This window comes from Mytilus edulis, chromosome 6 (assembly GCF_963676685.1).
Source record: "Mytilus edulis chromosome 6, xbMytEdul2.2, whole genome shotgun sequence".
NCBI classification, from domain to species: Eukaryota; Metazoa; Mollusca; class Bivalvia; order Mytilida; family Mytilidae; genus Mytilus; species Mytilus edulis.
In genome coordinates, this window is record NC_092349.1 from 18788746 (window position 1) to 18850590 (window position 61845).

At 33.1% G+C, this 61845-nt stretch overlaps 3 protein-coding genes across 3 annotated transcripts in view; all 3 read right to left on the reverse strand.

Annotated features, from left to right (window-relative positions):
- The window catches only part of LOC139527284 (uncharacterized), a 17986-nt gene extending 17765 nt beyond the window's left edge, over positions 1-221 (reverse strand). The window contains exon 1 of the mRNA XM_071322629.1: positions 2-221. The gene's annotated coding sequence lies outside the window, so the exon portion shown is untranslated. The remainder of the gene's footprint in view (position 1) is intronic.
- A 37895-nt stretch (positions 222-38116) lies between these two features.
- On the reverse strand, positions 38117-38962 carry LOC139526248 (uncharacterized). Its single transcript, XM_071321378.1, has one exon. It carries the CDS (start codon positions 38960-38962, stop codon positions 38117-38119), a length of 846 nt encoding a protein of 281 aa, XP_071177479.1.
- A 2204-nt stretch (positions 38963-41166) lies between these two features.
- LOC139526249 (golgin subfamily A member 6-like protein 25) lies at positions 41167-41958 on the reverse strand. Its single transcript, XM_071321380.1, has one exon. It carries the CDS (start codon positions 41956-41958, stop codon positions 41167-41169), a length of 792 nt encoding a protein of 263 aa, XP_071177481.1.
- Between the last annotated feature and the right edge of the window lie 19887 nt (positions 41959-61845).

Consider the following 61845-nt stretch of genomic DNA (forward strand, 5'->3'; position numbering starts at 1 on the left):
CCTGACAAACACTAACAGAACACTGTCAACAGGTCAACATTACTATGATTACACGAAACAATATTGTTGCTACATGTCATTAAATTAAAATTATTCGCTCAAAATGTAATATCATGAAGGATTGCCTGTTATGTTGTGCAAGTTCTTTTAAATTCATCCCAACTGAGCCCTACCAATGAAAATTAGACTTTTAAAGGATTTGTTATTTTGCTATTTATAGCTTGGTAGATCTGAAGACCATAAATATATCTTGATTGGTTTTTGTTTTTCTATTTTATTTTGTTTTATATCTGTCATAAACGTGGATTTAGCGAGCTAATCAGGTGATGCAAATCATTCGCAATTTATATTTCAACTAGAATGCCTTCTTTGTTATCTTCAAAATAAATTTTTTTGTGGTAGTTAACTAGACTTATACTTTTCTTGTTTTTACAAAGAAGACTTAAGTTTATAGGAAAGAGGACAACTCGCCCCACACCAATTCGACACACGTTTTTTCACCAACTCACCCACTTTTTAAAAAGGCGACCCACTATTGTTATCAACTTGCCTGACTTAAAAAATATCGCCAACACTGGTTAACCAACTCGATCGCCCCACTTATGGAAACGGTTAAATCCCGTTAAATATATATCTGCCAACTCGTCCCACTTAAAACTTATATGCCGCATTTGTGTTATCTGCTTGACCAGAATAATTTCTGTTCATCAAATTAGGGATTAGAATATTTTTGTAAAAAAAAAATACAACCCCCTCTTTTGAAGTTAATTGTACCCTAAACCGACCGACCGACCAACCGACCGACCTACCGTGAGTGGTCACTTGGTCTTCTTCCGACCGGCAGTAAAACGCTGCCACCGTTTGACGCTAAACGGGATGGGATGTACATGTATCAAGTTTATATATTAAAAACAGGCTTTTTTGCAAATGTTTTATTTCCAACTGCAATGGCTTGGAATTTGTCAGGATTTGCCAGCATACAATTAAGGCACTGGCTACGGTTACATGGAAATGTAACAATAATAAAAATATTATTGTTACATTGGGGACTAAATGCCGGAATGCATGGTTGGATAAGGAACCGATTAATTACGAATGTAACAATAATTATTGAGGCTAGTACGGTTACATTGCGTTATTGTTACATGAAAAACAGCAATGTTCGATTGGACTAGTAATATGTACTAAATAATAAAAGTTGAAGACATTATCTTATATTTACAATACATGCAAGTCTAACATACAACTTTTTGATTTTTTTTATAGTACGTCCTCCATGGATTCTGAAATCGGACTCGGACATCTCTTAAACTGAGTTTTACTATGCGTAGCGTTGTGCGTTTTTTTTTTTTTTTCTATATTGGCTAGAGTTATAGGGGAGGTTGAGATCTCATAAACATGTTTAACCCCGCCGCAATTTTGCACCTTTCTCAAGTCAGAGCCTTTGCATGGCCTTTGTTAGTCTTGTATGATTTTTTAATGTTATTTTCTTGTGTATAATTCGGAGTTTAGTATGACGTCCATTATCACTGAACTAGTATACATATTTGTGAAGGACGCCTCCGACGGGTGCGGGAGTTTCTCGCTACATTGAAGAACCATTGGTGACCTTCTGCTGTTGTCTGCTCTATGTTCGGGTTGTTGTCGCTTTGACACATTCCCCATTTCCATTCTCAATTTTATACATGTATACAGAAGTTCACAGTGTTAGTTCACAGTTAGCAAACTTTGCTTTTGGTGTATCAATTTTTGGTAAGTGCGTTTGTGTAGCTGTATGAAATTTGTGTCTTGATATTGTTTCAGTTTCGTTTCAAACGCATCCCATGCAAGTTTTAAATTTTTCACCCAAACAAAATTGGTAATAGGAATCTCTTCATCTTTTGTTCAAAGTATAATGACAGTAATACGAGTAGGTGTGCAGTTAAATACTTAAAAGTGAACAGTTTTCTCAGTCCGAGTTTTCAACAGCAAACCATTGAACTATATTTTTCGCCTTTGGCTCTACTAATTTGAAGTATCTTTAAGAACATCAAATCCATTAATACCTGAAAACTATTTAAACACCATTTGTTGAAAAATAATATTTATTATTTATTATTATAACAAGTATTATTTAGTAGACATGAATGAATTAAGCAACAAAACTATATAGAAGATTTAAGTTTAATAAATCTAGCGTACATTGCTGTTTTTCATGTAACAATAACGCAATGTAACCGTAGCCTCAATAATTATTGTTACATTCGTAATTAATCGGTTCCTTACCCAACTTTGCATTCCGGCAATTAGTCTCCAATGTAACAATAATATTTTTATTATTGTTACATTTCCATGTAACCGTAGCCAGTGCCTACAATTAAATCTGAACCAGTCAATTAAAACAGCACTTTCTCTTTCGAGTGTACATAATAAATTATCAAAATCATTGTCAGCATAAGACAGAGTATTGTCATCGGCATAATTATACAAGGTACCGATGTTCAATAAAATAAAATATGTCGATTATAAAAATATTAAATAATAGGGGCCCAGGATTGAGCCTTGGTGTACCCCTTTCTGGATGTCAGCCCAACTGCTGACTACTCCCTGAAGTTTGATTTGTTGCCTACGATCTGTAAGATAATTTTGAAGTAATTTCACTGATTTAGAAGAAAGACCGTAGGCAGATAATTTACTTAAAAGAATATCATGAGGTAAACAGTCAAAAGCTTTCGAAAGATCCATAAGAATAGCTGCCACATACATATTATTATCCAAAGCTGTTTTCCAATCTTCAAGGAGTCTCAGCAAAGTTGTCTGACATCCATGACCTTTTCTGAATGCACATAAAAAGCATGAAATATATTCTCAAAAAATTCAGTTAACTGGTCAGACATAACCATTTCATAGACTTTTGAAATTGTTGGTAAAATGCTCACAGGTCTATAGTTCTTTTTATCCAGTGAATCATTCTTTTTATGTAATGGTACAACCTCCTGAGCTTCTTTGAGTCTGTTGGGAAACTCACTGGATTCTATGGTGTTATTTATTAATGCTGTTATGTGTTTGTTGAGTACTGGTGCACCAGCTCGTAGTAGTTGATATTTGATCTACGCCAGTAGCTTTTTTTATATTGATCTTTTTCACAAGTTTGTATCCTGTGATGAGATTGTCAAACTTTTGGGTATTGATATTGACTATCAACTTAATTTTAATCACCACATTAAAAATATTTGTCGTAAAGCATCCCAACAACTGAATGTTTTAAAGCGCATTGGCTGCTACCTTACTAAATTGAATAAACTGACAATTTTCCACACATTTATTTTATCTAATTTTAATTTTTGTCCTTTGGCATGGCATTTTTGCAACAAAAATAACACCACCAAATTGGAAAAAATTCAGGAAAGGGCTTTACGATTTATATATGAAGACTTTGTTAGTTCATATGATGAACTACTTTTACGAGCAAAGGTTCCATCACTGAAAATAAGACGTGTGCGTGACATGGCTATTGCATGGGTGTTTTAAAATTTTATATAAATTGTCACCACCATGCTTACATGATTTAGTTGTTTTGAAAGACTGAAAATATAATTTTAGATATTCTAATATTGTAGATATACCTAGGGTCCGAACAACAACCTATGGTAAGAACTCTTTTAAATACACAGCTGATGTTTTATGGAATGATCTACCTGATGATTTTTAGAAAAATTGCTAATTTTAGTCAGTTCAAAAATATTTTAAAGTCATGGAATGGAAATGACTGTAAGTGCACAGTTTGTGCAGACTTTTAGTTTATATATTATGCAAATTTATTTACCATCTAGATCATATCCCATTTTTTCAATTTTTATGCTAAGCATTTTTACCAGCTTTTATGCCTAGTTTACACTTATATGCTTTTAGCCTTAATACCTAACTTATGCTTATATTCTGCTTTTAGTGCTTCATTTTTGTGCTGCGATATTTATTGCATGTGTACTATATTATGTATTGTATTGTTATAAATGTTGTACTGTTAAATAATGTCTCATATGTCGGTTAAAAGCTCATTAGAGCTTATGTTTGTCTATGTTTTATATACCATGCCGACTCTAAATAAAGCTTATTTATTTATAGCCACATCAGGTCAGAATGGGGACGTGTATATCCGATGCCTCGTCCACGCTCTTTGCACGTTAAGAACCCCTGCAACAACTCATTGAGGGGTCCGTAGGTGGCCTGTTTCAAGTCACAATTTCTATCCTTATTCAATCATTATACCCTCAAATTTCTCCGACCATCATCCCGACCTACCTATTGTATTTATTGTTAACTTGTTCTCGTCCTGAGCATGCATGAAATATTTGCCACTTAGCAACCAACATTTAATCAATCAATTTAATTCATAATTCATACATTGTCATAAGTGGGACGAGAAGTGGCATACTTAAATACTTTGTGTTTTTTTCTTTCTATTATTCATAAGTTGGTCGAGTTTGGAAGAATTTTTTTCAGTTTGATTTTACCCCTTTTTATAAGTGATGCGAGTTGTCAGACGAATGCTGGCAATAAACAAGCTTTACAGAGAGATTGTCATGTCAACATTTGGCTTCAATTTACTAACCAGCCTAATAAAATACTATTAAGCAATTTTTTCTTGAACTAGGGCTTTATTATAAAAACTAGCAAATACAGAAAATGATTTCAGAATTCTTCGACAATTTTCATTATTTTTTCGACAGCCCAAAATTTTATCTAGTAAAAACTTCATTTTAGAGAAGAAACATAAAATTAGATGGAACAGAAATATCTCATTCAAGTCCAATTCTTGCTACTCTTTCTTCAAGTTTGATTATTTAATCTAAAAAAAAAGTAATAAAATTCCCCAAACTGAACTACAATAGTCTATATATATATGGTAGAATACAATTATGCATAATTATGTGTATAGAAATTTTTTCTTAAAGTTTATACAAGAGTGATATTTTAGATGAGACAATCTTACATATATACGAGCAAGATGTTCTTCCCAGCTTTTTTATATGTTTCCCACCTACCATAGTAAAGGGGCATTGTGTTTTCTGGTCTGTGCATCTCACGGTTTGTTCGTTCGTCCGCGTCCGTGTCCGTTCGTCTTTCCCGCTTCAGGTTATAGTTTTTGGGTCAAGGTAGTTTTTGATTAAGTTGAAGTTCAATCAACTTGAAACTATAAGTACACATGCTTCCTATGAAATGATCTTTCTAATTTTTATGCCAAATTAGAGTTTTTACCCCAAATTCACAGTCCACTGAACATAGAAAATGATAGTGCGAGTGGGGCATCCGTGTACTGGGGACACATTTTTGTTTAATTATGCGTTAAAAAATCATATACGTAAAAAAGTAAAATCACAAAAATACTGAACTGAAAGTCACTAATCAAATGGCAAAATCAAAAGCCCAATCACATCAAACGAATGGATAACAACTATCATATGTCTGACTTGGTACAGGTATTGAAATTATGTAGAAAATAGTGGTTTGAACCTGGTTTTATAGCAAGCCAAATCTCCCACTTGTAGGACAGTCGCATCAAATTCCATTATATTGACAACGATGCGTGAACAAAACAAACAGACATATAATAGGTAAAAATGTCAAAAATATCAAAAATAGGGGGACAACAGTCAACATTGTGTTATGATCTTTATAATCATTAAAATAAAAAAACCAAACAAAAATGTTACAAAGCAGCACAAAATGACATATAGACCAAGCATATTAGAAACAAATTAAAGACAAGAATATATACTGAGTGCCAATGAAAACGCAACACTTTTGTTTTTCAAAAAAGTCTGATAATTTTTATTTATTTTATATCAGAACTTTGTAAAGTTGGTTGAAAATGACTTTAAAGACAATTGTCGACAACTTTAGGGTTGGGTGAGTTTTGGAACAAATGTAAAGTAAGGGTTATTTTGAACGGACATAAACCGAGTTCACCGCTTTTCAACATACGCACCATTTTCACGATTTTGTCATTTAAAGCTTGGCTAATGTCATGAATTTTCCCGCCCTTATTGTAAGGAAACTGCAATAAACATCTGAGTAAATGCCAGGACTTTCTGACAACCAGCGACATGCAGTTTCGGGCATGATCCAATGAAGCCTTTCACAGCATACAATAACCCAAATCATCCACAAATTCAACAAAAATGGATCAGTTAATGATAAGCCACATCCCGGGGTTCAAAAAGCAAGAAACGCTCAGCAAAACCGATACATTTGGTCTTTAACATATCCGATATCGACTCTGATGGATGTCCAAAGGTCACGTGAGTTCAATGGTGGTCACGGTAGATCCTATGGAGCAATTTCAGTAAAGCACCATGGCCATTTGCGCAGAAATTCAACGGTTAAAGAGGACCACAGTCGACATCTAAACGGCAGTCTGGTGTAAACATCCAATTCTGTAGACCAAAAATCATTCATTATGTACCAAAAATCATTCATTATGTACCAAAAATCATCAGTGGTGGTTACATAGACATTTGGCACCAGCCTTGGCCAAAAGTCGTGCGTTTCGCCAGATTTAGGTCCGATAGAGCAAATTTTGCATCAGATTTGACATGGTTTAGACGATGAAAACCAACACCAATATCATAAAGTCAGCTTGAGTTTGCTTTACAGGACAAGTGGAATAACATTCCTCGAGATCACATTAAACGTCCGGGATGATCAATTCCACGGCGCTGTCGAGATTGCGCTGCACAACGGGGTTGTAACATTTTTAGTTAGGACTGTGATTTGATGATTCGACATTGGATGTTTCGTTTATCTATTGCGCCCGAAAGATGACAATGAAGCATTTTTGTTTGATATCGATCTATTGTTAGAATTGTTAATTTTCAAGAACAATTCAGTTTGAAAGATTATGATTTCTAATATAAATTTTATTTTTGAAAAACCAAGTGTTGCGTTTTCATTGGCACTCAGTATATCATAGTACAATAACACCATGACGGGATGTATAAGTACAGAGCCACGTCATATATTTATCAAAGAAATATAAAAAGGCTCATAGACAAGGTACTTGGCATAAATGAAAGACAAAATACAAACATGTTTTACAATCATAGCACAATAACGGGATGTAAGCATATTAGGAAAAATTAAAGACAAGAGTATACAAATTTACCGTAGTACAATAACACAATGACGGGATGAATAAGTACAGATCCGTAATATATGTATCGTAGTAACATAGAAAGGCATAAACACAAAGCACATTAACCATTTAACAAAACTGAAGACAAGAATACAAAAATATTAATAAATAATCATTAAATCTGAAATGCAATTTAAAAACAAATGTTAATACTTACTAGAGAAAACAACACAAGCGACATAAGTATCTACTTTATACATTAAATGTAACTTAACAATGGTATTTGTACGTATGAAGCGTCAACTTAATGTTATTTATACCTTTCAAGCATACATTGTACGTATGAAAGTGAAAATTATTAATTTGGATTGTCTTTCTTTTCCAAAATCATTTTTAGACCGTTAAAAAGGTGAAAACTTATGTATTACGAACTTAATCACTGACTGCATACGTAAGATGGTAAGTCGGTGATTGTTTTTACAGATATATATTTTTTTTTTGACAGTAAGCTAAAAAAAATACGATTTTTATAGATAAAATGAAATTTATCAATATCTTTTAATTTAAGTTGACATGTTATGACGTTACGCGCGATGTTCGTACCTCATTGGAAATTCGGTGTAGTTGGCAAGATGCAAGTCCAAAATATATAATTTTGTGAAATCATATTCATTGCTTTTGCTCTTATAATGGTAGAATTTTATGATTTTTTAAAATGTTCTTTTTTTTTAATTTTTCAAAAAACTAAAATATATCAATTTTCGATAAGTAGTTAAAAGGCACTTGCTTAAGGATGTCTGCTGGTCATGTTTTTGAATTCTTGTCATATTTTCGATTTTCTCAGATTTTATCCATACAAATATATTAAAATTTTTTTTACACGAGACCCCACTTTTGTCTTCATAAATCTGTTCAATAGATCATTTATGACCATTTGAATTTTTGTCATGAAATCCTTGTTATTTTTTCTTGGTTTAAAGGGTAAAAAACAATTCCAATGTTAACAAATAGTAAAGTCTGAAGAAAACCCTTTTCCCGCCATCTTCTAAATGTCTCGTATTTTGAAAACTACACACGAGACTATCGATTTTATTACTTTATTTTGTTTTAATATCAAAGTTGATTTCATTTTAAGCAATCACATGAAATCCTTGTTATTTTAAATTAGAGCAGCAGACATCCTTAAAAACAACGTTTCAGTCCAATTTTTGGTTTGAACGTTACGAAATTTTAGCGACGTTGTGTCACGCTTTCATGTACGAACACCACGCGTAACGTCTATCCATTTTTTTCCAAATTGATTATTCAAGTTTTCGGTGAAACCGACATTTGTATTTTTACAGTTGTTACGTTAATGTGCAATGTCATTTGTCAACTGATGAACATTTATTTAGATTACTAAAGGATCTTTGTAGAGTCCCCTGTCATCAATTCCAATCTTTTTAAATGCGTTGCAGCACATACTACATGAAATTGAACAAGCTTAGAAGTTTTTGCAAGGAAATAAATCAAGATTTTATAATTATAAGGAGTCAAAACAGATAAAAGAAAATGTAGCTGATGGTTGCAAAATTATTATTTTTTTTTGCTTTCTGAAAGTTTATTCTCTTTCATGCAGAAAGAGCAAGAGCCATAACAACATATGCAAAGTAAATTTGCAGAAATTTCAGTCAAACACTGGTACACGATTTCATGTTACATTCATTTTTTTATAGTCTAAGAGTAAAGCCATTTTCAATTAATATTTTATAGTGCGTCTTTTCAACTGTAATGTTATACTGCTGTATCAGTTTTAGGTTGAAGGTTGGCGCCTGTTAAAACGTTCAAACCCGCAGCATATATTATATGCACCTGTCCTAAGTCAGAAATTTAAGTCAGGAACAGTGCTTGTCGTTTGTTGGTATGTTTGATAAATGTTTCTCGTTTAAAATAATAATAATAAAAAAAGAAGATGAGGTGTGATTGCCAATGAGACAACTCTTCACAGGAGACCAAATGACACAGAAATTAATAAAAATGGTCACAGCCTTCATCAATGAGCAAAGCCCATGCCGTATAGTCAGCTATAAAAGGCCCCGAAATGACAAATGTAAAACGTTTTACAATTCAAACGAAAAAACTAACGTCCTAATTAATGTACAAAAAAAATGAACGAGAAACAAATATGTAACACGGAACAAACGACAACCACTGAATTACAGGCTCTAGACTTGGGACAGGCACATATGTACGTAATGTGGCGGAGTCCCAACCCTCCCCTAACCTGGAACAGTAGTTTTATAGTAAAACAAAAGAACGAACTGTAAAAATCATTTGAAAAAGGCTTATCTGTAGATATTCGGTCTCAACAGTATTTCATGTACATTGTAGAAACCCGCAAATATATTTGCTCTTCTCTTTATTTCATAGCAACGTTATGTTACATATTTATATATGACCTTTAAAGCCAAGACGCAAAGATATGCTGATTTAGTTTAAGTTTGGTTAAGTTTAATCGGTAATTAAACTAAATTGATTTATGTGGGACTAGTGCCTAATTAGCTATAAAACATTTTGTTGATTGATATAGATCGTAAATCATCTACTGTTAACTAGATATATAAGTCCCTGACCTGTGAAGTGGAGCTGTAGGAGACTTTATTATATTTGTTTGTCTGTCTGTCTTGCAGTCTTTTTTGTCTGTCTATCTGGTGGTCTTGTTTGTCTTGTCTGTCTGGTGGTCTTCTCTGTATATCTGTCTGGTGGTCTTGTGTGTCTGTCTGTTTGGTGGTCTAGTCTAGTTGTCTTGTATGTCTGTCTGTCTGGTGTTCTGTGTCTGTCTGTCTGTTTATCTGGTGTTCTTGTATGTCTGTCTGTTTATCTGGTATGTATGTCTGTCTGGTGGTCTTGTCTGTCTGTCTGTCTGTCTGTATGGTGGTCTTTTCTGTCTGTCTGGTGGTCTTTTCTGTCTATCTGGTGGTCTGGTCTGGCTGTCTGTCTGTCTGGTTGTCTTGTCTGGCTTGCTGTCTGTCTGATTGTCTTGTCTGTCTGTGTCTTTTTGGTAGTCTTGTTTGTGTGTCTGTCTGGTGGTTATTTTTGCGTGTCTGTCTTGTGGTCTTGTTTATGTGACTGTCTGGGGGTCTTGCCTGTCGGTCTGTCTGTCTGATGGTCTTGTCGGTGTGGTGGTCCTATTTGTCTGTATATCTGTCTTTCTGGTGGTCTGATCTGTCTGTTTATCTGTCTTTCTGGTGGTCTATCTGGTGGTATCGTCTGGTTGGCAAATGTCCATGATAAAATCCAGATCAAGTTCGAATTTGTTTGGGTCTTATGAGTTTGACCGAGTAATTCTCTTATATGCTGGATACTGTCCACGCTAGTCTGTGTCCACACTTGTTTCATTCGATATTTCGTATAAAGAATTTCTTCTCAAGATATATCTTCGTTATTTATATGTTCAACCTTACTGTGGATACTCGTTTAAAGAGATGTTTGGTAGAATATGGCAAGGAGATAGCAACTCAGATGTTCCGTTATTTTTCTTTCTAATGTGAACATCATAGAAGGAACGAACCATCTTTTTATGTGTTTAAATATACATTTGGTGCGGAGGGGCATTTTATTTCGTACAGACAATTTGATTAAGTATATATATGAAGCCAAAAAGCAAAATAAACTTTAAAAAAAATCCTTTGTTCAACCACAAAAGATGAATCGTCGATATCTAACAGTATTAACAATCAGATAGCTAACTATCAGGGGAAATAATGTTGATTTTAAGCAACTATTGGTTACCGTATGGCCTTCATTTTTAGCTTTAGTCCAGACCAAGGGCTCAATTTCAGATTGCCTCAATTATGTACTGACGACAATAAACAAACAAGAACTATCTTGATACAAGATATACGACACATTTATATGTTGGCGTGAAGTTTTGTATCAACCATAAACATTTATCTTTTGTTTTTTTATAATTTCACACATATGTTGATTCTGACTTGACTATAAAGTATATCTGAAGGTTTTTTCCGGACAAAAAAACCCTTCAAAATACTAGTTATGATAACTATACTTCAAACACAACTTTAAATTAGAGATACAACCTATTTTGGTTTGCAAATCGTGGATTGACGGTCAACAAAGTGGGATGATATTTGTATTTTGAGATTTTTTATTTCAATTATAATAGTTTAATGATAATATGCTTTGACTTAATAATTAACCCTTGGCATTTTACACAAAGTACAACAGATGTATAGCAGTGTCTCCAGTTATTTAATCCTAAACTGGACATCAGCTCTTTATACATTCCTTTGCTTCCATTAATTACGATTATTTTTCTTAAGGTTTAATGGTCAATAATTTTAAGTTACCAGAATCACTATAAATACTAAAAATCGAAACTGCTTTTTCAAGTTGAAGACGTGCATGTACGCTTAAAGATCGATTAATTATGCACTGACAAAATCGCTATTTTGGAAAGGGAAAGGCAAGGGAATTAAAACGAGAAAGCAAACATGTGCGAACCAAACACAAATATTATAAACAGCAACAAAGTCAAGCACTGAGTAGCATATGACCGAGCATAAATTATGGCGGTGGACAAACATGTTTACCGACTCAAAATGCTCTCCTAAGTTTAGAAAGTGATGCAACAGCAGTCGGTAAAAATCAATTTAAAAAGACAGTTGCAACAATTCACACTAAATAACTCGTAAGAAATAGTCTAAGCTAGGACATAGATTAACGATCTGAGATATTAAAGCCCGGGATGACGAAGTATGAAAATAAATGAAAGACGAAAACATTCCAAAAAGACCACACCAGACCATAAAGCATAAAACAGTCCATTAATGGCATTGGGCTGTAACTGGTTTTTGATCGGTTTGTTTCTTATAAACAAAAAGACTTACACGTACAGTATCAAGATTGTTTTAATTGTCCAATGTATTCATGATTCCCTAACTGAAAATAAACGCTTTCCCTATGTACAACAATGTTGTCTTAATTCAAATATCCTAATAAAATTAAGAAAAATATGAAGATAATGGCGAAATTATAGCTGAATGCATTTTGATATGGTTTTTTTTTCGAAAAAGGGAGACAATTCAATCTCAAATATAGTCTTAATTGTGATTTCTTACGTATACTTTATGTATGACGTTATAGTAAAGTCAGATATCGAGAATTCTCTATTAGGACATAAAATTAAAGACAAAGAAATGGAAGATACTAAAAGACAATCTACATTTATGTCCAATAAACACAGAAACACCATGATATAAAAAAAGTAAAAGGACAAACAGGAAGAACATAATATTGGAGTAATAAAAAGTAAGTAAGTTATTTGTATTAAAAGTATTAAAGTCCAGACATCAAATGAACATATACATACATGTGTTTACGCATGAAAACATGTCATAAGTAAGCGTTTGGATTCATATATTATTTTTTGGGGGGGATGGGGTGGGTAGAAAGGGGGTCCTTCATATCCATATGCTTCTATTTTTGGGGGCATTGGTCAGTATATCTAAAAAATATTGCAATTATTCTTCATATTCTCTTTTTTTCTTCTTTTTTGTCTCATATTTCTCTTTTCATTATTTTTTTGCCATTATCCCATAATCTGTAAATCCTATCCTGACCCTTACAAATATATAAAAATTAAATGTTGGTACAAAAAGGTAACGAATTATCATATTAGCTGATTTTTACTTCACTGATTATTCAAAACCTTTGTTGATAACTCGGAATGATAACCAAATTGAATGAGTTTCACGAATCCAATACTGAAAAAATAAAGGAAAGTTTAACATAGTCAGATTGTTTAAGAAAGTTTTAGTTGCGTTAAATCGATTTTCAGGAAAACAATATGCCACATACATGTTCATTTTAGATCTATTTATTGTTTTGGAATCAGTAATCTGCCAGTGCATTAAAGTAGCGGGAAGTTTGTGGTTAAGGCGGGACTATACATGATATCGGTTTCAATCATCTCAACAACCAATGGTGCTCAATACTTTGAAAAACTGATTTTCATTCAGACGAATGGCAAAATTGAATTTCAGTTTTCCAAAATTCAATTAAGGTTGTTCAGGGGTATAGAAAAAAATTAAAGAATTTTCTTACATTTTTCCAAAATGAAGATTTTACTATTCTTTCAATAAAAAAAAAATGACAAAAAGAATGGGTCACCGCGCTCTTTTTCAAGGTACAAGTCGTTCAAAATTGCCAAAATTTATAAATAATATTTGCATAAGTATGAACTATTCTAAATGATCAGGATTTTCTTATCCCAGGCAGATAAAGCCGTATTTAGCACGACTTTTTGGAATTTTGGGTCACCAATGCTCTTCGTCTTTGTTTGGCTTTCTTTACTATTTTGACCTGTCTTATGTAGACGAAACACATGACTGACATAGATGACATATCAAATTATAAGCCTAGTACCTTGAATAAATAAGCTTCAAAACCTGTTCAACCCATATTTTTTTCTTAAAACATGTAAAATGTCCTGTACCAAGTCAGTAAAATGGCAGTTGTTGTCTTATAGTTCGTTTCTGTTTGGGTTGAATTGTCATTTGTTTTTTGTTGCACTTCGGTGTTTCTGTTGTTTCGTTGTTTTCCTCTTATATTTGATGTGTTTTCTTTAGTTTGAAACCCGGATTTGTTTTCTCTCAATCGATTTATGACTTTCTGCAGCGGTATATTACTGTTTCCTTCCTTAATAAATAATGGAAACAGAAAAAGTGAGAAGGCGTAACCTTGTCTAAGTAATCTTGTCTAACACCTTTGAAGCAGGCAATCAAAATCAGACTTTCTCACACAAGACTTAATATTTTGATAAAGATTTAGGACGATATGAAAACATTTCCTATAAGAAGATATGGTATGCGTGCCAATGAGACAACTCTCCATCCAAGTCACAATTTATAAAAGTAAACCATTATAGGTCAAAGTGCGGGTTTCAACACGAATCTTTGGTTCATACCGAACAGCAAGCTATAAAGGGCCCCAAAAATACTAATAACTCCATTCAAACTTGAAAGCCAACGGTCTAATTAATCTATATAAAAAAACGCAGAAGTGGAAACACGTATGCACCACATAAACAAACGACTGAACATTAGATTCTAATTTACTTTATAATAACTTTTTCCATAACCCTACTCGCCAAACAGTATATAATGCTCTGTTGAAATCCACAAACTTTTTTTTAAGGTTCAAAATAATTTGTTTTTCTTTGAGAGGTATAAATCAACAAATGTATACAGTATAACAATAACAATCATGTTACCAATAGTCGATTGTGATATTTTGTAGGCAGCTTATGCCTTGAAAATTAAATGTATAGTATTTGTCTATTAGTCAAAATATCTGACAAAACTTTTCCCAAAACAACTCATTGATGCAATTGCTCTACAATTCTTGGTTCATTTGGGTTGTGGTTTTTAAACAGAATTGATTATACCAATATTTCAATAGAAATGCCTACGTAAAATATAGCATTTAACACTAGCTTTTGGTTTTGTTACATTATAGAGACTTCTCCTTTTTTTAAATTTGCATTGGATTTATTATACTGTTTTTAACATACATTGGTACATGTGGTATCATACTATGCATTAGTTTTCGTAATTGCGTTATTTCATGTTTTTCATGTCACCCTTTTATAGAATAGTCTACACGGTATGTGTTTTTCTCACTGTTGAAGTTCGAACGGTCGTATAGTTATCAAAGATGCCAGGCTTAAAATTTGATACGCCAGTCATAAGACTCATCATTGACGCTCAGATCAAAATAGTTAGAAAGCAAAACAAGTATATAAAGTTGAAGAGCATTTCAAAATTTTGTGCCAAATACGACTAATACTGTAATTACTTACATCCACTTCTTTTGAACTTTGGTGAATAGTTGGTCTCAATGGCAATCATTCCACATCTCTACATTTTATATAGTATATTTTACATATATATTCATTCGCTAAAATGTCTATACCACTAGCTTTTTCATTATACAAAAAACATTTTTAATTACAGTTTGAGATACACCAGCATAAAGTATTTAATTAATTTAAAATCTTCCATATTGACACCACCAAAATATTTATAGGTTTTGGGAGTGCATCATGTGCATTTACAACATATTCTTAAGTAATAAAGGGTGGACATGAGATTTTGGAAAATGAAATATGCATGAAACTACAGGCGACCATTCTTTGTATGCCTATTTGATCTGAAACAAATTGTAAAGATTTTGATTAGTATTATCTGTTATATGATTATATATATAACATCAATGAATTCATCAGCGATTAATATCGTTTGAAATAGATGTATCTTTTGTCTACTATCTACCAAAAAATAAAGTTTTTCTTAATTTATCATCTTTGGCACTAATGAAGTCTGACGAAAAACAGATGTACTAATCCTTGCATCTTACATTCGTTATGATAAATGACTCGTAATTTATATAAGATCTAAAGAAGAAAAACTTGGCATTAAATAACAAAAATATTTCGGTAAAGCACTCAAGTCTGCATAAATAACGAAAGGAACTCTCATCGATCTGGCATGGTTCTCAAAGCTTTGGTAGGCTCCTTTACCAGACATTTCAATCTTCTTTGGTTTGTGGTTTACACAATACTCATTTTGTTTTGGTTTCTTCAATGCCTCTTTGCTATGATGGTGATTTAAACATCTGTAGCATAAATGAATTTTCGTTTTGATCCGAGATCTGATTCGACCGTAGTCTAGACATGCTAGACATGTTTATATGCAACCATTATGTTTTACCTTCACCTTCTTTCAGAACCTATTGAATATCTATATCCCGTATTGAATATTAATCATAGCTTTCTTGTCTTTCATCCATTTCGGTAAACCAGTTCAACCCACTATTGTTTTCTTAAAATATCCTGTACCAAGTCAGGAAAATGGCCATAATTATATTATAGTTCGTTTCTGTGTGTGTTACACTTTAAGGTTGTGGTTTTGTTGTGTCAAAGTTCTCCTCTTATATTTGATGTGTTTCCCTCAGGTTTAGTTTGTAACCAGGATTTTTTTTTTAGTTAATTGATGAATTTCAAACAGCGGTATACTACTGTTGCCTTTATTGGTTAAGATACATGTAGCGAACCGAATAACTGTGTGAGTTTTAAGTTCCAATTTCACAATTTCCTTCAATGTCCAGTCAATCTTTCCAGAGGTCCTGCCTATCTACTGAGTAACTCTTTCCCCAATCGTTTGAACCATTTCTTCCACAGTTTTTATAAAGTTAGCGGCTTCTGTTAAAGTTTACTCATTCTTATCGTCTTCTTTACCCGTGGGGCTAGTTTTTCTAGTAAAACTACATTAATTCTAACCCTTTTCGACCTATTATATCTGTTTTGTTCACGCTGCGTTGTAAATATAATGGAATTTGATGCGTCAAGTGCGAGGTTTAGCGCTCTAAAACCAGGTTTAATCCACCATTTCTAATTTTGAAAATGCTTTCACCAAGTCAGGAATATGACGGTAGTTGTCCATTCGTTTGATGTGTTTTATTATTTGATATTGCCATTTGATTAAGGACTTTCCGCTTTGAATTTTCTTTGGAGTTCAGTATTTTTGTGATTTGACTTTTTTCAATCCACAACTTCTAATGATGTACATCCTTTTCCCTCGTGTTACTTCGAGAAAAGTCTGGATGTTCATTTCAACATCCAACGTCATTTCCAACCGGTAGTTAATTAACCTTTTAAAGATAATATGAGATTATGAACTCTTGATCTTTCTTGATTTTATCACCTACCTTTGTTAACAAATGATTTTATCACCTACCTCTGTTAACAATTGATTTTATCACCTACCCTTGTTAAAAGCTGATTTTATAACCTAACTTTGTTAACAGCTGATTTTATAACCTACCTTTGTTAACAGCTGATTTTATAACCTACCTTTGTTAACAGCTGATTTTATTACCTAACTTTATTATAAGCTGTTTTGATCACATACCCTTGTTAACAGCTGATTTTATAACCTACCTTTGTTCACAACTGATTTTGTAACCTACCTCTGTTAACAGCTGATTTTATCACTTAACTTTATTAACAATTGATTTATTCACCTACCTTTGTTAGCAATTGATTTTTAGGTAACCTTCTAATACCTTTCAACCCATTTTTATTTCTTGATCATGATCTGTAATTTCGTCACTGGTTGAGAAATGCGCCCCAACTAATGTTCTGTTTGCATGTCAATCAATTTAAACAGCTGAGCTTTTCTTCGTTCTAGAGTATATTTTAAGACCGACCTTTTTTTATCCATACTTCTTTTAAAACTGTTTTACTGTTTCAACCAACATCGTACTTATCTTAATTCCTATACCAATGTCTTTAAGTATATATTTTTTTTCAATTTCAGCACATCTTACTCCTAATTTAAAAATAACTTTTCCGATGGTGTGGCAAAAAAAATATAGAGCAAGGCATGAAGGGATAATTTCTTGATTATACCATGCTCTACCTTGATCTAAAAATTTCGGTCACGGTAATTTTTCAAGATTAGTGTATTCATATGTTCTTATTTTTTATTCATAATTTTATTTTGTAATTTTGTAATTTTGTAATTTGAAATGCAACACACGGAAATTTAGTAAAACCTACAATTTTGTCTAACTATCCCCCCCCCCCTGAACTGTTTTGAAATTTATCGTAAATTACAAACTTTATTAGATGATTCATACTGTTTGAGGCAAGTAGACAAGAATTTTCTCTGACGTCTGACACTGTGTGTTTCGTGCCAAAAACACTTTAAGAACAAATGAGAAATCTGTTCTACCGCTTATCATACTTCAAAATTGTTTCCCATGTGATTGTAATTGTTTGAATTCATGTAGTTATTAGAAAATTTGTTTTCTTTCTTAAGTATAAGCTTCCTACTTGATTTATGATTTAATATGAGTAATATAATAACAGGGACTATGCCAATAATACAATAACCTAACGACACACTGAACGAATTATATAAGGAAGAGGACAACAGGTTGTCAAGTGTTTATACAATACATATATGTCAAGTTATACATTAACATTACTTGTAACTACAGACAACCCATGATAGCCAGTGGTCAACAGGGTGTCAAGTGTATTTAACTGTATGTCAAGTGTATATAACTGTATGCCAAGTTATACATAGCCAGAGACGGCGTCAACATTACTTGTAGCTACAGACAACCCATGATATCTAGTGGTCAACAGGTTGTCAAGTGTGTATAACTGTATGTCAAGTTATACATATCCAGAGACGACATCAACATTACTTGTAGCTACAGACAACCCATGCTATATAGTTGTCAACAGGTTGTCAAGTGTCTATAACTGTATGTTAAGTTATACATATCCAGGGACGGCATCAACATTACTTGTAGCTACAGGCAACCCATGATATCTAGTGGTCAACAGGTGGTCAAGTGTCTATAACTGTATGTCAAGTTATACATAGCCAGTGACGGCATCAACATTACTTGTAACTACAGACAACCCATGATATCTAGTGGTCAACAGGTGGTTAAGTGTTTATAACTGAGTGCCAAGTAATACATAGCCAGAGACGGCATCAACATTACTTGTAACTACAGACAACCCATGATATATAGTGGTCAACAGGTTGTCAAGTGTATTTAACTGTATGTCAAGTTATACATAGCCAGAGACGACGTCAACATTACTTGTAGCTACAGACAACCCATGCTATACAGTGGTCAACAGGTGGTCAAGTGTGTATAACTGTATGTCAAGTTATACATATCCAGAGACGGCATCAATATTACTTATAACTACAGAACACCCATGATATCTAGTGGTCAACAGGTGGTCAAGTGTTTATTACTGAGTGTCAAGTAATACATAGCTAGAGACGGCATCAACATTACTTGTAACTACAGACAACCCATGATATCTAGTGATCAACAGGGAGTCAACTGTATTTAACTGTATGTCCAGTTATAAATAGCCACACAGACGGCATCAAAGTACTCGCATGAAGCTACAGACAACCCGTGATATCTAGTGGTCAATATGTTGTCAAGTGTCTATAACTGTATATCAAGTTATAAATTGCCACACAGACGGAACCAAACTACTTGAAGCTACAGACAACCCGTGATATCTAGTTGTCAAATTATTGTCAAGTGTTTATAACTGTATGTCAAGTTAAACATAGCCAAGGACGCCATCAACATTACTTATAGCTACATTGATATCTAGTGGTCAACAGGTAGTCAAGTGTCTATAACTGTATGTCAAGTTATACATAGCCAAGGACGCCATCAACATTACTTGTAGCTACAGACAACCAATGATATCAAGTGGACAACAGGTAGTCAAGTGTCTATAACTGTATGTCAAGTTATACATAGCCTGAGACGCCATCAACATTACTTGTATCTACAGACAACCCATGTTATCTAGTGGTCAATATGTTGTCAAGTGTCTATAACTGTATGTCAAGTTATGAATAGCCACACAGACGGCATCAAACTACTTGAAGCTACAGACAACCCGTGATATCTAGTGGTCAAATTATTGTCAAGTGTCTATAACTGTATGTCAGGTTATACATAGCCAGAGACGCCATCCACATTACTTGTAGCTACAGACAAGCAATGATATATAGTGGTCAACAGGTAGTCAAGTGTCTATAACTGTATGTAAAGTTATACATAGCCTGAGACACAATCAACATTACTTGTATCTACAGACAACCCATGATATCTAGTGGTCAATAGGGTGTCAAGCGTCTATAACCGCAAGTCAAGTTTTAAATATTCAAAGTAGGCATTAACATTACATGTTACGACAGACAACTAATGCTGGGTTTTAAACTGTAAGGTTATACTTTGTCTAAACGTTTCATTCGTCGTGCTTCTATAAAAACTAAAAAACAGAGACGTAAGCAATATTACTTATAGCTACAGACAACCCATGATATCGAGTGGTCAATAGGTTGTCAAATGTTTATACAATATACATGATACATATAAATGTCAAGTTATACATATCCAGAGTGTGCATTAACTTTACATATAACTACAGACAAACCATGATATCTAGTGGTCAACAGGTTGGCAAGCGTCTATAACTGTTTATCAAGTTTTAAATATTCAAAGTAGGCATTAACATTACATGTTACAACAGACAACTAATGCTGGGTTTTAAACTGTAAGGTTATACTTTGTCTAAACGTATCGTTCGTCGTGCTTCTATAAAAACTATAATTTTGTTGACGAAACGCGCGTCTGGCGTATATATAAAATTTCGTCCTGGTATCTATGTTGAGTTTATTTACAACCACTGGGTCGATGCCACTGCTGGTGGAGATTTATTTCCCCGAGGGTATCACCAGCCCAGTAGTCAGCACTTTTTGTGCTGACATGAATTATTATTGATATGGTTATATTTATAAATTAACTGTTTACAAAATTTAGAATTTTTGAAATACTAAGGCTTTTCTACCTCAGGCATAGATTACCTTAGCTGGATTTGGCAAAACTTTTAGGAATTTTGGTCCTCAATGCTCTTCAACTTCGTACTTTATTTGGCCTTTTTAAAAAAAATTTGGATGCGAGCGTCACTGATGAGTCTTTTGTAGACGAAACGCGCGTCTGTCGTATACATATAAAATTTAGTCCTGGTATATATGATGATTTATTTAAACATGTCGATGTTCATTTTGAAGCTACAAAATCGTCAAGAACTTATAATTTATACTTTTTAAAGACTGCCAGACTGACGACACGCTAATAATTGCTTTGCAGTTGACTAAGCGACGATTATTGTTTAAATCACTCAATATTATTCATATCTTTAGCAAGTACATAAATAACTGACTTGACATAAACAATGTTGCATTACCAATGTAGGTCAACGTTACTTCGTTTTGGTGTGTGCAAATCTATTTCGTTGTTTGGCCTTCTTAACAAAAACTATGCACGTCATCTGGATTCTATTTCAAACGATACAACGTTTGTCTAACAGATATGACAGGATATAATTGGGTGAACACTTTGGATGGAAAACTGTAACTTCTAAAAATACCCGAAATTAATACTGGTTTTGCCATCAAGCATGTTTTGATATTGTAGATATGAGCCTCTACCAAACATGACAAATTTAAGTTTACACTCTTTTACTGTACTTGATCAGTCGACAAACTTCATATCAGGACTCGTGGCGCTTGTCCCAATTCAGAAACCGTTATTTCAATTATTGTCGTTTGCTGCTTTGTAACATAAAGTTATTAGAAGTTGTGGTATGAGTGCCAATGAGACAACTCTCAATCCAAGTCACAATTTATATAAGTGAACAATTATGGGTAAAAGTACGTTCTTCATCACGGAGCCTTGGCTCACCATGAACAGCAAGCTATAAAGGGCCACAAAAATTACTAGACTTAGTGTAAAACTATTCAAACGGACAATCAACGGTCTAATCTATATAAACGAGAAACAAGAAACAATTATGATTAGATTCCTGACTAAGGACAGGTACAAACAATGGAAGCGGGTTTAAACGTTTAACTGGTACAAATCTTACACCCTTATCTACACAATAGTGGAATATCAAAACATAGAAATAGTTATCAAAGGTACCAGGATTATAAATGCATACGCCAGACGCGTAGAATGACACAATATAAAATATCAATTGAAATGGCTTAACTCAATCAAAAGAATTAAATTAACACAAGTGAACATACAATTATCGAATACATTTGATATATGATACAATGTAAATAAAAAATCAATAAATTAAGGGATGCATAATTAAAGTAACAGTATTATACCGATGTGAAATGTTAAATAGTTCAAGAAAAAAGCAATAACCTTGAACAAATATCGGCCATTTAACATACTACTATATACGAGTGACATTAACCATACAATTGTATTGTGAATGCACACACCTAACAAAAGACTAAATCATATACTATTTGATAGCATATCATCTGTGCCTAATAAAATACTACTATCAAGCAAATTTTTCTTGAGCTAGGCTTTATTATAAAAACTAGCAAATACAGAAAATGATTTCAGAATTCTTCGACAATTTTCATAATTTTTTCGACATCCCAAAATTTTATCTAGTAAAAACTTCATTTTAGAGAAGAAACATGAAATTAGATGGAACAGAAATATCTCATTTAAGTATAATTCTTGCTCCTCTTTCTTCAAGTTTGATTATTTAATCTAAAAAAAAAAGTAATAAATTTCCCCAAACTGAACTTCAATAGTCTATATATATGGTAGAATATAATTATGCATATTAATTATGTGTATAGATTTTTTTTCTTAAAGTTTACACAAGAGTGATATTTTAGATGAGGTAATCTTACATATATACGAGCAAGATGTTCTTCCCAGCTTTTTTATATGCTCCCACCTACCATAGTAAAGGGGCATTGTGTGTTCTGGTCTGTACGTCTGTTTGTCCGCTCTTTCGCTTCCGTTCGTCTTTCCCGCTTCAGGTTAAAGTTTTTGGTCAAGATAGTTTTTGATTAAGTTGAAGTTCAATCAACTTGAAACTTAGTACACATGCTCCCTATGAAATGATCTTTCTAATTTTAATGCCAAGTTAGAGTTCTTACCCCAATTTCACGGTCCACTGAACATAGAAAATTATAGTCCGAGTGGGGTATCCGTGTACTGGGGACATATTCCTGTTTAATTATGCGTTAAACAAATCATATACGAAAAAAAGTAAAATCACAAAAATACTGAACTGAAAGTCACTATTCAAATGGCAAAATCAAAAGCCCAATCACATCAAACGAATGGATAACAACTATCATATGTCTGACTTGGTACAGGCATTGCAATTATGTAGAAAATAGTGGTTTGAACCTGGTTTTATAGCCAGCTAAATCTCCCACTTGTATGACAATTGCATCAAATTCCATTATATTGACAACGATGCGTGAACAAAACAAACAGATATACTAGGTAAAAATGTCAAAAATATCAAAAATAGTGGGACAACAGTCAACATTGTGTTATGATCTTTATAATCATTAAAAAAAAAAAAAAAAAAAAAATGTAACAAAGTAGCACAAAATGGCATATAAACCAAGCATATTAGAAAAAAATTAAAGACAAGAATATACAAATTTATCATAGTACAATAACACCATGACGGGATGTATAAGTACAGAGCCACGTCATATATTTATCAAAGAAATATAAAAAGGCTCATAAACAAGGTACTTGGCATAAATGAAAGACAAAATACAAACATGTTTTACAATCATAGCACAATAACGGGATGTAAACATATTAGGAAAAATTAAAGACAAGAATATACAAATTTACCGTAGTACAATAACACAATGTCGGGATGTATAAGTACAGATCCATAATAAATGTATCGTAGTAACATAGAAAGGCATACACACAAAGCACATTAACAAAACTGAAGACAAGAATACGAAAATATTAATAAATAATCATTAAATCTGAAATGCAAAAAAAAAAGTTATCAGGACATAAAATTAAAGACAAAGAAATGGAAGATACTAAAAGGCAATCTACATTCATGTCCAATAAACACAGAAACACCATGATATATAAAAAAAAAGTAAAAGGACAAACAGGAAGAACATAATATTGGAGTAATAAAAAGTAAGTAAGTTATTTGTATTAAAAGTATTAAAGTCCAGACATCAAATGAACATATACATACATGTGTTTACGCATGAAAACATGTCATAAGTGAGCGTTTGGATTCATATATGATTTTTTGGGGGGATGGGGTGGGTAGAAAGGGGGTCCTTCATATCCATATGCTTCTATTTTTGGGGACATTGGTTAGTATATCTAAAAAATATTGCAATTATTCTTCATATTCTCTTTTTTTTCTTTTTTTTCTCATATTTCTCTTTTCATTATTTTTTTTGCCATTATCCCATAATCTGTAAATCCTATCCTGACCCTTACAAATATATAAAAATTAAATGTTGGTACAAAAAGGTAACGAATTATCATATTAGCTGATTTTTACTTCACTGATTATTCAAAACCTTTGTTGATAACTCGGAATGATAACCAAATTGAATGAGTTTCACGAATCCAATACTTAAAAAATAAAGGAAACAGTCAGGTTGTTTAAGAAAGTTTTAGTTGCGTTAAATCGATTTTCAGGAAAACAATATGCCACATACATGTTCATTTTAGATCTATTTATTGTTTTGGAATCAGTAATCTGCCAGCGCATTAAAGTAGCGGGAAGTTTGTGGTTAAGGCGGGACTATACATGATATCGGTTTCAATCATTTCAACAACCAATGGTGCTCAATACTTTGAAAAACTGATTTTCACTCAGACGAATGGCAAAATTGAATTTCAGTTTTCCAAAAGTCAATTAAGTTTGTTCAGGGGTATAGAAAAAAATGACAGAATTTTCTTACATTTTTCCAAAATGAAGATTTTACTATTCTTTTTATAAAAAAAAAATGACAAAAAGAATGGGTCACCGCGCTCTTTTTCAAGGTACAAGTCGTTCAAAATTGCCAAAATTTATAAATGATATTTGCATAAGTATGAACTATTCTAAATGATCAGGATTTTCTTATCCCAGGCAGATAAAGCCGTATTTGGCACGACTTTTTGGAATTTTGGGTCACCAATGCTCTTCGTCTTTGTTTGGCTTTCTTTACTATTTTGACCTGTCTTATGTAGACGAAACACGTGACTGACATATCAAATTATAAGCCTAGTACCTTGAATAAATAAGCTTCAAAACCTGTTCAACCCATATTTTTTTCTTAAAACATGTAAAATGTCCTGTACCAAGTCAGTAAAATGGCAGTTGTTGTCTTATAGTTCGTTTCTGTTTGTGTTGAATTGTCATTTGTTTTTTGTTGCACTTCGGTGTTTCTGTTGTTTCGTTGTTTTCCTCTTATATTTGATGTGTTTCCTTTAGTTTGAAACCCGGATTTGTTTTCTCTCAATCGATTTATGACTTTCGAGCAGCGGTATACTACTGTTTCCTTCCTTAATAAATAATGGAAACAGAAAAAGTGAGAAGGTGTAACCTTGTCTAAGTAATCTTGTCTAACACCTTTGAAGGAGGCAATCAAAATCAGACTTTCTCACACAAGACTTAATATTTTGATAAAGATTTCGGACGATATGAAAACATTTCCTATAAGAAGATATGGTATGCGTGCCAATGAGACAACTCTCCATCCAAGTCACAATTTATAATAGTAAACCATTATAGGTCAAAGTGCGGGTTTCAACAAGAATCTTTGGTTCATATCGAACAGCAAGCTATAAAGGGCCCCAAAAATACTAATAAGTCCACTCAAACTTGAAAGCCAACGGTCTAATTAATCTATATAAAAACGCAAAAGTGGAAACACGTATGCACCACATAAACAAACGACTGAACATCAGATTCTAATTTACTTTATAATAACTTTTTCCATAACCCTACTCGCCAAACAGTATAATACAATGCTCTGTTGAAATCCACAAACTTTTTTTAAGGTTCAAAATAATTTATTTTTCTTTGTGAGGTATAAATCAACAAATGTATACAGTATAACGATAACAATCATGTTACCAATAGTCGATTGTGATATTTTGTAGGCAGCTTATGCCTTGAAAATTAAATGTATAGTGTTTGTCTATTAGTCAAAATATCTGACAAAACTTTTCCCAAAACAACTCATTGATGCAATTGCTCTACAATTCTTGGTTCATTTGGGTTGTGGTTTTTTAACAGAATTGATTATACCAATATTTCAATGGAAATGCCTACGTAAAATATAGCATCAAACACTAGCTTTTGATTTTGTTACTTTATATAGACTTCTCCTTTTTTTTTTAATTTGCATTGGATTTATTATACTGTTTTTAACATACATTGGTACATGTGGTATCATACTATGCATTAGTTTTCGTAATTGCGTTATTTCATGTTTTTCATGTCACCCTTTTATAGAATAGTCTACACGGTATGTGTTTTTCTCACTGTTGAAGTTCGAACGGTCGTATAGTTATCAAAGATGCCAGGCTTAAAATTTGATACGCCAGTCATAAGACTCATCATTGACGCTCAGATCAAAATAGTAAGAAAGCAAAACAAGTATAAAGTTGAAGATTATTTCAAAATGTTGTGCCAAATACGAATAATACTGTACTTAGAACGTTCGTTCGTCCGTTCGTCCCACTTCAGGTTAAAGTTTTTGGTCAATGTAGTTTTTGATGAAGTTGAAGTCCAATCAACTTGAAACTTAGTACATATGTGCCCTATGATATGATCTTTCTAATTTTAATGCCAAATTAGAGTTTTGACCCCAATTTCACGGTCCATTGAACATAGAAAATGATAGTGCAAGTTTCAGGTTACTTACATCCACTTCTTTTGAACTTTGGTGAATAGTTGGTCTCAATGGTAATCATTCCACATCTCTACATTTTATATAGTATATCTTATATATATATTCATTCGCTAATTTAAAAATGTCTATACCACTAGCTTTTTCATTATGTAAATAACATTTTTAATTACAGTTTGAGATATACCAGCATATAGTATTTAATTAATTTAAAATTTTCTATATTGACACCACCAAAATATTTATAGGTTTTGGAAGTGCATTTACAACATACTCTTAACATGCTTAAGTAATAAAGGGTGGACATGAAATTTTGGAAAATGAAATATGCATGAAACTATATTCTTTGTATGCTTATTTGATCTTAAACAAATTGTAAAGATTTTGATTAGTATCATCTGTTATATGATAATATATATAAAATCAATGAATTCATCAGCGATTGATATCGTTTGAAATAGATGTATCTTTTGTCTACTATCTACCAAAAAATAAAGTTTTTCTTAATTTATCATCTTTGGCACTAATGAAGTCTGACGAAAAACAGATGTACTAATCCTTGCATCTTGCATTCGTTATGATAAATGACTCGTAATTTATATAAGATCTAAAGAAGAAAAACTTGGCATTAAATAACAAAAATATTTCGGTAAAGCACTCAAGTCTGCATAAATAACGAAAGGAACTCTCATCGATCTGGCATGGTTCTCAAAGCTTTGGTAGGCTCCTTTACCAGACATTTCAATCTTCTTTGGTTTGTGGTTTACACAATACTCATTTTGTTTTGGTTTCTTCAATGCCTCTTTGCTATGATGGTAATTTAAACATCTGTAGCATAAATGAATTTTCGTTTTGATCCGAGATCTGATTCGACCGTAGTCTAGACATGCCAGACATGTTTATATGCAACCATTATGTTTTACCTTCACCTTCTTTCAGAACCTATTGAATATCTATATCCCGTATTGAATATTAATCATAGCTTTCTTGTCTTTCATCCATTTCGGTAAACCAGATCAACCCACTATTGTTTTCTTAAAATATCCTGTACCAAATAAGGAAAATGGCCATAATTATATTATAGTTCGTTTCTGTGTGTGTTACACTTTAAGGTTGTGGTTTTGTTGTGTCAAAGTTCTCCTCTTATATTTGATGTGTTTCCCTCAGGTTTAGTTTGTAACCAGGATTTTTTTTTAGTTAATTGATGAATTTCAAACAGCGGTATACTACTGTTGCCTTTATTGGTTAAGATACATGTAGCGAACCGAATAACTGTGTGAGTTTTAAGTTCCAATTTCACAATTTCCTTCAATGTCCAGTCAATCTTTCCAGAGGTCCTGCCTATCTACTGAGTAACTCTTTCCCCAATCGTTTGAACCATTTCTTCCACAGTTTTTATAAAGTTAGCGGCTTCTGTTAAAGTTTACTCATTCTTATCGTCTTCTTTACCCGTGGGGCTAGTTTTTCTAGTAAAACTACATTAATTCTAACCCTTTTCGACCTATTATGTCTGTTTTGTTCACGCTGCGTTGTAAATATAATGGAATTTGATGCATCAAGTGCGAGGTTTAGCGCTCTAAAACCAGGTTTAATCCACCATTTCTAATTTTGAAAATGCTTGCACCAAGTCAGGAATATGACAATAGTTGTCCATTCGTTTGATGTGTTTTATAATTTGATATTGCCATTTGATTAAGGACTTTCCGCTTTGAATTTTCTTTGGAGTTCAGTATTTTTGTGATTTGACTTTTTTCAATCCACAACTTCTAATGATGTACATCCTTTTCCCTCGTGTTACTTCGAGAAAAGTCTGGATGTTCATTTCAACATCCAACGTCATTTCCAACCGGTAGTTAATTAACCTTTTAAAGATATATGAGATAATGTACTCGAATTATGAACTCTTGATCTTTCTTGATTTTATCACCTACCTTTGTTAACAAATGATTTTATCACCTACCTTTGTTAACAATTGATTTTATCACCTACCCTTGTTAACAGCTGATTTTATAACCTACCTTTGTTAACAGCTGATTTTATAACCTACCTTTGTTAACAGCTGATTTTATCACCTAACTTTATTATAAGCTGTTTTGATCACATACCCTTGTTAACAGCTGATTTTATAACCTACCTTTGTTCACAACTGATTTTGTAACCTACCTTTGTTAAAAGCTGATTTTATCACTTAACTTTATTAACAATTGATTTATTCACCTACCTTTGTTAGCAATTGATTTTTAGGTAACCTTCTAATACCTTTCAACCCATTTTTATTTCTTGATCATGATCTGTAAATTCGTCACTGGTTGAGAAATGCGCCCCAACTAATGTTCTGTTTAAATGTCAATCAATTTAAACAGCTGATCTTTTCTTCGTTCTAGAGTATATTTTAAGACCGACCTTTTTTTATCCATACTTCTTTTAAAACTGTTTTACTGTTTCAACCAACATCGTACTTATCTTAATTCCTATACCAATGTCTTTAAGTATATATTTTTTTTTCAATTTCAGCACATCTTACTCCTAATTTAAAAATAACTTTTCCGATGGTGTGGCAAAAAAAAATATAAAGCAAGGCATGAAGGGATAATTTCTTGATTATACCATGCTCTACCTTGATCTAAAAATTTCGGTCACGGTAATTTTTCAAGATTAGTGTATTCATATGTTCTTATTTTTTATTCATAATTTTATTTTGTAATTTTGTAATTTGAAATGCAACACACGGAAATTTAGTAAAACCTACAATTTTGTCTAACTATCCCCCCCCCCCCCCCCCCACCCCCTGAACTGTTTTAAAATTTATCGTAAATTACAAACTTTATTAGATGATTCATACTGTTTGAGGCAAGTAGACAAGAATTTTCTCTGACGTCTGACACTGTGTGTTTCGTGCCAAAAACACTTTAAGAACAAATGAGAAATCTGTTCTACCGCTTATCATACCGCTTATCATACTTCAAAATTGTTTCCCATGTGATTGCAATTGTTTGAATTCATGTAGTTATTAGAAAATTTGTTTTCTTTCTTAAGTATAAGCTTCCTACTTGATTTATGATTTAATATGAGTAATATAATAACAGGGACTATGCCAATAATACAATAACCTAACGACACACTGAACGAATTATATAAGGAAGAGGACAACAGGTTGTCAAGTGTTTATACAATACATATATGTCAAGTTATACATTAACATTACTTGTAACTACAGACAACCCATGATAGCCAGTGGTCAACAGGGTGTCAAGTGTATTTAACTGTATGCCAAGTTATACATAGCCAGAGACGGCGTCAACATTACTTGTAGCTACAGACAACCCCTGATATCTAGTGGTCAACAGGTTGTCAAGTGTGTATAACTGTATGTCAAGTTATACATATCCAGAGACGACATCAACATTACTTGTAGCTACAGACAACCCATGCTATATAGTTGTCAACAGGTTGTCAAGTGTCTATAACTGTATGTTAAGTTATACATATCCAGGGACGGCATCAACATTACTTGTAGCTACAGACAACCCATGATATCTAGTGGTCAACAGGTGGTCAAGTGTCTATAACTGTATGTCAAGTTATACATAGCTAATGACGGCATCAACATTACTTGTAACTACAGACAACCCATGATATCTAGTGGTCAACAGGTGGTTAAGTGTTTATAACTGAGTGCCAAGTAATACATAGCCAGAGACGGCATCAACATTACTTGTAACTACAGACAACCCATGATATATAGTGGTCAACAGGTTGTCAAGTGTATTTAACTGTATGTCAAGTTATACATAGCCAGAGACGACGTCAACATTACTTGTAGTTTCAGACAACCCATGCTATACAGTGGTCAACAGGTGGTCAAGTGTGTATAACTGTATGTCAAGTTATACATATCCAGAGACGGCATCAATATTACTTATAACTACAGAACACCCATGATATCTAGTGGTCAACAGGTGGTCAAGTGTTTATTACTGAGTGTCAAGTAATACATAGCTAGAGACGGCATCAACATTACTTGTAACTACAGACAACCCATGATATCTAGTGATCGACAGGGAGTCAATTGTATTTAACTGTATGTCCAGTTATAAATAGCCACACAGACGGCATCAAAGTACTCGCATGAAGCTACAGACAACCCGTGATATCTAGTGGTCAATATGTTGTCAAGTGTCTATAACTGTATATCAAGTTATAAATTGCCACACAGACGGAACCAAACTACTTGAAGCTACAGACAACCCGTGATATCTAGTTGTCTAGTTATCTAGTGATCGACAGGGAGTCAATTGTATTTAACTGTATGTCCAGTTATAAATAGCCACACAGACGGCATCAAAGTACTCGCATGAAGCTACAGACAACCCGTGATATCTAGTGGTCAACAGGTAGTCAAGTGTCTATAACTGTATGTCAAGTTATACATAGCCAAGGACGCCATCAACATTACTTGTAGCTACAGACAACCAATGATATCTAGTGGACAACAGGTAGTCAAGTGTCTATAACTGTATGTCAAGTTATACATAGCCTGAGACGCCATCAACATTACTTGTATCTACAGACAACCCATGTTATCTAGTGGTCAATATGTTGTCAAGTGTCTATAACTGTATGTCAAGTTATAAATAGCCACACAGACGGCATCAAACTACTTGAAGCTACAGACAACCCGTGATATCTAGTGGTCAAATTATTGTCAAGTGTCTATAACTGTATGTCAGGTTATACATAGCCAGAGACACCATCCACATTACTTGTAGCTACAGACAAGCAATGATATATAGTGGTCAACAGGTAGTCAAGTGTCTATAACTGTATGTAAAGTTATACATAGCCTGAGACACAATCAACATTACTTGTATCTACAGACAACCCATGATATCTAGTGGTCAATAGGGTGTCAAGCGTCTATAACCGCAAGTCAAGTTTTAAATATTCAAAGTAGGCATTAACATTACATGTTACGACATACAACTAATGCTGGGTTTTAAACTGTAAGGTTATACTTTGTCTAAACGTTTCATTCGTCGTGCTTCTATAAAAACTAAAAAACAGAGACGTAAGCAATATTACTTATAGCTACAGACAACCCATGATATCGAGTGGTCAATAGGTTGTCAAATGTTTATACAATACACATGATACATATATATGTCAAGTTATACATATCCAGAGTGTGCATTAACTTTACATATAACTACAGACAAACCATGATATCTAGTGGTCAACAGGTTGGCAAGCGTCTATAACTGTATATCAAGTTTTAAATATTCAAAGTAGGCATTAACATTACATGTTACAACAGACAACTAATGCTGGGTTTTAAACTGTAAGGTTATACTTTGTCTAAACGTATCGTTCGTCGTGCTTCTATAAAAACTATAATTTTGTTGACGAAACGCGCGTCTGGCGTATATATAAAATTTCGTCCTGGTATCTATGTTGAGTTTATTTACAACCACTGGGTCGATGCCACTGCTGGTGGAGATTTATTTCCCCGAGGGTATCACCAGCCCAGTAGTCAGCACTTTTTATAAATTAACTGTTTACAAAATTTAGAATTTTTGAAATACTAAGGCTTTTCTACCTCAGGCATAGATTACCTTAGCTGGATTTGGCAAAACTTTTAGGAATTTTGGTCCTCAATGCTCTTCAACTTCGTACTTTATTTGGCCTTTTTAAAAAAAATTTGGATGCGAGCGTCACTGATGAGTCTTTTGTAGACGAAACGCGCGTCTGTCGTATACATATAAAATTTAGTCCTGGTATATATGATGATTTATTTAAACATGTCGATGTTCATTTTGAAGCTACAAAATCGTCAAGAACTTATAATTTATACTTTTTAAAGACTGCCAGACTGACGACACGCTAATAATTGCTTTGCAGTTGACTAAGCGACGATTATTGTTTAAATCACTCAATATTATTCATATCTTTAGTAAGTACATAAATAACTGACTTGACATAAACAATGTTGAATTACCAATGTAGGTCAACGTTACTTCGTTTTGGTGTGTGCAAATCTATTTCGTTGTTTGACCTTCTTAACAAAAACTATGCACGTCATCTGGATTCTATTTCAAACGATACAACGTTTGTCTAACAGATATGACAGGATATAATTGGGTGAACACTTTGGATGGAAAACTGTAACTTCTAAAAATACCCGAAATTAATACTGGTTTTGCCATCAAGCATGTTTTGATATTGTAGATATGAGCCTCTACCAAACATGACAAATTTAAGTTTACACTCTTTTACTGTACTTGATCAGTCGAAAAACTTCATATCAGGACTCGTGGCGCTTGTCCCAATTCAGAAACCGTTATTTCAATTATTGTCGTTTGCTGCTTTCACTGTGTCTAAACCACACCGGCAGAATTTGATCGGACTCGATGGTATCTAACATCCGGCACAATGACGGAACATCAATAGACAGAAGAAAGATAGGTTTCTCCTTATTTTCTTTTTTTTTTAATGATATCGAAGAATATATATACATAAACAACTATTTTCTATTGTGATATGCAATATTTTCTACAACCGTTCTATATTAACGGAAAAATAAGTCAAAATGCATGTCAAAATGACGAATTGAGTGAACCTTGCCTCGAAATTGTTTAATTTCTCTTTAAATTGTTCACATTGTACGGAAAGAAAGGTACGGGAAGATAGATACTGACACAGAGATTGCAAAACTAGTCATTATGAGCATCTCAATACTTGTATTTATGTGTATGGAACGAAAGAAATAGGTCATGCCAAATAAAAATACACCGGTTTCGTCATTGTTGTTTACTACACAACACCCGGTTTCGTCTATATATATCACCCGGTTTTTTATATTTTTTTAAAACCAACAATTAATGAAAAGCAACGTTAACACGGATCTGAACATTGTCTTTCGAAAGAAATTAAATATATATGTATTATAAAGTAAACTTGGCGTGTTTACATTTATTTACATAGGTAATTATAGTACTACACATTTTCCTAATGAAAGTCGTATCCGTTATTTCACTGATCTTCAAACTAATTTTAAATGGAATATAAATACTCAATAGCAAACACTGATATCTAATTATTTGTTTAACATTAACATTATGATATTTTTTTATATAGGTTTTGAGATACATCGCAGTATGTGACCCCCTTTTTTTTTACAATGAAAACCTAATTAACGCTTAAAAAACAAAATTTAAAACATCACCATAAAGTATGCAGAAGTTAAGATTTATATTACTAAGAAGTGTGTAAAGTTTGATGCAATAATGATAAATCATTTTGAGATATGGCGCGACATGTTAACAAAAAACACTCTCCTGTTTTACTTGCAAAGTTCTGTAACTCAAAAAGATTTAATTTGATTTTCACTAAAAGGTTTACAAATCGTTTGACCATTTCAAGAAATAACTTTGTTAAGTTTCATGAAAACTAGATAAGCTCAAGTTACGGTGCGACATGTTTACGCTGGACATAAAGATAGACGGATAGCTAGAAGGACGGACCGAATGACTGATAGATGGAGGAACGGACGGATGGAAGGACGGACGGACAGACGGGTGTATACAATAATACGTCCTGTCAAAATTGGGACGGGCGTGTAAAAACGCAAAGAAATGAAAAAAAAATCGTAATTAAAGGTCAATAAGTTTTATTAGGATATCGGCCAAGTCGATTTATTTGTATATTTGTCTGCCTTATCATTTTCCTATATAACTTTTATATATATTTGAGAAAAATGTATAGAAATCGATAAAAAGAACTTGATATTCGGCATTTATTATAATAAACATAATCCAACTCACATAATCCGATTTCCCGGGTGTTCCTGTTTTCTCATTTCTTACAATATTTTAATTCGGTATACACTTTATAAGATAAGTGGCGAATCTAGATGACGTATAGGTTGCACGCCCCGACCCCACCTTCGGTTGCCAAAACTATATTGATTCCTGTATTTAACGATTTTGTAAAGCAAAAAATAATAAAAATATTGTTCGACTCGCTACGCTCGGCGGTATGTAAAGGTTGTTCGAAATACGCCAACTTTGAAATAAACTGAATCCGTCTGTCCGTATATATTGTCAAAATATATTGACCAACGTCAGTGTACGATCATCATAACACAATGGCGACAGTACAGACTCGGTTTTTTTAATAATGTTAACAAAATAATTATTATTGAATTTTATCGATGACCTGAGACTATTATACTAATTTGTACATAGCAGTATAGTTACAATTAGTGATAAATAAATTTTATTTTAATGCATGGTAGTTGTAATCCTACATTCATTTTCTATGTCGATTATGCATGCATATACATTTGTCTTATTATCAACGTTTATCCTTAAGAAGATTTATTTTTAACGATGGTAGAAAAGATTACATACATGGAATGATTAGATTACTTATAAAGGTGTCCATTCTTTTGTGCGAGAAAATCACATATCAATTGTGTGTTTCGATTTTTAAGACCGTAAACTTTAATTTCAAGTTTAAACATGTTCAACATGTTTTCCCATAACTCATATAGAAAACGCATATTTAGAGAGCTTTAATCTCAATATGCTGTTAAAAGTTCGGAATGCAAAGTAAAATTAAAATATTTGTGTTCTATAAGAGTAGGAATTTGCTTATTATTTATTTGAATCTGAGACTCATATAAATAATAAGCCGCTGTCCGGTGAACGAACTTGTTTTCGAACGACCCACAAAACTCATTTTGAACGCTGAAGTTAAATAATTAATTATAATGTAATGCGATTATGATTTTTTTTTATTTGACCAAACCGTGTTATGCATTTTGAAATCTACGACGAAACCGGGTTGTATACATTGACGAAACCGGCCAGTTCCATTTTGACATGACCCATTTCTTTCGTTCCATACACAGAGTTACAATTATTGAGATGCTCATAATAACTAAATTTGCAATCTCCGTGTCAATATCTATCTTCCCGTACCTTTCTTTCCGTACAATGTGAACAATTTAAAGAGAAATTAAACAATTTCGAGGCAAGGTTCACTCAATTCGTCATTTTGACGTGCATTTTTACTTATTTTTCCATTAATATAGAACGGTTGTAGAAAATATTGCATATCACAATAGAAAATAGTTGTATGTGTATTTATATTCTTCGATATCATAAAAAAAATAAGAAAATAAGGAGAAACCTAGCTTTCTTCTGTCTATTGATGTTCCGTCATTGTGCCGGATGTTAGATACCATCGAGTACGAACAAATTTTGCCGGTGTGGTTTAGACACAGTGGCTTTGTAACATAAAGTTATTAGAAGTTGTGGTATGAGTGCCAATGAGACAACTCTCAATCCAAGTCACAATTTATATAAGTGAACAATTATGGGTAAAAGTACGTTCTTCATCACGGAGCCTTGGCTCACCATGAACAGCAAGCTATAAAGGGCCACAAAAATTACTAGACTTAGTGTAAAACTATTCAAACGGACAATCAACGGTCTAATCTATATAAACGAGAAACAAGAAACAATTATGATTAGATTCCTGACTAAGGACAGGTACAAACAATGGAAGCGGGTTTAAACGTTTAACTGGTACAAATCTTACACCCTTATCTACACAATAGTGGAATATCAAAACATAGAAATAGTTATCAAAGGTACCAGGATTATAATTGCATACGCCAGACGCGTAGAAAGACACAATATAAAATATCAATTGAAATGGCTTAACTCAATCAAAAGAATTAAATTAACACAAGTGAACATACAATTAACGAATACATTTAATATATGATACAATGTAAATAAAAAATCAATAAATTAAGGGATGCATAATTAAAGTAACAGTATTATACCGATGTGAAATGTTAAATAGTTCAAGAAAAAAGCAATAACCTTGAACAAATATCGGCCATTTAACATACTACTATATACGAGTGACATTAACCATACAATTGTATTATGAATGCACACACCTAACAAAAGACTAAATCATATACTATTTGATAGCATATCATCTGTGCTATCTTTTTTGCCCGGTCGTCAAATATTTGTACGGTGCATTTTCATGATCAAAGGTCAAGGTTTCACACTTTCTGATTTTACAAGATGTTAGCATCTTTTCTGATTTTCATTCATAGTTATTGAATATTGTTTATTTTCATGATCCCGTGCCACATACAGGAACAGCAAATTTGTTAAATGAACGTCATCAGACTATTAATGATAACATTTGACAAATTTGACATAACAATCGATACCCGTTGTCACACATGCATCACGTCTTTATACTCTTAAAGTAAGATCACTTTAAATTTTTTTATGGGGTTAGTGTTGCTCAGTATTAAGTTTTCTATGTTGTTTCTTGTGTACTACTATTTGTCTGTTTGTCTTTTTTTCATTTTTAGCCATGGCGTTGTCAGTTTATTTTCGATTTATGAGTTTGACTGTTCCTCTGGTATCTTTTGTGCCTCTTTTTTAAACAAATAAAATCAAAACTTAATTATCATAAAACTTTAGGTAACAAAACAATTTTCTTTGTGAAATGCTACATTTTTGTGTTAGTTTGAGTTTGTATAATATTTTTGATTTCATAGCATGCACCAACAGGTGGCACTTCTTTGTCGGAAACTGAGTGGAAAGAAAAGAGTAACATTTACAATATCCTGACATATTCAATTATATCTGTATTAACAGCACTAGACGATTATTTGCATGCAACACATCTACAGTGGTCAATGTATGTGTTGTTATTGATATATGGTGTAAGACACATGGATGATAATTAAAGGTCTTATATTAGTCACTTGTTAAAAAAACGAGTAGGTTCTCGGTATCAAACTTTGGAAACACCGATTTGCTTTAGCTTCACTGCGGATTTTTTTCAGATTGATATTCTGTTTAATTAAACAAAAAAGAAATAGAATGCTTTATAAGAGAAGGTAAAAATGTATTTTGTGTTGTTTTCATCTGCTTCTTTTGCCTTGAAAAGTACATGCAATGCATGTGCTGAAATTTGTGATTATCGGGATCTAATATACGCGTAATACCCACTTCATAATATTCTTGTTGCGCATAATATTTTCAAACTTTTACCTTAAAGACATATGTTCACAATAAAATTATATGACGTCCAGAAATCACAGTATTCAGAAATAATATCTATCTTTCTCTCGATACCTTCAGCAATTTCTGATATTATAAAGACAGCAAGGACAGCACAAAATGAAATTCAGATCGTATACAGCATTTGCAAAAGCATCAATCATATTATCAAGCAATGGAATATCGTTTTTTTGTAAATATATACTTCAATGTCATTTATAAACAATGGAAACAAGAAAATGTGAGAAGTTGTCACCTTGCCTAACACCTATGTTACAGGCAATCAAAATCAGACTCTGTCATACTTGATATTTTGATAAAGATTTAGAATGATATGAAAACATTTCCTATTTATTTTATAATACAACTTTTTTCCATAACTCAACTTGCCAAACAGTATTAAATGCTCAGTTGAAATGCACAAAGGTGCAAAATAATTTGTTTTTCTTTAGAGGTATTAATCAACAAATGTATATAATATAAAAATAACAATTATTTTATTTATACTTATAGTTACTTATAGTTGATTTCCAGTACAGGATCCCTCAAGGTTCCTCTTCACCAGACTCGTATTTTAATGTGTTTCTTATACTATTTTGACCGTGACTTCCGGATATTTCTGCTCTATAGTCATTATAGTATAATTCTTCGTCTGACCAATATTTATCTAGTCGATTTTTGAATGAATTTATCGATGGTGACTTTCTTATTTTATCTGGTAGTTTGTTCCAGGTTTTAGCAATTCTAACAGAGAAAGAGTGTTTACGGATATTAGATTGGAATCTTTGATGAACTACTTTATTACTGTTGGTCCTACTACTACATCTTTGTTGAGAATCGTCTGCCTTCCTTAAAAATGAGCTAACTTCTTTGTCGTAGTGTCCGTTCATTGTTTTGAAGGTTTCAATCATGTCTCCTCTTATTCTCCTATAGGATAATGTAGGTAAGCCTAGTTTTTTTAGTCTCTCTGGGTAGCTCATGTCTTTTAGCCCTGGTAGTTGTTTTGTTACCCTTCTTTGAACACCTTCTATTTTGTCTATATCTTTCTTTTTGTATGGGGACCAGATTGAGCTGGCATAGTCTAGGTGTGTTCTAACCATGGTTTTGTATAGTGGCATGATTGTCTCTATTCCCAGGTATTCAAATGTTCTTCTAAGAACTGCGAATATGGAGTTTGCTTTGTTCATTTTTTCACTAATGTGGTTTTCGAATGTGAGTTCTGCTTCAATGAGTACTCCAATATCTTTTTCCTCTTTAACTTGTGCTGTAGGATGATTTAGTAGGTTATAGATTGGTGGATGGTCAGTGCTATTAGATTTCTTACTTATTTTCATATATTTACATTTTTCTGGGTGAAATTTTAGTAGCCATTTGTCACTCCAGGATTCCATCTTATTAAGATCTTCTTGTAAAATTTGTCTGTCATTTTGTGTTTTAATTATTCTGAAGATCTTAGTGTCATCTGCAAATAGGTATGCATCAGAATCTACTTGGTCTGGGAGATCATTTATATATAAAACAAATAGTAGTGGTCCTAATACTGATCCTTGGGGTATCCCAGATGTAACGTTAGCCCAGTCTGACTCTTCACCATTCACTACGACCTTTTGTTTCCTATCTTCTTAAAAGCTCGTTATCCACCCTACTATATCTTCATGGACACCTAGATTTTTGATTTTGGCTATTAATCTTTTATGTGGTACCTTATCAAAGGCCTTCATAAAGTCTGTATAAATGCAGTCTATGTCTAATCCTTGATCTAGTGCCTCTGTCCATTTATCAATCACTTCTAATAATTGGAGACCAGTTGACCTTCCTGCAATAAATCCATATTGCTTTTTAGAGAATAGGTTGTTCTTTTTCATATGCTCTATTATAAATTCACGTAATATTTTCTCCATTATTTTACATACTACTGATATCAAACTGACTGGTCTATAGTTTTTGGCTAGTGACTTATTACCCTTTTTAAATATTGCACTTATCATAGCATTCTTCCAATCGTTAGGTACGGTCTTACTTTCAAGTGATTGATTATAAATGATACATAAAGGTTTTGCCAATGATTCAGCGATCTCTTTTAACAGTCTGGGGTGTAGTTTATCCATCCCTGGAGATTTGTCTATTTTTAATGCATTTAAATGTCTCAGCACTACTTCTTCCTTAATTTTTTGATATGGCATATCATTAGTTACTAATACAGGCGTTGGTGATGGTACCTTGCCATCAGGTTTCTTTGTGAAGACACTGGAAAAGTATTCTACTAGTAATTTGGCCTTTTTGCTGTTATCTTCCGTTTTATCTGATTTTGTGTCTTCTGGATCCAAATGTAAGTCCCCAATTCCTTCTTTGGTTTTTGTTTTTGACTTGATATAGCTCCAGATAGCTTTAGGGTTTTCTTTAGCTTTTTCTGATAGATTTTTCTCATATTCCCTCTTCAACTTATTTACCCTACTTTTTACTTGATTCCTTATCTTATTGTATTCCTTCCTCACTTCTGGGTCGTTATTATGGGTAATCTTTTTTGACAGGATGTTTTTCCTTTTAATTTTATCTATGGTGTTTTTGTCCATTGGGAAATTATTTTTCCCTCTACCGATTTGTTTCCTTTCTTTTGTTGGTATATACTTTTTGTCCATATCTTGAATTATACTTAAAACTGATTTCCAGTTTTCATTTATATCATTTTCTTTCTGTAGTAATTCTGGCCATTTAATTTTATTTAAATCTTCTTTTATTTTTATGTAGTTTCCTTTACTGAATAATTTAATTAATTTAGGTTTGCTTTTAATATTTGTGTAGCAATTGAAGTCAAATTTCATGGTACAGTGATCACTTTTTCCTAGTGGACTTTGGTATTCTAAATTTGAGACCATATTCTCCTCATTGGTTAAAATCAGGTCCAGGGTATGTGGTGTATTGGTGCCTCTCCATCTTGTTGGTCTTGTAACATGTTGAAATAAGAAATTTTCTTGTAGATTTTCTAAAAATCTGTATTCATTACTTTCTGTACTATCACCTGGTGAATTCCAACTATCCCAGTTTATTTCTGGATAATTATAATCTCCCATTATTAAGATATGTGAGTAGCCTTTATTACACGCTTCAGTAGTAAGTAAATTTAATTGTTTAGTGTACTCTTGTGATCTATTTGATGGTGACCTGTATATCAAGCCTAATAATAGCTGGTCTGACTGATTTAAATTAATCTTAATAAATAAGTTTTCTTGGAATTCTGTATTCATATGGACCTGTGATGCGTCCAGTTGTTTATCTATGTACAATAAAATACCTCTGCCTGTGTCGACGTCTAGGTTTTTACCAAACATGTTGTAGTCATATACCTCGGCTAAAGAATATTCTGAGATTCCTGGTTTATAACGATTATTTTTTGGTTTAACCTCTGTGATACCACTTATGTTTGGTTTGTCGTCTCGTGTTCGTACTATTAGTTCAGGCAGCTTGTTAAATAACTGATCTGCATTTGTGTATATACAGCTCAATTTGGATAAAACTGTAAAATTATCTGTTTTTACATTATTAAAAACCTTTTTACCATTAAAATTGTTTACATCCTCTTTTCCTCTTTTTCCTTTTAGGAGTCTAGCTTCTTTAATCTGACAACCTTCCTTGCCCAAGGTGGGCCCCTTACTCTGAAGTGGTAGTCCCCCGAAATCTCTTCCTCAGTTTGTTTTTTTGCTTGGTCCCATAATCTTTTCTCTTGCTCTCTTTCTGCTTGGGTTAGGTCGTTACTAACTCCCACTTTTGCATATTTGGGATTTGTTTTTATGTAGTGTATATTTCTGAATAAGGTGATCTTAGGCTCTGCACTTGGTAATTTTACTAGGATTGGTCTATTTAGTTTTTCTTTGTTAAATTTCCCAAGTCTTTTAATTGTCTTCAAGTTTTCCTTATCCAATTGTATTTTGCAATCTTTAAATAGCTCATTTAGTCTTTCTTTGTCAGTGTTTTCTCTTACTTCTTTGCTCTCTTCGTCTATTTCCGGAATCCCAAAGATGATCAAGTTATTTTCTCTGGACTTTCTCTCATTAATTTCTTCAAGGACATTTGTAACAGTCTCCATCCTTGTTATATTTTTCGCTGCTTTATCTATCTCGTTGTTAGTGGAGTCACTATCTCCTTTATTATCTGGCTTTTGTATCTTGCTTATTTCTTCTGTTATTATGGCTTTCACTTTATCCTCGTCACAACCTTCTTCTGTGATTGGTGCCTCTATTTTGCTCACTTCCTCTTTTACCATCATTTTTACCATCTCTTCATTGCAGCTCTTAATTTCCTCACAAACAATCTGCTTGACTTTGTCCTCGTCACATTTATTTTCAACTGTTTTTTCGAGTGATGTAATTCTTTCCTCATAACTCTCCATTATCTGTTTGCACCTTTTTCTATCTCAATATCGGTAACTGCGTGTTGTTCCATGACTATCCTGCATTTTCCACAAAACCACATTGCATCTGTTTTACATAACATGCTGTATTCCGCTTTTGTTTTCTTTAGGCAGGATATGCAAAAATGTTCCTTGCACCTTTGGCATTCCATAAGTTGAGCCTATGGCTCTTTGAAGATTTTGGTACATTTAGCGCATGTCCATGCTTCCTCCTCGTCTTGATTTAATTTTTGTGACGATTTGGGACCTGTTGTACTACCTTTTCTAGTTGCCATACTTTTAATTAAATAAAATAGGGCTTCCCTATTATTTTTTGTTTTATCTGTCCGAGAGATTGTATAAGGCTTCCTTACACCAATTTCTTATGAAGTATTTTATTTCGTACTGTTTTTATTTAAAGAACAGGGGTTCCCTATCCTTGATTGTTGTACTTCAGCCGAGGTTAGACTATCTTATGGGTTTTTTTTTTTTTTTATTTAAAGGACAAGGCTACCCTATCCTTGACTATATTTGATTGTCGAATGAAGCTAGACTATCCTAATTTTGACAGGGCTTCCCTATCATGCGTTTAATTATTTTTTTTCGGGACAAGGCTTCCTCATCCGTCTGACATAGACTGCACTCTCGAATGATAGAAATAGGGCTTCCCTGTTTCTTCAATAATTATCTCCCTTTCCTAATAGGACAAGGATTCCTTATCCTTGTCCTATTAGTTGATTAATAGCACTGACCTCTTTATTAAAAATAAAAGAAACAAGGCTTCCTTTGTTTTTTTTTTGGTTTTTTTTTTAAGTTTCTCCTTGTTGTATATATTCCTTTCCTTCGCTCAGAAAACAAGGCTCCCTTGTTTTTTAGTTGTTTTTTGTTTTTTTGTTCCCTTCTTAAATAAAACTATGCTTACCTCTAGTTAATAGGGCTTCCCTATTACTATTATTTCTCTGTTAGAATATGCTTATACCTTTTAAATCTGGAGACAAGGCTTCCTTGTCTACGGAACTATTTACCTATCTATAGAGTCAATATTTCACTACGATATCTGCAGAACAGAGCTTCCCTATTTTGTATAACCTCCCTTATATTTACTGTAACTAGACAAGGCTTCCCTGTCTGGTATTATTAATATATATCTGAATAATAACCGTTACCTTATGCAACTGAAAACAGGGCTTCCCTATTTCGTTGATACTTCCTTAACAGGTTTCAGACACTTCTAGGGACAGTTCCACCATTTTATAAACCCATAGTTTAGCTAATGTTCTATTTGGATGGATGCCGTCTGACAGTAATTTATAATTTTTCCTATATCTCACCCTGGTTTTGTTTTTGGGTTTATTAGATATTATTTGGTCTTGTGAGAATCTAGGTGCTCTATACTTCTTATTCAGTAATTTTAGTTGTCTATTGTAGTAGTCTACTTGATAGCACAGTTCTTTATCCAGGCTACTTGCTTGCGTTACTGATCTATACGCTTTTGTCTTGTCGATTACCAGTGCCGGATAGTGCCTTTAATTTTGTCCTTTTTTGTTACAATTCTGGTACCCTTATACTTTTTCACTACTATGGAGAAGTTTGTTGATTTTGTTTGGTTGTTGTTTTGATCTAGTTTGTCTTTGTTTTTCTTCCCTTCTCTATCTCTGATTTTTTTGTTAAAGATTGTTATCGAGTAGTAAGGACAATCAAGAAAGATTATAGTGACATATTTGAATTTTGCCAATATTTTGTCTCTTAAATCTCTGTATCCTGTGAGTATTGCCTCTATATTTTGATAAACGTAGTTCCTTAAGTATATGTATTTCCCCTTTGTTGTTATTTCACAAGTTCCGAACCAGATTAAAATGATTGGATCTTTAGTTTTCAACTCTTTTAGTTTTGCAAAAAGGGTTTTTAGATGTTCATCATTGGAAGCTGTAGCTCCACTCTTTGCTACTATGTGAAACTTGTCACTGATGCTGTCTGGAACTATTCTATCTAGACTGAACCCCTTGCTATCCGTGAATAGTACGGTATCTCGTGAAAGGCCCTGCCTTTTAAATAGGTTATAAACCTTTTTATATTCTTTTATAATCTTATTCACTGACATGAATTACAAGTTAATTAATCAATGTCAATTACGGATATATATATATATTCAAGATTCAATTTCAAATTTCCAGGAGAAAAAAAATCCAAAATGGCGGCAACGAGCCTAGTGTCAATGCACAAATTTCAGAGGAGATTTTTCACTTTTCTTCGCTGATTAATCCATATTTACATTTATATACAGTTATTTATGACTTATATACTGAAAATGTTTGACTTGTTTGACAACTAACTGACAAAAACACACAGAAAACTTATCTTTTCTTGACTTTTTGTAGCAGCAGAAAAAGCTTGACCATGCCGACCGGAAGTCACATCATTTACATTATGCCTTAGAAATTGTAACAATTTTCCTGTGCAAATAGTGTTAGTCTTTTATTCAAAATGCCTGTAGAACCTTTTCCCAAAACAACTCATTCAATGACATGTAATTGCTCTATAATTATTTGGTTCATTTCGGTTTCGTTTGTTTTTAAATAGTTATCAAAGGTACCAGGATTATATTTCAATACGCCAGACGCGCGTTTCGTCTACATAAGACTCATCAGTGACGCTCAGATCAAAATAGTTTTAAAGCCAAACAAGTATAAAGTTGAAGAGCATTGAGGATCCAAAATTCCAAAACGTTGTGCCAAATACGGCTAAGGTAATCTATTCCTGGGATAAGATAAAAACATACTTACATTTCAGGACAAATAGCTCTGTAAAAAAACAATAACGGAGAATAGCGAATGAATTTGTTTCTTTTTATAGAATTATCCTTTTTGGAATTTGCCTTTGAGAATTTGTTGCACCTTTTTTTAACATATATTGGTTCTTGTGGTATCATACTTATGCATAAGTTTTGTAATTGATTTATTTCATATTTTTTTATATCTGCGACTTGCATAGTCGACAATACGGTATGTGTTTTTCTCATTGTTGAAGGTTGTACGGTTGCCTACAATTTCTTACATCCACTTTATTTAAACTTTGGTAGAAAGGTGTCTCATTGGCAATCATACCACATCTCCTCATTTTATGTAGTTTATTTTATAGATCGATCGGGAAAATATCCATACCACTAGCCTTTTCGTATATGTAAAAACAAAAAACATTTTTTTTTTCAGTTTGTGATTTAGCAGCAATTATTATTTAAATATCATCTTCCATATTGACAGCACCTAGATATACATAGGTTTCGACATGGCATTTACAACATTTTCTTACGAAATATAGGGCGGACATGGGATCTTAGAAAATGAAATATGCATGAAACTACAGGCGAACATCTTTTGCAATTGTATGCCTATTTGATATTATCTAAAACAAATTTTAAAGCTTTTAATTAGTATCAGCTATTATATAATTCTATATATAGCATCAATAAATTCATCAGCAACTAGTATCGTTTGAAATTAATATATTTTCTGCCATCTGCCATCTGCCATTTAAGAAAAAAATTGTTTCTTCATTACATGTAGTCATCTACATTTGCACTAATGAAGTCTGACGAAAAACATATTTACTAATCTCTGTATCTTACATTCGTAATTATTAATGACTTTCGTAAGTTATATAAGATATAAAGAAAAAGAGCTTGGCATTAAACAACAATCATTGTTATACCTTACATATATTACAAACAATTATATTGGGTAAAACGTTATCACGTGACAGGGAATAATTGTACAGTGTTCTGCTGCAGGTAATTTTCATTTACTTTTAAGTGATTGAAATTAAAGTCGAAGATCTATTTTCATTTAATTTCAAAATGTTGAAGCAGGATTTTTTGTCGATTCTGTGTTTAATTTTCACAATATATTCGTGCAAATGTCAGGATTTAGAGAAGTTTGTTGCCCCGATACTGGACAATCAAAAAGCTCCACTTGTTGCAATAGTAGATACAACAAATATTAGTGCGCATATTGTCCGGTCTATCGAAATACCATTACGGAATATTATCAACACAACGATATCATGCAAATTAAACGAAGAATTAAAAAAAGATATAGTTTCCGGTCAAGTGTTGAGTGACGTAAAGGGTCAGCTAGAAACCTTACAACAGAATATTGACAAACATATTGAAGAAAACGGTATCCAAATTACTGACGTTAAACAGGACATTGCATTATTGCGAATGGACACAGAAGAGACCATTTCACATGAAATTCTTGAACAAAAAGAGGATATGACCAAGCTTGTCGATACTCTAAAGTCAGATCAAGATGCAAAGATAATGAATTTAACTAGCAATGTGGTTCTCGTGCATTCAGAAGTACAAAAGAAGGTTGAAGAACATATTGGAGATAGCCGAGACGAATTTACTGTAGTTAAACAGGTCATTGCGACATTAAGGAAAGAAATGGAGGGAAAAATGAATTATTTTGCTGAGATTGTCAATACTGTAAACAAAGATCTCGATGAAAAAATGAAGAATTTAACCAACAATGTGGAAATCATGCAATCAGAATTTAAGAAAACTGTATTGTCTGTCGATAACAATGCGTCAATTTTAGCAGAGCAACTGGAAAAACACTCCAATAGATTGGATGCGCTCCATTCAAATATCCAAGACTTTTCTGGAAAAACAAGAGCAATTCAGAGTGATATCAATAAAGTTATGTCTACAGCTAACAATAATAATGGATTATTAGGAGGTCAGGACTCTAGGCTGAACGACTTAAATGCTAAATTCAACGCAATGAATTCAAGAGGTAAGTTTACTATACAATATACAATTGAATATACTTTAAAAGATTCTTTAAAACTGTTGACAGAGATCATTGTGGATAGTTTTGATTTTATTAGTGTTAGTTTGTTTGACTTGGCTATAAAACTTTTCTCCGGTAATTGATTTATGTTGATGAACCTGCCAGATGTTTCCCGAGATCTAAGTTTTTCTCATAGTGTTCTATGTTAAACTGTGTCTATAGTGAGAGACAAATTGGATATCAGATTAGTAGTAAAAGCTTAAAACTAACATAGTTCCCTTCCTTCCATATTTGGTTAAGATTTTCGGAACTGTTTAGCTGATTTCCAGCATGGGTCCATTGTAAACTTTGTGACAGAGTAGTGGCCATAACTTGTTTTGGAAAATAATAAAACTTATAAATATGGAAACCGTAGATACACTTGTGCAAAATTTGGCATTAATGTATGAGATGGTTTCTCAGAAGCTGTATGAGTGTATAATTCTAATGGCTTTATTGTATGTCACATTGATATTCATTTCTGATTCAGTTAGGCAATAAAAACTGCAAATTAAAGATTTGATCCCCTTTGCATCATTAGTGCAATATTTCATTTCAATGTGTAAGAAGATGGTCTGAGAAGTATGTATTTCCATTTCCATTCTCAATTTTATGCATGATATTTATATACATACTTAATTCAATTGCGTATATGTTAATCTTTGTTCCATGGTGCAAGTGGTAGTGATCATCTGAGTTCTGGCCATTGATAAAATAACTGTGGTATAAAGACTGTCAATGGATCATTCCTACAATAATCAAATTTTAGACAATCACGAAGCTTGCATATCTAAATTCAGATTAACAAATCGTACTTCTACATCATTTGATCTCTGGTGGAGAGTTCTTATTGACAATCCAATTATACACCTTGCCATCTTTATTTTGTAATGGATGGAAAAGTATTGTTCCAGTTGGCAAGAACGATTTTGCAGATAAATAAAATACGAGAAATTAAGACAGTACCTCGAACTCATACCTTTCTTCTAGGTGAACTTATATACTAGCATGCAGACAGTATATTTTCTTGTTTAATTTTTATTCTTTCTTGAGAAATGTTTTCTGCCTAGACTCCCAAGGCCTAATTAAAGTGATACAAGAGGGTGATTTTTGGAAAACAAAATGTATTCTCTTAACATATTTTTTACTTTTCATGATTATTTATTTTTCAAGAAGTCAATAAGGATTGATTGTGTAGGCTTTCAGATTTATTAAACACGAACTATAGTACATTACTGATATGGAAATGATTTTGTAATGAAAACGATTTACAAAGAGCTTCTGTCATCACTTTGCATTCGTCGCCTGTAGTTGTCGTAATCATCGGCGTCGCCGTAAACTTTTTCAAGAATCTTCTCCTCTAAAACTTATGGGCTAATTACATTCAAACTTCAACTGAATGTTTCTTATGCTATCTAGTTTATAAAATGTATCCAAAATTCTGATCTATCATCATATACATGGCCGTCATACCTAATAATAGGACATACGAGTCAAATGCAGTTTTTGGCTTATATCTCAAAAACGAAAGCATTAAGACAATCTGACACTGAGTGAACATGTTTAATAGCTCAGGATCTATCAGCCTTAACATTTTCAGACGAACCGAACAACCCAATATTGGGTTGCTACGACTAAATTGGTAATTTTAAGGAAATTTTTCAGTGTTTGGTTATTATCTTCAATATTATTGATTATTGAAGATACAGATAAACTGTGAACAACACAAATGTTCAGCGAGTAAGATCTACAAAAAAGGTTATTACAACAAAAAATGTTAATTGACCCCTTAAGGAGTTACTGCCCTTTAAAAAACAATTTTGACACAATTTGTTTATTATGTTTGCTTACATATAAAACAAAAATTCTCCTCTGAAACTATTTGGCCCAATATATTCTATTAACAAACATGGCCGCCATAGCTTAAAATAGAACATAGGGTTAAAATGCAGTTTTTGGCTTTTAGCTCAAAAACTATAGCAGTTACATTAAAAAGTGATAAATGGGTCATGATCCCTCTATTATAAAATGTTCAAATAAGTTCGATAACCCATTGATGGGATACTGTTGAAAATAATTTATTTTTAATAAATTTTACTGTTTTTTTTTTATCATCTTCAATATTATAATAGATAGAGAGAAATGGTAATTTGCAAAAATGTTCAGCTAATTAAGATCTACAAATATGTCAAATTATCGAACAGTCAATTGACTGCGTAAGGAATAATTGCCCTTGAAACGTTTTTTGTTTACATTTTTTCATGTAAGTCTATTACTTTTTACAAAAATCATTTTCTCTGCAACAACTTGGACAAAGACTAACAATCTTACTCTGAATGTTCCTTATGGTATCTTGTTTATACTTGGTATCCGAAGTTTTGATCCATTAGCAGACATAGCTAGAATAGAACATATGGGTCAAATGCAGTTTTGGGCTTTTATCTCAATAACTATAGCAGTTAGAGCAAAGGTGAAAGAGAGTTACTGTGATAAATGGGTCATAATCTATTTGTAATGGAATTTCCAGATAAGTTCGACAACTCATTGTTGGATTACTGTTGGAAATAGTTTTTTATTTTCTAAATTTGACTGTTTTTTTTTTTTGTTATTTTCTTTAATATTATAATAGATAGAGAGAAAGCATAAATGGCAATTACTGTTAAGCTAAGAAAGATCAACAAATAAGTAAACATGATCATGATAGTCAATTGACACCTTACAGACTTATTGCCCTTAAAACGTTTTTTTCTTTTATGATAAAATTGAGAATGGAAATGGGGAATATGTTAAAAAGGCAACAACCCGACTTAAGAGAAGATAAAAAAAATCATTTAAAAGCAAGGCGGTAGTTTTTAAAATTAGAAAAGGGTCAAATGAAGTTTGAGGCTTTCATATTAAAACCCAAAGCAGTAGGAAACAAATTTACATAGGTTAAAGTGTTAAACGGGTTTAGATCTACCTGACAATCAATCTTCAGACCAATAGGACTACTTATTGTTGGTTTACTGTCTAGAAATAGTTAACTTTTAGGAAATTTTACAGTTTTCGGTTATGTATCAACTTTTATATTATTAAAAAACATTTTTAAAAAGAGAGAAAGTGGTTATGACAAAATTATTCAGGAAAGTAATATCTACCAATAAGTAAAATGCCTGAAACTGAAATATTACAGATGAGCGATATCAGGGTCGCATGATGATGCTCTTGTTTGTGTTTGGTTATCTGGAGAAAGATATACTAGTATATTGTATATGCTGAACTTTTTTTTAACAAACGTGGTAAAGAAAATAGGAGCATTCGTATGAATAGTTGTGTAATTGAGCAATACTGTAATACCAAATTACATGATTAAGAAGATTTAAGGTTGAATAAATAATGACACAAGTTGAATTGTTTTCACAAAGTAAGACAATTTTGGAAGTCTTTAAGGCTTCGTTAGTTTCGTCCCTTTACATAGAAACATGCAGACATAATGAATATTTGTACTTGGGACTCTTCCGTGGAACGACCTTTTGGTTTTGTTCTGATTGTTATTTTTTTTCCGCCTAATGTTTTTCTTCTGCTGTATTTTTGTTTTAAAAAGATATTGATTAGGTCTGTTTTTGTATATTATTAGTTAAGCCTCAGATCCACTAGACCATGATTGCACCATGCTCACCGCGATTTAAAATAAATTGAGATCGTGGTGAGGTCGCGGTATGAGCGGCATGAAAATGTAAATTTTCGTTGCATTGACGATGCTACTACGTCCTCATTACGCTTCTACAACGATCCCGCTACGATTATACCACATTTTCACCGCGCTTATTCTTCGACCTCACTACCCTTATAAAGATCTTTCTACACTCATCACTATTGCAGCACGATCTTACCACGCTTCTCCTGCGATTATAGCACGTTCTTACAACGATTATACTACGTTCATACCGTGATCTTAATACGTTCTTAGCAATAACGTCAACATCGTGTTCCATATCAATACAGTTTCATTTCTTCTATTTCTGATTAATACGTAGATTTTTCGGAAACAATACAGTCATGCCACCAAAATCTACTAGAACACGTGGGCGTGGTGGTAGGGGTTGATGTAGAGGTAGAGGGAAACTCTGATAGTAACGAATCCTGATCAAGCAGAGATATCGGACCGACCAATCCAACTTAAATTACAACCTATTGCTGGTCCATAAAGCGCAAAGACGATATTTTAATGAACGACAGCTGAGATGACACAGATGGGTCAATATATATATAGGAAGATGTGGTATGAGTGCCAATGAGACAACACTCAAACCAAGTAACAATTTATAAAAGTAAATCATTATAGGCCAAGGTATTGCCTTCAACACAGAGCCTTGGCTCACATCGAATAGCAAGCTATAAAGAGCCTTAAAAATTACTAGTGTGAAACCATTCAACGGGCTAATCCATATCAAAACGAGAGGCATGGTTGATCCGTTAGAGAAAATGGACAAGAAGTCATAATTACATACATGTACAGACTAACAAAATGTACAGACAAACATAATCTGAAGAGATTTAATATATTTTATGTGAAATGACAATGAGAATGGTGGTCGTAGTATGAACGTAGTCAGGTCGTACGAAGAGCGTGATGCCGACAGAAAGGGCATACTAGAATCGTAATATGGTCTTGAACAGCGTGGTGTAAACGTGGCAAAGTCGTAGTGGAAGCGTAGTTGGGTCGCGGTGAGAACGTGGTGGTCGTAGTGAGGTCATACTTACGTCGCTGTGAGATCGTAGCGCATTCTCTCCGAATAGAATCACGCTTTTGCTACGCTCTCGCTACGATGGTACAGAGACCTTTACGATCTTACTACGACCTAAATGCGCTCTCACTACGCTTCTATCACAACCGGATTTCGCCACGACCGCACCACGCTTGTTTTGAACATGTTCAAAGTTGGCCACGCTCATCACGATCTTGAAGACCTCACCGCGACCGTAATACTACCTTACTGCGATCTACACGATCGTACAACGAACATCAAAATTTGCATTTTTTTCAGAGATCGTAGTGCGATCGTGGCCTAGTGGGACTGCGGTATTAAATGGTGCGTTCTTTACCTAATACGATATATATGGGGTCTGTACATTCTATATGGGGTGAAAACGAATCCCCATATGGAATTTACTGATCCCATATATATCGTATTAGGTCACTAGCACACCGTGTTTCGAATTTATCTTACCGACAAAATGTAGTATTTGGACTAGCGGCCTATCAAAGTTATCAAGTCTTCAATACTTAGTATTAAGATCCTACTTCCATTTGTCTAAACAGAAAACTAATGCCAACAATAACAACTTTTTAGCTTTACATTTGTTTTATGAATTTATTTCAATCGTTCATTACAGAACTTTCAGATTTCTGTTTTTTTAAAGGGAAATAATTCACTGGGGTAAAGCTGATGACCGTAACTGCATTCACGGTCATCCCAAGATGTCGGATGAAAAATTAGGTCAGTTTCTGTATTGTCTGTTAAAGTGTTTCTATATCATTTTCTTTACAAAGCATACATTGAAACGATGTAAATTTATAAAAGAATCACTCGGAAATCACTAATTACTTCCGAGAAATGTGCATGAAACGGGCAATTCGATTTGAAAAAATCGTTCAGATGACCGTAAATCATAATAAAAATATTTTCAAGATGACCGTAACATAAAACAAGGATGACCGTGATTGGTAAAAAGATGACCGTAACTTGTAAAGGATGACCGTAATTTGTAAAGACTGACTGTAATTTATATAGGAAGACCGTAACTTTTATAGGATGACCATCAATTCTAAGAAATATCCGTATTGTATTCAAAGCTTTTTTGTTGAGTTTGTCGATATCAATAGGGGCTCGGTTAGCGGATATAAATATGTTTCATAATTTTTTTTTAAACTATAATATAATTGGCCGTATTTTGGATTTATGACAATGATAGTAAATTGCATATTTCTCGTAAATAATGAAATATTTATTGATAACGACGTTAAAATTTTAACACAAATTGACAGCGATACTACGAAAATTTGAAGAAACATGAATGTGTCCCTAGTACACGGATGCCTAATCTACACTATCATTTTCTATGTTTATTGGACTGTGAAAATGGGATAAAACTGTAATTTGGCATTAGAATTAAAAAGATCATACCATAGGGAAAATGTGTACTAAGTTTCAATTTTATTTAACTTGAAGCTGGACAAACGGACAAACAAACAGACGAACGTACACACAGACCAGAAAAACATAATGCCAATAAATGGAGCATTAAAAACATTAATAATACATACGAATATTTGGTAATCGAGGCTGTGTATGGTTCCAGAGGGCAGATTAAAATCTTAATTTGTCTTGATATATGCAGGCGGGAACACTTTTGAAATAGAACAAAAGAATCGAAGCTCTTTGTTTATCGAGAAAGCGATAAATGTTAACTGTAATGTTTGATATAGTAACAAAATTTTAAAAAGTTATAGAAACAAATAAAACGACAATTTTCTTCTCAATTACGAAGTGTTTTACTTTAAAAACACCATTTGCATAAGTTTTCAATGTATCTATTACATAATAATGCAAAACAATAAGATATCTAGTCGACGACATGGGTATCTATGTATCTATAAGGCAGCAACCATTTGATTTTCGGGGGGGGGGGGGGGGGGGGGCTATATTTTTTTTTTGAAAAAAAAGTTTGTTGTTTCCAGTTTTTGAAGAAAAAAATAATTTGTTTTTGATTCTGAAGAAAAAGTTTGTACAGAAAAAAAACACAACCCCCCCCCCCCCCCCCCCCGATTTTTTTTTTACCACGGACGGAGAACATATCAATCTTGTATTTCAGAAAAATTCGTGTCTGTCCTTCCATTATGTGAATCAAGAAAAAATTCCCCAAAATAGGTAACGATTGTATCGAAAAGAGAAAATCGAGTGCACCTTTTTATGTTGGGGCATGTTTGGGGTGTATATTTTGTCTTAAAACGTACAAAGCAAGAGTATTTGATATAGCATCTCGCTTCAGATTCTATCATTTTTATATATCAAAGCTACAGGCTACAGGTTGACTTTATAACGTAAAAAAATGACAGTACGAAAAGATGAAATATATTGGTCAAGTGAAATACCTATCTAATGAATCACAAAAACAGAGTAGGTGTGTTCGAATTGCTATTTTTTCTCAAAGTACTTGACGACAGTCTTTTAATTTGGATGATGAAAATGGATATCTTCGAAAAAATATGATTTTCTTGTGTGTGATAACTAGGGTTTATAATCTTCAACCACTGAAAATGTTTAGTCTGCCCTTCCACGAAATATTTAATTAGAATTTTTTTAAATGCTTAAGAATTTTCGAAAATTCCACCTGACATCCAAACAGACAATATTTTTTAAGTTTAATCAATGCAGACAAGATCATTAACTGATGCTCATTAGCTAGTAGATACATTTGTCTTTTAAAATATAACTGACATATAACGATCGATCGTAATGGTGCTATGTGGATAAATTTATCAGTTTTCAAGAGCAAAATTGGCAGGGAGTCATCCCTACAGTGGCTTCCATTTCTACGATTGTGAGCATGAACTGGCGTAATAGGGAGATAATTTTGACGAAGTAGAATCCTGACTATATGAATAACATTTCTGTATATATACAATTCTAACATGACGTCCTTCAAACGCTTTGAGTACACACCCGTGGTAAAATATGAATATATTGCCAGTGCTGTTCCGATTGTACTCCCACGTCATATGCTTTTTTATGAATGAGATACCCGACGTCATAGAACAATGACGTTAGAATGTAAGCATTTTACGGGAAAATACACGCTTGTGAATCCGAAAATCATCACAAGGAAACATACACAAATGATGCTAAAATGTGGCAAAAGCCCTTTATTGTACATCATATAAGACATATAAATAAATTATCATTCAAATTCATCCAAAACTGTCTAAATACATTATTTTAAATAGTTTAAGCATGTCACTAATGCAGTTTGCTCCGTTCTTTTACGCTAGTTTATTAGTGCGTTTATTTATGGGAACGGCAAATATTTGCCTACACCTAGAGCGCTTCGATCCAAAAGAATTGCCGTATGTGTCCTATCAGAATCGAAATAATTCATGGGGGCTTGAATATATCTAGATTTTACCACGGGTTGTCCCTTTATGCCGATATTTTACCCCTCGCTATCGCTCAGGGGTAAAATATTTGTCATAAAGGGCCAACCCGTGGTAAAATCACGATATATTCAAGCCCCCATGAATTATTTCTTAAATAACCAACAACGTCCCCCCTTGTGATACGCTATTCGTACAAGACTATTTTAAGGATCTACTTTGCTGGAGCTCACCTTCACTAGTTTAGTCTTATGATATTTTCAAAATATTTCTGTTATTTTATTTGCACGACAAAATGGAAGACGATATAATATCAATTGATGTACATGCATTGGCATTTTTTAAAATGTGTATTTATTTTTATTATATGTCATTAAAAGGAATCCCAGAAATAAAAAAAAATCTTTTGTCGAGCAGTTGCATAGAGGCTGTGCACCGCATTTTTTCATTATAGTTGTACAGTGTCATTTTATCGCGCTTTAATTTGTAGCATGTTTTCCCTACCTGTTCATTTGCATGTCTTTTTGCAAATTCATTTAAAAAAATATTAAACCCTCTACTGTAAAAAAGATACATATGGTAATCTTTGCATTTGAAGCATGTCTTATTTTCTTCTACCTATATAGGATAATACTCTCATATTAATATGTGTATACCAACACGATTAATCATTTGATACAAACAAGTAGTTATATAAACACGGATATTTCTTAGAATTGAGGGTCATCCTTTAAAAGTTATGGTCATCATTTACAAATTACGGTCATCTTAAAAGAAATTACGGTCACCCTTGTTATGAATCGCTGATTCTGTTACGGTCATCTCGATTGTGATTTACGGTCATCTGAGCGATTTTTTCAAATCGAATTTCCCGTTTCATGCACATTTCTCGGAAGTAATTAGTGATTTCCGAGTGATTCTTTTATAAATTTACATCGTTTCAATGTATGATTTGTAAAGAAAATGATATAGAAACACTTTAACAGACAATACAGAAACTGACCTAATTTTTCATCCGACATCTTGGGATGACCGTGAATGCAGTTACGGTCATCAGCTTTACCCCAGTGATAATTGATGCAAGCTATACTTTATTGTAATTTTAACATGGATAGGCATTATATTCGTGATTTTGTTTTTGCCCTAGCGATAGTGATCATGAGGGCTAAAATACCACGAATATAACGCCTGCCTATGTTAAAACTAAAATAAAGTATAGCTTGCATCAATTATTTCGATTCTGATTAGGATAATTAAGGTAATTTCGATGTGTATAAGTGTAGATCGTTTGTTTAGGCTTTTCCATGCCCTACCTTTTGTGTTTGTAAACAAGCTAACGACTGGCAATGTGATTTTGCAGGGGGAGGAGTTTTGAACAGCCAGCATGAACGGTTGTTGTATCTAGGTCAAATATGTCAATTTTTAGGTGCAACACGTTACAGTCGTAATAAATGAATACATCATTTAAGAGGTTGGAAATGTTTTAATCTAATCAAATATATTAAATGCATGCCAATTTAATAAAACTCATTATTCTTTAGTAGTCAATATACGCATGTGCAAACAAATTTTATTGGATTTTGAGCATGGGTTTATTCATAAAGCGACCCAAACAAAAAACATTGAGGAACAAATCTTGGTTACTAATGATAAGCAAATCGTATGATGTCTTTGTGATTTGAAAGTTATAAAATTTCACATGCAAATGAGTTAACAAGTCACAATAACAAATCACTAACAAATTGCTTACAATTCATAAGCAAATTATAAACTAATTGTGAAGAAATTGTTTTGAAATCATTAACAAATCAGAAGTATTTGCTTTCCTATTTCAAGTAAATCACAAACATATTGTTTTCAAATCGTAAAGAAATTGTTATCAAATCTTTATTAAATAAGAAGTTAATCATGTTCCTACCTCAAGCAAACCATAAACAAATTGTTTTCAAATTATGAAGAAATTATAAACAAATTATTATCACATCTTTAACAAATCAGAAGAAAATAATTTATTCCTACCCCAAGCAAATCATAAATAAATTGGCATCAATCATCAATTCACAGATTAAATCATTTACATCCAGATCAAAAATATGTTTTTCCCCTGCAACCCCCAAACTTTGAAGAGCAATTGTCTTAATTTTATCTTTAATAGGTACTCCTCTAATTGTAAAAAGGAATACTTTCTTTGGTTGCGATGAGGGACAAACTGTTTCCTATGTGTAGGTTTCTCCTACTTTTCTCCCGAATTTAACTATAACGAAATTTACAAAAACCATTAGCAATCAAGTGTAATTAGTAGAATGATGTCGAATAGGTGATGGTTCTTAGTCTTGGTCCAAATCTGCTACATTGTAATATAGATTTGTCCAATTTGCCCGGGACCTGGTCAGTAAACAACAATTAAAACATTAAACTTGCCAGTGAATTTAATCAGCTACCTCGGGAAGCTAGTCTTGAAATGATTTTTTTTTAATCTGTTTACACATCTTTTACACATTTTAATTTGAAAATTAATCCATACAGCACAAAATTATCAAGATAATTACGAGATACTGAAATGCAAAGTTTCTGAACTTTGAAAGTTAAGTAACGTTTGAATAGTATTAGTTGAATATGTGACACTATAAATAAATAACTGGGATTCCTTACCGCCGTCATAGACTAAATTAAACTCCTCATCTTGCAACCTTCTTTTTTCAGTTAATATAGAACAATATTTGAAATTTGAATTTGACCTCAACCGGAATTCAGAGAGATAGATAAACAAAGAAAATGTGAATGCATTAACATTATATTCATTTTAGCAAATCATCAATGAATCACCCCAAGATAGCTAATAAAGTTAACAAATCCTTTTCAAATCATTTCGTATGATATTCAAAGTTAACACATCATAACGAAATGACACCATTCTAGCTAACAAAGTAAACAAATCTCTTTCAAATCATTTCATACGATATTCTAAGTTAACAAATTATAAAGAAATCACACAAAAACAAACACAAATTGCTTACAAATCATACAATAGAAAGAAATCACAAAGAAATCAGTTTTAGGGAATTTGAAAAATTCTGATTTGTTTATGATTTGTTGAATGAATTGCAAAGAAATGGTACTAACAAATCACAGAATCACGATTTGAAATAGATTTGAATACGATTTGAAAGCAATTTGTTCATCTATTTTTCTTTTTGGGGAATGATGCACGTCATATTAGAATATGTTTTATGAACGTATTTCAACCTTTCATCATCAATTTCTTCGTCTGTTGAATCCTTTCAGATTTTTCCTCAACTCCATATTGTTTTTATAAAGGGTTGTGGCTTCTATTTTTGTTTTGAAAGGGTAGTAACTCCTTACTAACCCAATATGATAACTACACATGAATGGTTACTAACCCTATATCTTTAAGGACACCATAAATCAAATATACATAGTCACCACGTGTAGTCCTTTAACCAATCATATCTCTATCAATCTATAGGAGGTAAGATAAAAAAAAAAAGCATACAGTCTATACGCTTTTGAAACTGATCCTGTTTAACCGCACGTTTTTCTCTGTACGCGTTATCTCCCCAGGCGAATACTTCTTTTCCTCTGCAGTCTTAGAAGAAAGTGACAAATATATTTATCTAAATTGCTCGTTATATCCACAGAATGTTACGTTTTATTTTGACCGTAGCTATTCGGAGACTTCATATGAGGGTTATTTCACCTTTTGTATTTAAAATAAGTGAAATACAATTGTAACTGGTAAACCATAATTGATAGTGTCCTAGGGTCTTTGCATTTGAGGTCCCTGGTCCAAAAAAAGACAGTAAAGTCAAGGTTTAAGGCCAAGGTCGTATTCTAAATTTATAGTTTTGTTTATTTTCACTATTCATCAAAATTGTGTTAGATATCGACAACACATTGACACTAAATTGTTAGTCGCGACATGTCATTTCACAGAAACAATTTGGTTGAAAAGGTACCTTGACATTTGATGACAGTTTTCTCCCCTTTTATATTTAATATTGCTTATATTTAATATTTCGCATAAGATGATATACCTCATTTTATAATATATAGTAAAGCACCTCGGGTCTATTGATTTGAGGTCACATGTTGATGACCTTGAAATTGAGGTCGAGGTCAATTGAACGTTCTAGATTTTGATTTTTGTTTTGACTTTGTATGTTTTTATGATAATATCATGGCACTTAATGCATTAGCTACAAGCAAATAAACTCATCATAGATACCAGGATCAAAATTTTATATTTACGCCAGACGCGCGTTTCGTCTTAAAAAAACTCATCAGTGATATGCTTGAAATAAAAAAATATTAAAAGAGCTAAAAAATTATACAAATTTGAAGAGCATTGAGGACCAAAAATTCATAAAAGACTGGCAAATACAGTGAGATAATCTATTCCAATATATCCTTTTAAAATTCAAAAGGAAAGGACATTGTGTAAACCGGAAGTAGCTATTTTTGTACTTAGTTAATGTAAAAGTGTATAGAATCCTATATTTTTAGAATCAGTGTCAAGTAAACAATCAAAATATACAAGAAGAGACATTTGTCAAAACGAAAGTAACAAATTATCTCCCTTATCTTAAAAAAAACCGTGTCATAAAACATTAATTTTTAATGAAATTTAAAAGCGATTTTTTTATATTTTCATGTCAAGACATATTGTTTCGGGTTGAAAGACCTTGAGATGTTCTCTGAACAATTGGTTTTTAATTATGCTTACTTTTACTTGGCTACCTGATAGATGTAACAAAGAACATTTAGTTATCAAGCCTGTAACGTAAGGCCATATTCTTAAAATTCTGTCTTCTTAAAGATATGTGTCTTTCGTTTATTATTTCATGTACATATTACAATAATCATTTTTGTTTAGGAACTATGACCTTGCAGTTGATCTAGTGACTGAATATAAGATAGACAAGGATCTCCCTCTTATATGTGACCATATGTCTGTTGAAGAATCTTAATAAATCATGCGTTGTGTTTTCTATACGTTTAATCGTCGTGATAGCTAATGCATATAATATAATGTCACAGAGTAAAGCGTTATGGTAACAACGTTGCCATAGCGTAATGTTTGTACTTCGCGTATTTTCCGACATTCTTGGGGCCGACAAAAGTGAAATATGTAACAAAAATTAAAAATGTAAATTCACAATATAGATAAATAAATTTAAAATTAATGTCCATCTCAAATAAAATAGTCAAATTCCTTAACCTTGACTGAACACAATTACAGTTTATTAGTCCATTCGTGGATGGTTTTTTTTAGCACACATGGTAACCTCACTCAGCGGTAATTTCCTTAAGCGTTATAAGTGCCTGTCCTGCATCTATGTGGCTTGTTGACTCCAACAGTTGAGGGTGTGTTTGTTCATGCGGTCTAGGTAGCAAGTTACTTCCTTGGAGAGTTTCCTCAAATTGGTTGATGTACGATCTACTTTGTACGAGCCATTGCGATGGGTTTTCTGGTCTTCTTTTGGCAACGGTCATACCTGAAGGAATATCATCTGGATGGTCATGTTTCCAAGGCAACCTTTCTGTGGAATAGCCTTTCTCGTTTTCAATAGTTGTGTTCTTGTCTGTAATGACGTTTACAAGAACTGTTGATGGCTGGTTGATGTTTCTATTGATCGGTCCAGATAATACATATCCGATCTTTGACTGAACAGCGGTGGGTCCATTTCCTCTAATTACTTTGTCCTCGATAATGTCCCAAAAGTGGGCGGCGCCTATGAGTAAGTCGACTTCAAAACGTTCTGTACTTTGCACAGAATGTGCAAGTTTAAGTTCTATTAAGTGTGGCAAGCTCCTTGTAGTCTGGGAAATATTGTTCTTAATTGGAACGGCAATTTCTGGAACAATGAGTGTGTTAATACGCACCTTCTCTCCTGTGTCGGTCTGTAGTTGTATTGTTGCAGTGTCTAAGAAACGAACTTTCTGAGATAAATCTCCGAACGCAGACAGTTGAATGCTGACTTTTTCTGTTGGTTTAATTTCTAGTTTATCAGCCAAATTCTGAGTTATGAAAGAACGCTGTGCTCCCTCGTCAAATAATATGTTACATTCTACTTATTGGTCGTTATATATAACTGATGCAATTGCTGTTTTCAGGAGAATGTTATGACTCTGTTGTGATGAATACATTACTCTTGTCTCGTTTGGTGTTTCAACTTCCTCTATAGCTGACTGTTGCATTGTAGGCTCCGGTGTCGTTCCTGGAATTACCTCTTTACCTTTACATATGCTTGTATGATGCATTCTGTCACATTTTTTGCATCGTTTTGTAGACCTACATGTGGCCACTCGGTGTGACCCTAAACAGTTAAAGCATAACAGTTTCTGTTTTACAATTTGATTTCTAGCGTTTACGTCTGTTACCTCAGAGCACTCCGTCGGATAGTGCTCACCTGAACAGAAAATACATGTACCGGGTACGTGTATTTTTCTTCTTATGTGTGTCTGTGAATTTGCTCTTGTGTGAATGTGATTGCGTACTCATAAAAAATGCAGTAACGTACAATATGTCCGATTCCATGACTCCCTGTCCTACCTCAAGTATTTCAATCTCTTTAGTTATAGATTTGCGTAAATTATCTAATATCAAATTATCTCTTCCGTGCTCTCGTGCAATATTCTTTCTTATGTCAATCAGTAACTTGTCCAAAACTACAGGTACCAAAAGCGAACCATACAGTTCTGGTGTTTGACCAAGTGATTCTAATCCTCGCACATATGATTCAAGTTTGTCTCCGTAAGACCTCAAGCTAAATGCATCATTTGTCGGTGTGGGTAAGTTCATGAGTGCTTTCATGTAAGCATGGACCAGTTTGCTAGGTTGTCCGAACCTATCTCTGAGAAGGTTGACTGCGGTTTCGTAGTTACCATTAGTCAAAGCGA

What these genes read in the sequence shown, in the direction of transcription:
- LOC139526248 (XM_071321378.1), bottom strand. Translation starts at nt 38,962, where the DNA reads ATGGAATCCTGGAGTGACAAATGGCTACTAAAATTTCACCCAGAAAAA.
- LOC139526249 (XM_071321380.1), bottom strand. Translation starts at nt 41,958, where the DNA reads ATGGAGAGTTATGAGGAAAGAATTACATCACTCGAAAAAACAGTTGAA.